The 60,383-nt window shown below is 48.1% G+C and overlaps 1 protein-coding gene across 1 annotated transcript; it reads left to right on the forward strand.

Annotated features, from left to right (window-relative positions):
• The first annotated feature begins 4,895 nt into the window (after positions 1-4,895).
• RBM6 (RNA binding motif protein 6) lies at positions 4,896-56,536 on the forward strand. The gene is made up of 22 exons (XM_008947711.1): positions 4,896-5,005; positions 7,452-8,793; positions 9,547-9,636; positions 10,612-10,681; positions 22,225-22,298; positions 40,915-40,989; positions 42,653-42,713; positions 43,503-43,571; positions 44,433-44,684; positions 45,070-45,230; positions 45,863-45,960; positions 46,452-46,494; positions 47,108-47,168; positions 48,075-48,166; positions 48,870-49,022; positions 49,967-50,056; positions 50,829-50,918; positions 51,531-51,794; positions 52,956-53,030; positions 53,603-53,700; positions 54,862-54,973; positions 56,255-56,536. Exons 1-22 carry the CDS (start codon positions 4,962-4,964, stop codon positions 56,378-56,380), a joined length of 3,540 nt encoding a protein of 1,179 aa, XP_008945959.1. The 5' UTR covers positions 4,896-4,961; the 3' UTR covers positions 56,381-56,536.
• The last annotated feature ends 3,847 nt before the right edge of the window (positions 56,537-60,383 follow it).

Below are 60,383 nucleotides of genomic sequence, written 5' to 3' on the forward strand. Positions count from 1 at the left end.
GGAATGGGAGCGCAGCGGGGATGGCTTCCTGGGCGCAGTGTCGGAGCAGAGGGTCCCGTACGGCCGCCCGGGGGAACGAAGCCGGACGGGGTTTTCTTTCGGTGTCGCCTGCGGTGATGGGCTCTCCGGTAGTCGCGGGAGCGGGGAGGGCGGCAGGGGTCTCCTGAGGTCTCCAGGGATGTGGAGGCGTCTTCCCGTGGGGGCTGCCTCGGGTAGAGGAGCGAAGGAGGGGATGTGTTTCTCTTTTTTGGGGTCACCCGTGTTCCTAGGGGGTTAGTCTGAGGCTGGGCAGTGTGAGGAAGCACGTCCCAGCTCCGTGCCCCGGTATGGCCGTGCTGAGCACCGGGGCCTGCTGTCTGTGTCGTTGTCGGCTGTTGTGTTGTTTCTGGGTACCTCTGTTATTGCAAGACCCTGGTCAAAATTAGGGCTTCTTTTACACCATGCCGTGTGTGTTCCCGTGTAAAGCATCTCAGAGCACTTGCAAGGTTTGAAAGGGATGGACGAAAACCAAGCAGGGTTCACGCAAGGATGGGGAGGAAGGTGATGGAGGCTGTGGCTGCAAGTGTGTTGGCTGATGGTAATCCTCAGTGATGGGCTGAGGGGATTACCATCAGCCAACATGTAAATATGTAAATAAATGCTTAGGTGGAGGCAGGATGGGGCCTGGCTGGTGCTGGAGGCTGACAAAGGCTGGGTAACATTGTGGTCATGAACTGCTGGGGGTAGAAACAGCGAGCTTTCGCGTTTTGTTCTTTAAAGCCATCGGTACCACAAGAATCTGGTGTTGTTGCTGGTGTGTGGTATTAGGTTTGGAAATGCTGCTGAAGGTAGAATCCACTTTCCTGTCCTGGCAGAGCGTTGATGACTCTCACAACGCTTCGTAGTTGGGAATGTGTTTGTGAAGCCCTTTGGGATGGGCAAAGCTGGGATAGTAATGGGGAAGTGGGTTAAAAATTCACCTGGCTGTTTCTTGTACATCTTTTGAAAAGCATCCTGTAGCTGAAAAGCACACACAGACCCTTTTTAAGGTGAAAACCTCCAGCCTGCTGACTGAAGAGCCAAAGTGGTCCTGTCTCCCTTTGCTTTCGTGCTCCAGTAACAAGGTTCTGATGTTTTTTCTGGATCAGGCATTTTCAATGCTAGCATTGGAAATAACAGGCTTCCTTGATTACTTGCAGTTTCTGTAGTTTAGAAATGACAAGTTTTCTTTTGTATCTCCTGTAATACTTGAATTTCACACAGTCTTTTTCCTTTCTCCAGCCTTACAAAAACTTTACTGAGTGCAGAAAGTTCTTCTGCAGCAAACTACTTCCTCTGATCTTTGAGAGTAGTCTTGTGTGTAGTTACGTGTTTGATGTCCTCATAGTCTATGAATGCCAAGTCTGGCAGCCTTGGCAAAATCTGTTTGCAGAGAAGTTGTGAGTATTGGAGTATTTTTCCGCAAATAGCGTCTCTTTGAAAGTTCACCTTCCCTAAAACATCACCAGTTTCTCTTCTCTCCCCTCAGATTTGAAAAGCGTGGTTGGTTGTAAGCTGGTGAGGAGGTGCTCAAGGCCTGCGCTGGCATCCCTCACTCTGCTCCGTGCCAGAAATCTTTTAATTACTCCTCAAGTAGGCCAGCTTCTTTGTCTGGCTTAGCTGCACGATTCTGGTGTGCAGTGCTCTTGCTTTACTGTAGCATGATGTAGATAAAGAGATCCAGAAGAGTCTCCCCTTGGGCTTGGCATGTGCCATTTGGAGAGGGGAATTGGGAATGCCCTCAGTGGCTCTCTGGTGCGTGTGGGGAGGGCAGGGGCACAGTCCTGAGGGATTGTAACGGCCAGGGAGCATCCAGAGCTCCATCAGACTCTGCTGGGAGAGCTGCGGGACTGTGCGTTGTTGGTGGAGCTAAGACCACAAAAGAACTTCCCCTCCTTTGAAATGCACCTTCTCTGTCTTCACTGGAGAAGATGTGGTGGTTTTGCCACCAGGAAATAGAGCCAGCTGGGAGAGGAGCAGGGCAAATGAAACGCACGCTTTCAGGACACGTGTTGCATGTTCAGGATGAGCGTAACAGCTTGTTATTGTCTCGAAGGAGCTCTGTATGTGAGCGAGGGCTGCTGCACCATCCTGCCTTCCCATCTCCTGCCCACACCTGCCGTGGTGGCTGAACTGTGGCAAAACTCAGTGATGGGCAGCTCCTGGCACCCGAGGCGGGATTTTTCATGTGCTTTGCTGCTGGCCTGGCCCCAGCCCCAGGCTCTGTTGGCGAGTCTTTGGCAAACAGCCTTGCACACCCTGACCAGTCTCATCTCCCAGCTTCAATCTGCAAGCGGGAGGTGGGAGCTGAGCTGGCTGTTACCTGAAAGTTGAATCCTGCTGGTGTCTCATCACAGGAGGTGTCTTTTGGAGCAGTTATATCATAGAATGCTTTGAGTTGGAAGACACCTCAAAAGGTCACCTAGTCCAACCCCCTGCAGTGGGCAGGGACATCCCCAACTAGATCAGGTTGCTGAGCCCCATCAAGCCTGACCTTGAATGTCTCCAGGAACAGGGCTTCCACCACCTCTCTGGGCAGCCTGGTCCAGTGTTTCACTATTGTGAGAGTAAAGAACTTCTTCCTAATGTCTAATCTAAATTGACCCTGCTCAAGCTTAAAACCACCACCCCTCGTCCTGTCACTACATGACCTTGAAACCAGTCCCTCCCCAGCTTTCTTGTAGGCCTCTCCAAGTACTACACAACCCACCACAGGGTCTCCCTGGAGCCTTCCCTCCTCCAGGCTGAACAGGGTGTACCTTCAGGAGAGCTTGGTGTCGATGGAAGCCAGTCTGAGAAGTTTCTGTCCTTGTCCTGCAGTTTGCTGTCGCTTTGGTTTGTGGGTCTGTTTAGTAAACTATTGCTGAAATGTCCTGGGTTAGGGTTAAATATAACTCTCTTTGGAGGGTCATCTGTGGTGCAGCCCCAGAAAAGCCCAGGCTGGCACAAATAACACGTTGCACATTGCCAGGGGTGGAGCTGAGGGAGCAAATGGTGTCAGGCTGACCAGGGGCCTGTTGAGCCAGCGTTGCTGCCTGTGTTATTGAACCATGACCTAATGCTCATGGATGTTGCTGCTTGGCTCAGCTGATCTATGCCAGGCCTGGTATCAGTCCAGTGGTGGTTTTTTCACTGTCTGATAATCTGAATATTATGTCTGAACAGTTCCCAGCTGGCAAGGGTTGGTTTGGGTTGTTTTTTTAAGGATCGGTAAGTTTGTTGACTTAATGAGAACTGGAGTAGGGGAGGAAATCTAAAAGAGAAGAACAGGAAACACCAGGTCTGCAGATATCTGCAGGCTGAAAAAGGTTGTGGATAAAAGGCCTTGGTGATGATTGACAGCCGTTACCATCTCCATGCACCAGTCCTCTCCATGGAGGGTGCAGTCTCAGTTCCCTTAGATTCACATCCAAGAAATTAAAAATGATAGAGCTTGTGGAGGAAATCTCAGGGACTGGGGAGGTGCTTGTTGCATCAAGAGCCATGTCAAACATGAGCAGACCAGTGTTCTCAGGCTTAAGTGGCCAGCTGAATGGACCTGTTTCATCTTTGGAGATGGTGTTAGGGCAGATGGCTCATTGATGGTTCTACCTGTTGCCTTCATCAGCCATCACACCCTTGTGTGCCAGCCCATGCTGTTCCCGGCTCCCATGTGAGCCTTGGCTGGCTGGTGATGGACCCTGGCAGGAGTGGGTGCTCCTCTTGGCAGGCCAGCTCCTTTGGCTGCTTGGCACAGGCCACCGCTGACAGCGGTGTCTGGAATCGTTCCCTGTTGGAGTGTGTCATAACCTGCTCTTTCAACGGCCATCTACGTGGCTGCACTGACCTTTGGAAGTGAGAAGAAACTGGATCTTGTGTGTGTTTCTCCAACGCTAGCTGCTCTAGCCAGGCCTGTCAGCGACCGTGCTGTCTTCTGTTCTGCCTGACCTCTGCACTTAGTTGAAGTGCAGTGACCTCTGCACTTAGTTGCCCAGCTTTGTTGCCCTTCTTTGGACATGCTCCAGCCCTTCAATGTCCTTCTTGCAGTGAGTGGCCCAAAAAGCTGCTTTGTAGCAGCATGCAAGCCCCAGGTCTCCCAACCTTGGTCTGGTGTCAGGGTAGCCCTCTGGAACTGCTGCAGCTGCTTCATCCAGAGCAGGTTTGAGACTATCTATCTGGTTGTCAGCTGCCTCATTTTGCTCTGTGTTCTGCTGCAGCCTTTTTTTTTTTTTCCCCTTTGGGGAAAGATGCAAATACTTCTCAGTCAAGTCCCAGCTTTGACAATTGCCAGGAAATCCTCACCTTCTCTGCTGGTGGGAGGAAGGGGACAGAACGTTCAATCTCTGCTGAGGCAAGTGTTGTCTGCAGCACTGGCCTTGATGAGGGCGGCATTGGAGAGCAGTGCCTGGAATGATGCATTGGCACAGTCTAATCTGTTATCTACATACTTCTGAGGGCAGAGTAAGCATGGTAGACCAATAGTAGTGATTGTTTCCTCGAACAGCAGAGAGCTTTTGGCAAAAATAGTTTAAACTAAACATTAATTGCAAACTGTTGTTCGGCAACAGTCCTTGTTGTTTATAGATTGTGGTGATACCACATTTCTAGCTGTGCTCTGAGCAGTGTCAGACAGCACAGTATGTTGGAAAGCTTTGTGTTAATCAAAGCAGATATCAAACTGTTGGCCCACCCCTATTGACAGTTTGATTTCAGAAGTCGGCACCTGCAAAATGTGGAGAAATGCAACAAATAAATTAACTCATACCTTGGTGTGGTCTTGTATATTGGTGGAGCCTGAGGAGATGTTCCACACACCCCTTCTCCTAACCAGTGGTGTTTTTCTTACCTGGTGTGTGTTCTTTGCTTTGGGGCTTATTGTCATGTTATTTATTCAACAGGTTGTGCTGTCTTGGTGTTCTTAGAGTGAATTATCCTTTTCTGGAAACCTGCCAGACAAGATTAAAATGTGGGGAGACCATCGACAAGGCAACAGAATGGGATCTTTTCGGTAAGCATCTGAGTGTACAGTTTGTTTCAGCAACATTCTTAAATACAACAAGACCTTGCAACTTTGTTTGTTTGTCAATATTTCTGCACAGCCTCCCTTAAGCAGACTATTTTGGTAGGAGTTCTGAGGTCCGTGTGTAGCTAGGTGTGTTTGCTAAAGAATAGGCAAGTTAAGTGACAATGAAACCTTCTGCATTTCTGTGAAGTTTTTTAATTTATTTTTTATTTAAACAAGAGCTGCTTTTAGTGTTTCTATTTCTTCTCCACACCACCTTTTCTAGCAGTGCTCAGTTCAGCCCTTGTAAGCTCAGATGATGATATGCCATAGGGGTTGTGGTGCTCTATGCTGCTAAGACTTAGAAGAGAAGTATGAAATAGTGTGGTGTTGATTCTCTTTGGCCATGCTGCTTGCCTTAGTGTCAGAAATACTTGCAATTCATGGCACTCAGGATTTTATGAAAACTCTGAGAGTTTAGCTCTCTCCATGAGGTTAAGTAGACCATATATTCCCATGTATCTTGGCTGTGCTCCCTCATAAGACATTTTTGAATGCCACTTAGACCTGCACAGTGTGATATTTTTCTCAGTTTATATTCCTCTGTTTGTTACTAGGCCCTGCATCTGCAAGAGGGCTGTGGGTATAAAAGGAAAAATCAAAATACAGAGGCACTAAGAGCTCAGATTTTCCTCTACTCTGTATAATTCCTTCATCCTTTGCTCACATGTTCACCTCAGTTACTTGAATATAGGTGTGATAAAGGTACTTTCTCGTGGGATACCTTAGGCTTCTGCAATAAGAATACTTAAAATGATTGTCCAGCTGTAACATCTTGAGAAATCTGATGACATTTGAGCTATGAAAACCTGTATCCTCCAGAACATGTCTTGATAGGAGCATGATTGTGTTTTGTGATAGCATCAGTAGAGCTGTCTTGCTTATTTTTAAGTGGATTTTATTGGCATCAGTCTTGACTGTATTGGGTGGGGAATTCTAACCCTGAACCAAGTTTTAATGCTGTTCTAGGTGGTGGTGAAACAGGGACATGTAGCTTAGGAAGTCTGCACCTGGTTTGATTAACTGTGCAGATGTCTCCTTGTATCCTGTTGGTGTGTGACTCTGTAGGGAGACTCAGAGAAGAACGTGACTTACTGTAGTGACTAAGGAAATATCGACAGATTTGGGTAGCATTTGGTGGTATTTTAAAATATGTTGATATTTTGTTCTGGTTGTTTGTTTGTTTGTTTGTTTGTTTGTTTTAAAGTGTTGGAGCCTCACTTAGATGAAAAATCAGGTAGCTCCATCTCAGAATAAACCTCATTGGGTTTTGAAAAACTGTACTAAGAGGAAACCTCTTCCAGAGTGGTTTTATGCAGCTCTCAGGAGAGCTCATAGCTGTAGTGTTGTAAACTCGGTGTAAGACAGCCAGTCTGGATACATGAGCAGAGGATCATCCTGAATGTTGGTTGTTGGCAGATTTCTAGAGTCGTAGAATCGTTTTGGTTGGAAGACATCTTTCAGATCAAGCCCAGCCATTAGCCTAGCACTGCTAGGTCACTGCTAACCTGTGTCCCTCAGCAGCACATCTCCATGGCTTTGGAACTCCTCCAGGGATGGCGGCTCCACCACTGTCCTGGGCAGCCTGGGACAGGCCTTGACAAACCTTTCAGGAAGAAATTTTTCCTAATGGCCAACCTTAACCTCCCCTGAGGCTGCAACTTGAGGCTGTTTCCTCTTGCCCTAGCACTCGTTCCTTGGCTGAAGAGACCAACCCCCACCTGGCTCCAACCTCCTTTCAGGGAGTTGTGAAGAGCCAGAAGGTGTCCCCTGAGCCTCCTTTTCTCCAGGTTCAACAGACCCCGCTCCCTCAGCAGCTCCTCATAAGATTCTAGATGCTCTAGATTCCTTTGAGGGATCCTCAAAGTCTGAGCTGACAGCTGTCATCATTTGGCCAGTTCAGACTCCAGCAGAAGGAGGTGTAAATGACTGTCTGTAGTGTGTTCCTAGAGCATGTTTTGTAACCTCTGCTGTAGATGTGCCTCAGTTGACACCTTAAGTTAGCTGTTTGTCACAATGCCCCGAGAGCTTAAGCTCAAGTAGCTCCTCACAGGCGTGTGCTGGTGATGCTAAAGAACACATGCATCAGCTGCTGGAACCTTGAACAGCTGCCCAGCTGTGTGCAGTGCAGGACTATGTGGATTGCTACCATCATTAACTCATTAATATTTCAGGTATTCCCTGTTGAGTGCTTCTGGAAATTGTGCAGAAATGGGAGCACCCAAGTTTACTTTCTCACATCTGTCGTATGCTGCCTCATCTTAAACTGCCAAACATCTTCTGCGGACCTTAGACTCTTACACAACCCTATAAAAGTTTAGAGAAGAATGTGCTGCTGTGTAGATTTCAGACTCTAAGCACGTTATGAATAATACTGTCTTTATTTCTACAGTGGGAGCCAAGAAGAAAGGTTTGCTCCCGGGTGGAACAGGGAATATCCTCCTTCCCTTGATAGTCTTGCTCAAGAAAGACACTCTGGCAACTTCTCTGGCAGAGAATCACTTCCTTTTGATATCCAGGCACTCACAGGCCTCCTCAATCCTCAGTTTGCCAACAGAGAGCAACCTTCTTTCAGCTTTGGAGCTAGAGATGGACCATGTAGTGACTTCAGAGGTGGGGAGGGTCACCATGATTTCAGGGGCAGAGATTTCCCGCCATCTGACTACCAGGGTAGAGATGAGTCTCAGATGGATTTCAGAGGCAGGGAGCCCCCCTCTTCTGAGTACAGGGGCAGGGACATGTACTCTGGAGACTTCCGGGAGAGAGAAGGGCCACCTATGGACTTCAGAGGTGGGGATGTTCCCCCAGTGGACTACAAGAACAGGGAGACGTTCCGTATGAACTACAGGGATAGGGAAGCACATAACATGGATTACAGGGGCAGAGATGAACCTCCACCAGACTTCAGGGGAAGGGGGTCTTTTGATCTCGACTTCAGAGGTCGAGATGGATCTCACTCAGACTTTAGGGCGAGAGGTGTGCCCGAGTTAGACTACAGGGGCAGAGAGCATTCCTATTCAGACTTCAGGAACAGGGACGTACCGGATTTGGACTTCAGGGGTGTGGGCGCCTCCGATTTGGACTTCAGAAACAGAAACACACCGTCGTCAGACTTCAGAAATAGGCACAGGTCCCGGTCTGATCAGGATTTTAGGAGCAGAGATGTGGCTCCTCCTATGGATTATTCAGATAGGGAAATGCCTCCTGTGGATCAAAGCCTTGCAGATTTTAGACGCAACCAATCTACTGTACCTTTAGCAGAAAGAGAGGGCTCTGGTTTAACCACCAGCAAGAGAGAGGAGCCTGCACTTGGTCTAGACAGAACTCCCTTTGGTAGCCAAAAAGGAGAATTTCAACACTCAGAAGCACCAGCCAGAGAAGAGGAATCCCTTGGATTGGGTCTCGAAGATGACTCTTCACACAATTTCCAGAATAGCCGTGGACCTCTTCCTGCTCTTCAGGACCAAGAGGAGCAACCCCAGACCTTTGCCAACAAGCAGCAACAGCAGCAGCAGCTTTCTGGGGGCGAGCAGCAAGGATCCGAGTCTGATCTTGTGTTAAAGGGTGAAGGTGATCTGGATTTCCTTGGAAGGCAAGACACCGACTACCGAAACATGGAGTATCGCGATGTGGATCACCGGCTGCCAGGGCATCAGATGTATGATTATGAACATGGCAAGTCCTTTTCAGAAGGAAAACCCAGCAAAGATTCTAGGCCGTATAAGAGCCTTCAGGTAGGTGATTTTGTCAGCTTACGTTTCTGTTAAACACACGTTGGCTGGAGAATGGAAGGAGCTGGGAAGGAGCCTTCTGGTCATATCCTGTCACTTCCGTTCTGTCCTAATTCACTGTTCTCTGAGGTCATCATCATGCTCCAGGTTGTTTTAATGGAGACTCTTCTCTCTCAGAAATACTTTCTTCTCAAGAGAAATGCAATGTAGCAATTGAGAATTGCTAAGCCTGTAGAACCAGGTTTGGTTCAGAAAGTCCCCAGTTTGAAAATGACCAGACAGGGAGAGTGCTGGGGGGAAGTAGCATGTGAAAGAACTTAACTTTGTTACTTCCTCGTGGATGTTGCTTGCCAGCGCTACCAGAGAGAAGCTACTGGCTCGGGGAGACCTGTGTGGAACAGTACAGCTGTTCTCATGCATGCTTTGCCTTCCTTCAGAGTTAACTGTGAAAGCTGAAGGTGTTGGTAACTATTGAGTTAATAACAACCACTGAATTTCAATCTCCTGCTGCTGGAAAGCAGAGAGAGGTGGTTTGCCTGTTCTGTTCTCCTGGACCTAGATCTAGTACAGCTCAGCAAGCATATGAAGTGAGCTATATTAGTCCTCTAGAGCTCTCTGAATCTTAGGCAGTGCTGTGGGTAAAGGTTATGGGCCTCTGCCTTCGAATTATACCCTGCTTTATTTCCTTAGTGTTTGTGTATCTTGCGAGGTAGCATCTCTCATTTATAAAAACCATCTTGGTTGTGTGAACTCAAGGACCAAGATTACCGGACCGGTCCCAAATATGTGAAGCCAAGCAAGCTCATTCGGCTGGGAGGAGTGCCTGAAACTGCCACAAAGGATGATGTGAGTGGGAGGGGTTTCACTCAAAAACTTCTCTCAGGGCTTTCTAGAAGTGCTGGTTTTAAGTTTGCTTAGTGTAGTTCAGATGGTCTGTCATTTTCTCCCGGGGCAAATCCAGATTTAGAAGTCATTGTGATGTTAGCTTTTATCTAATTATTTCGGGTTTTGGGGAGGCTGGAGGTGATGAGCTTTTCTGCAGTTGCATGTGGAGTGTTGATGGCTGAACGCCTTGACCTCAGAATCTTTTTAACATGCCTTACTTCCAGCCTTGCTTTTTATATACCGAATATTATTACTTTGTTGCTATATTTTGGGCTCAGATGACATGTAGTGTCTAAATGAACTTGTTAGTTACTTGGAGTTGCTTAAATGAGATCTTTTCAAGATGGGAAAGATGTCTGCTGCTACTGATGATTTTTCTAAAACCCCCCAAAATTATCTAGGCTAAAAGGTGAAAAAAAACTCCCTTTCCAAAAAACTCCACTTTGAATTGGGATTTTTTTTGGGTGGCAGTTCCAGCCATGAGAACCCTACATGCAACAGTTTTTGCTAGGGTTGGCTGTGACAGTCAGAGCTTCTGAGGCTTGATACTGAAGAACCTGTGACAGAAACTTTGCCCATCAGAGAATGATAAGACTCAGAACAGTCACGCCGTCCTTTGCTTTTCTTAAAGGCAGTGAGGCATCTCTGGCCTTAAATAAGGGTCAGAGGTGAACTTTCTGGCTTGAAATCAGCCTTTGCACAGTTGAATTGTTGTGTAAATGGTGCTTGCTTATTTAAACTAACCCAAAAATACTTCCCAAAACTCAATAAACAATTCTCAGATACGGCTGGGACTTAATCAGGAAAATGTGTCAGCTTATAACAGAGTTAACATAGAAAGAAAAGGAGTCCGGGGGAGAGAAAAATCTATGTTAGCAAGTGCTTTTCTTTCTGAGGTTTGAATTTGGAGACTGAAGGATCTTGGTTTTCCTGTAGATTCTCAACGCTTTCCGAGGGCCTGATGGGACACCGGTGAAGGACTTGCGACTGAAAGATTACAGTTCAGGTGAGAATGCTTTACCAGTGCTTCTAGTTTCAAGTTTACAAAAGGGTATTTTGCACACTGATAGTCAGTTTGGTTAAAGTCTCTGGTGCCATAATCACAGGTATTTTCGAGTGAAAATGCCCACTGAGTTTTGTGATTTGTCCTCGTCTTCATAACTGATGGCTGTGCTCACTGCTAGTTCAGGGGCCGCTATAGTAGCCATCAAGAGTAAAGCCAATACTGACATGGGACTGCAGGTTAATTCTTCAATAGATTGAAAAAAAGAAAAAAAAAAAAAAATTAAGTCCTTTTGGATTGTTCTGCGTCTTGTTTCTGAGATGGTCTTGCTGTGAAACACGTCCTGCACATAGTGTCCTCAGGAAGCCTAATACACCCTAACATTTCTCCTTCAGTAACATGAAACTGTTACCTTTCTGAGATATGAAGACAGGTTAAAAAAAGAAAAAGTAAGTTTTATAAGCAAATATCCAAATACTGGGTCTGGATGCTCTCCCTCATTCAAAGAAGAAAGATTTGCTGTGCTTCTGATCAGTACATATAGGAATCTGAAGAAAGAAAGATTTTACAAGGCTGCTTTGTGAGAAAGTTGTGCTGGAAAAAAGATGTGCAATGGTAGGAAATGCAGGGTGAGTCCTGGGGATTGGTTTGGATAATACTGGTAGGAAATACCTGGAAAGCAGTGTTTATTATTTATTTTTAAATCTGGGAAAGCAGAGGCTTCTACCTTCATCAGTACTTCTTGTTACCAGTATGGGTTGCACTTGAAGCAGGTGAAATTCTCAGTGTCGATACATTATATAAAGGCTTCCTATGTGTTTAGTAATGGGAGAGAAACTGGGGCAGTTGGGTATTTCTCAAGTATATTTTTGTTTCTGGAAGCTGTCAAAGGAGATTGCACAACCCACCCGTGAACCTTTGAACTAAAGAACAGCCCTGTGTCCCATAATCTGGGCTGGCCCAACCAGCAGGGCTTAAGGGGCACAATCAATCTTTCTTGCTTCCTTTCCTCTCTTCTAAGCATAGCACAGCATGGCTGACGTCAAACACACACCACTGACTGCCACCCAGGCATTGTGACATACTCACTTTTTGCCTGTGCTGATGTGATTTGTCAGATTTTTACTGAAGCATAGAACTTTTCAGTAATAAATCAACTTGAACTGGGAATCTCCTCATAAATTTCTTTTCATGGGCGTTTTAAGGACTTACTGTCCTCATTAGAAATCTGGTGTCTCCTCCTTCCCATTCCCCATTTCAGAGACTGCTCAGGATGAGATGCAGTGTGTGAATTTATGTGCAGAGACTCCAGTATCTGCTGGTGGTCACATGTGATACGAAGGTTGCAGTTTTGTGCCGTCTTTCTAAAAGCTGCATTTGGTTTCAGTCTGTCTCTTCAGCTGCAAAGTGTGGGGGGTTTTTTGGTGTCTTTTTTTTTTTTTTGTTTTGTTTTGTTTTCCAGGCAATTGGGGAAAGAATGAAGTTAAAATTAGCTCATATTTTCTGAGCAACTTAAAGCTGTTTTTTAACCCTGTCCAGCCCACATCAGTACTTTAAGCAGAGTAAGCATTATTCTGGGTTATATGGATGCTTTGCGTTATGTCCCGAGGCTGCAAATGCAGCTGCTAATTTAAACAGCTTCTGATCCTTCTTACGCAAGGTGGATACATCTAGGACAATAAAAGCTTCCTGAATTGTGAAAACTTCCTTTTGAAATTGAGTAACTAGAAGCTGTAGTAAACTTAATCCAGCTTTTTCACATTAGGTCTTTCTGTAAAAGAGTGTGTGAAGTTGAATTCGTATTCACTTGTGAAAAGTAAGCCTGTTTGAAACTAAGGGCCAGTTGTTGGCTAAAGAATGCTTTTAGGATGGGGGCGTGTGTTTGTAAATATTCATAAGAATGCGGACCAGGCTTGCTGGATTGCAGATGTCCCTCGGATACCCCCGGGCCTGCTGGCTGCCCTGCTCTGTCAGCTTCGGGGGCTCGGAGGAGCGTGTGCTAAGCCAGTCTGAGTGGGTTGTGTGTTTTTTGAGGGCTGTCCAGAAATGTTAAAAATAACATTAATCATGAGTATACATGTTGAGTGTGCTTGAGAGAAGAATGCCTGCAGCTGCTGGAAAACAATAACCACCAGAACAAATCACACGTGATTAACTTGGCCTTGGGGAGGTTCGGACCGGTTTCACAAAAAGATAACACTTATCATAAAGCTTATCTCAGCAGCTTCCACATGATGATGGTGGCACTGTATAATCTTTCACAAGACTGTCTGTTTTGGGGTAGAATACATGGTTGAGATTTTTCTTGGAAAAAAGCAGCTCGATTTCTTTTTAAAGCCCTTTCTTTTTATATACCACATATGTGCAAAGGAAACATATTTTCACTGAAGGTTGTGCTGAGCATGGAACGCTGTTCTTAATATACCTGGTGTGAGTTTGAAATGCACTCAAGCTGTTTGTTTAGATTATTTTGTCTCTGAAGCCCACAGACTGGAATGGTGGCTAGATTTTAAATGAGATAGTGGAAGGAGAGGCCTTAAGATGTGGCATAGTCTTTCTATTTAAATCAAAAAGACAGATATTTACAGACAATGATAAAATATCAGTCAGACTTCAGACTATTACCCTACACAACATTCACTTGTAAATTCCATCAGCTGCATTTTTGAATTGATGCCTGTATGTTCAGACTGAAAGTATCAGATCCATTTGTGAGAGGAAGAGGGCTTCTTCCAACATCACATGCAAGTCTTGGCAGAAATAACTGATTTAGATTGTTGGCTTATCTCTCAGCTTCCGTTTTCAAGTGTGTCTGGTCATGTCTGTTCAATTAATCATGACAAAGAATAAACCCTGAGGTGATAGTGGAATCTTCTCAAAGACCATCAGCTGCTTTAGTCTGCAGTATCTCCTGGTGCCTCTTGCTGCCTTGCGTTGAGGCAGCGATGGGATGTTCTGCTGCTTGGGTAGATACTGGTGGTGATGACTTGTCAGCAGCTCTCTGAGAAGGGGTTGTCCTAATGGCTTTTGAGCTCCCCCTGTCCCATCTGAAGGAACTTATCTCTGCTTGCTGGAGACAGGGCTTCATGTGGCTTTACAGTGTGGACCTGTCAGTGCAGTGTGTAACAGCACCAGGCTACTGGTGGCATGGTGTCTGTTATTCTCCTTTTACTGTCCTTGTGCTTGCATTGGTGGTGATCTCGAGGAACTTGAAACCAATACACTCTGACCTTTGAGGAGTCTAACATGAACATACTTTGTCCTGGTTTTGATTTTGGTCACATGTTAAGCTTCCCTCCTCCCTGATTCTCATTGAGCTTTCCTTCTGTTTTTCTGACTAACATCAAACATAAGCAAAGTTTGAGATACCATCTTGAGTGTCTGATGTGCACAGAACTCTTTGGCTGAACACACACGTGTGCCCTGGAGAAGAGAAGACATGGAGCTATCTTCATCTTGAAGGGTTGCTAATGATGAATCATTCACCCTTAAAAGGTGCTGGAGTGGTATCCAAGTAATACGTGAGAACATGAACTGTACTCTGAACCTTCTGTTCAAATAGTTCTAGATGCGATCTCTGGTGGGACAAGCTTGGAATATGTGTTTTCCAATCAGGATTCAAGTTAGGGTTAGTACCAGCAGTTGGGAAAAGCTGCTCAGGGAAAGCAAGCCTGAGAAGTTGCTGGCAGCCCGTGAGGCTTTTCTAGCTTAATCTATGATCCTGTCTGGGGAACCAGGAAGAGTTTTTGCTGGGCTGGGAGAGCCCACTGGAGAATGGACACACTGGCCAAGGTGGAGATCGGCACTTGCGGCGAGGAGCTCTGTGAAGCAGACCTGGAGCGACCAGGTAAGCTGGACTGCAGTCTGAAGCCCCTTTAGGTACCCTCTGAATTAGTGCTCCACTTCAGATCCAGTTGGGAGATTTGGGGTTGTTAGCCCTCTTCTGACCCTCTGAATTCTCCCTTTTGAACCCTGGGTGGGGATGCAAGAGCGCAGTGCTGCACTCCTGAGGAGCAAAGCACCCATAGAAGTGGGGAGACTGGAGTAGGGAGGAGCTCTCTGGGCAGCAGTAGTGCCTGGGGCTAGAGGGGTGTCCACGTGGATACAAGGGGCTGATGCTAAAGGACAGACATGCTCCTCTGGTGGAGGGACATGCAGGAAATATCGTGTAGTCTCAAAATGCGACTAAACAAGCAGCTACCTAACAGCAGCTGCCTGCTCCGTTTTGAAAAGCTTTTGTTCTAGCAAGTACTATTGGCACCAAATGTACTTTTCTTTCTTGCTTAGGGAATTTATTTTTGCACAACCATTTATTTTGTTTCATTTATCCAGACCTGGCCCTCTTGTGGTGCTTGAAACTGCCCCCCTCATCCCTCCCTTTGTTAAACTTAAACTGCCTTGGCCAAGTCCTGGACAAAACAGGATTATCTTGCTTGTGCTCACTGAGCTCTGCTGCATTGGTGCCCTGTTAAATATTAATAAGCCTCTTAGATAAAACTTTAGAAGGTGGGGTGTTTTTTTCCTTCAAGTGCAGTCTGTCTTATGTATTGGAACAGTGAATCACTGGTTTGGGGAGGATTTCGGGAGGCCTCTGAAAATGAAAATTGTATTCTTTACTGTTGCATTTTGCTAAAACTCATCATCTAAGGTCCAGATTTTTTCACTTCATGATAGAGAAATTGGTACAGATTTTTTAGTGGTGCATTTCTCTGTACTAGGGATAACTCCTTCATTTTCTATGGGTGGTGTGTGTCCCAAGGCAGTGAGATCTCCTCACTCTTACAGCAGAGCTCCTGTTGTGGTATACTGCAGGCATGGCTATGCCTTTCTTTGGCCCACAGATAAGGGAGAGATCCCTCACTGTAGCTGTGTGTGTGGGAGGGGTTTGGGCTAGTGATGCTGGGGTAGGGAGCTCAGAAGTGCTGGTGAAATCCTGCACAGGTACCCAGCTCCTGCCTGCCACATGTGCTGTTGTGCTGCAGCTTCCAGCATCAGGAAGGGCTGGAGAGCCGAGCTGTTGCTTGGCCTGGGGAGGAGAGGTTTTTGGAAGTGTGGAACAGAACTCTGCTAACCTGAGACCTTTTGTTTCCTTTCAGGAGCGATGCAGTGCCCCTGGCGAAACCCCTCTGAAGGGTGGAGTTGTGGCCAGCGAGTGGCTTCCTCATAAAGAGGGCTTGCCACCAGCCTTTTGTAGTTTGATTATGAGTAGATCTCATAAGGACTTTGATTCCTTGGTTTGGTACAAAGAACACGCTGTGGGTTCCTGTGAGATGTCTCTAATAGGTGCTGTGGCCCAGAGGTGCAGCTTGCCTGTTGTGCTAGTTATGCAGAAGACAACCTGACCCACCGTCAAGGCTGGTGCTGTTGTACCACAGGAAGAATAATCTCCTGTTGCTGTGTGTAGTGCTTTGCACAGTGAAGATTAGGTGGACCACTGTACTGTGTCAGCCGTGAGTGAGGGCATACAGATCTCAGGTGCTTGCTGGCAGTTGAATTGATCATCCACAAGCTCACGAGATGCTGTCACACACAGAGCCTCCTCTTGAGGCATGACCAGGTCAGCTGCTTGTCAGTGGAGTTCTGTATTCTTCAGGGGCTCACCTTTCAGAAGCTGAGGAAGTATCTTCAGCGCTCATCTGCGTGAAGCAATTGATTCTTGCTTGTAGCCAGATTAGGCTGGCGAGGACTAAAAAAGCACTTTGTTGGAATTAGTCCATGGCCATCAATACCAGTCCTTGCTGTTTTTCCCAGCTGTGCGGGCAGCAGGCTTTTGGCTAGTCTTGCTTGATTACAGGGCAGCAGTGCATTGTCTCTTGGAATTGAAAGGTGTTCTCACCCGTCTTTCCTCATCTGTGATGTGGTGGCTTAGGAAATAAGTACAAATCTGTTTTAAATGAGTGTCTGTGTCAGTGATCAGCCCTGGTTCAGGGTTGTAAGGCCTGCTCAACAGAAAAGGCCACAAACACATTCATCCATAAAACATGCTCGTGGCCTTTTTGATGTGCAGAATCCTTCTCTCTGTGACAATTTTTACAAACATGCGCACCCTTCTGGCATCTCTGGCACAAAACTTCAAGGATTTTCAGTGTGCTGACATTATTACATTGACTGCTTTTCCGAGTCATTTGTGCCAAATGACAGATCATAGATCTGGAGACCAGGTTCACCTTAGCTGCACTTCCAAACCAAGTTCCTGTCTGCAATGCCTTCCCAAGTATGCAGCTACCAGTCCTTTTGTGATGATCTCAGCTTTTCATGGTTTACAAGTTTCTGTACAAATAGAATGTAATACTTTGTCTTTAATAAATAAAGCTGCAGTGTGTATGATTGTTGTGTGGGTTTTTCCCTCCTCTCCTTTGTGCTCCTGTAGAAACTACCCTTCATCTGGGCCAAGAAAGATCATCGGCCATGTGGGGCTCCTATTGTTGTAGTGCCTGTAGTTTATGGGGCTGCTTGAATCTGCCTTTGAGGGCACCTCAGGCAGGTCCTTTCTGCATTGTGTCCTCCTGGGTGAAAGGAGGAGGGTGGACTGTAGTGCTCTACCTTTCAGTATGCAGCTGTTTCATATCCTGTGGTTCTGGTGCTGTTCTCGTGTGAGTGGATAAATCTGTAAGGGCCGTATGAAGGGAAAGGCCTTCTTTTCCCACCAGCCAGGTGTGGCTTGTGAATGCTCAGCCTTTGAAAGCAGTTGAGGATATGGCTTGTTGCAGATCGTCCTCTTTAATATTCAACAGCAAACTTTTGCTGGTACAGCTCTTCAGCTTTAGTCACTCTGAAGACCAATTTATCTGTGCAGTAAAGAGATCTGACAAATTTATGGATGCTCAGAATCCACCAGCTGGTACTGAGAGCTCTCGGTTTTGGCTTCTGAGCTCCTGTAAGCACAGATAGATTGCCACCCTTCCCTGCCGTGCCGTGGGGTTGCCTCCCAAGTTTCCAGGCTGCGCAAACGGCTCTGTTTTCTCTGCTCGCCACAGAAAGTTCTGTGCCGTTGTCTGTCCTCACCACAACGGCAGGACTCGGTGTTCCACAGATATAGCCACTACTGTGCATGTACAGGAGCTCCTGCCTGCTTGGATGTATAGAGTGTATTATGCCTGCTAATAACAGCACGCAGTAATAGCCAGTATTTTCTTGTGATGAGCTATCCACTGTTTAGTATGGACGAACTATACCTGCATCTTTCATTGGAGGAAACAGAAAAAAATTGTGTCTGGGGCTATGAGTGTGTTGCCCAAATCTGCAGATGAGGTGGCTCTTCACATTGACCAAGGAACAGCAGATTCTCTGAGAACAGTGTGCAAAACCCTGTTGCTACCACCTGAGCTGTGCAAAGGTCAGCGTGTGAGAATGCCCATTCCTCTAAGAGATGTGGAAACCCTTCATACTCTCTCCATACCTTATACTGTAGTTGCTGTTGAACCAACAGAACTTTCTTCTGTAATGTGGATGGAGCTCTGTAGACGATTTCCTCACTTGCTCTGCTCTGCTGTGCTGTCTCCGGAAAGAGCATGCAACAGGAATGTCCTGACTTCAACAGGCTGGCCACAGCTCTGCTTTAATGTGCTTTCTCTCCAAGTCCTACAAGTGCCCAAAACTGCAAATGCTTTTCTTCTGTTGCAGTTTTGTCTCATCTCACAGGAAAAAACGCAGGTGAAGTGGTGTTGCGATGGTTGAGAAGCTCTCTGCCTATGGGGACTCTGTCGTTATCATCTGCCTTCGGGCTGTGTGGCACCATCTGGCAAATGCAGGGACCTCCACCACATTCGCAGCTAGCCCAGCTGGCCAGTTTAGCATAGTGTCTTTTGGCAACCTGTTTGCAGAGTCACTTCAATAGGTGGCCATCTTCTTACCTTCCAGGCCAGAGGAGGGGGAATATGTTCATATTGCTGCACAGCAGGTGGGTTTTGTAGCAGTTGTTGAGAAGGCGAGTGATGGTTCAACACTGACTTAAAGATGTGTAGACATGGCACTGAGGATCATAGTTAAAGTGGTCGACTTGGCAGTACTGGGTTAATGGTTGGAGTCAATCTGAAAGGTCTTTTCCAAGCTAAATGATTCTATGATAAGGTTACCTAATGCCTTAACCTTGTAGGGGTGGGCAGTAACGTGACTTACTGTGTGCTCGTTCCCAGAATCCAGGAGCTGGATCACCTCTTTGAGTTGGATGCATTTTTCATGTTGCCTTCTTTCCAGAAGTATCTTTGATTTGGCACAGGCAAGGCTGCTGCGATTATGTGAACTTTTAATTTGACCTCCTAAAATTCCTGTGAGATTTTTTTTTTGATGTCTTCACACTGTGTACAGCCCCTATCAGAACAACTTCATGGTTTTCCTTTATTTAGATCTTTGACATAACAAACTATCATGAAATAACACATAACTATGTGTCAGTTGTTCAGTAGAAGCTCTGTGCATATAGAAACAAGTCTTATTTTAAATCCTGAGTCTTTGATATTTTTATCTGAAGCCAAAGAACAGCAATTTTATGTTAGGCTTTCTGGGTTTTTAGCCAAACCATGGCATGCTAACAGGGACGTGCTATTTGTTGTCACATTTTACTTCACTGAAACACATCTGTTTCAGAGGCAAGATATTCCTTATTCAAATGTTTGCAGAGCAGCTTCCTGGAGCTCTAAATATGTTCTTAATCCTGAGTAGTAAGTGGTCGTGCCCATTTTCAGTGCCGAAAACAACCAAGCGTGCTTGGTGGACATCCGTAAAGGATTGTGTATTCAAGTATTGGGGGGCTGCTCTTGTGGGAATGTTCATCTGAGTGGTGTCACTGTGCTGCAGAGTGCTGGGGAAATCCTGATTTCTTTCCTTTCTGACAGAGTCCATGTTGCTCAAATATACTTCTGCCAAAACATAAAGCACTTCTTATCCATTTTACTTTTTTTTTGTGGATCTTGAAACAGTGGTATTGCACTTCAGTAAGTGAAGGATCAGATTAAAAAGGTAGCAGTATTTATGTACTCATGTGAAATCTTGCATATGAATTGTAGCACTCTGTAGCAGTGCTGCTGTGCCACAGGCCCCCCGTTTCAGCCTTTTGAACTGGAAGGGTGCCAGGGGCAGGGAGACAAAGCAGAGGTGTCATACCATCCAGGGCTGATGTTACTCCATAGTTCTTGCATGCTGAGCCTGCTTGTCAGATCTCTGCAAAGATCTGGATCTGGGAGTGGGGGGAAAGTGTCGAACCTCCACAAATTTTCATGAGCAGCTTGGAGTGGAATGGTGGCTCCAGGCTGCTCTCTTCTTGCACCACTACTTCGGCACTGTCTGTGCAAGGACAGCTTGTAGGGAATTGCAGAATGCTGTGTCCCTCTGCAACCTGACCATGAGAGCTGAACATCTGGCCTGAAGCTCCTTTTGACAGGATATGGGGGCACAGTTTCTGGTTTTGGTTCTCATAGTACATGTTACTGCAGCTGTGCTTATTAGTGGGGTTTGGTTTGGTGGAAGGCAGAGGTAAGAAGGAGCATGAGGAGACAAGTGCTGGCTATCTCTGTGTCTCCACAGGATGTTTGGAGCGATCCTCTAGTGTACATTCCTCCAAGCTTCTCAGCTCTTCTACCTACTCATAACATTCAGTGTTGCACTCTTGGTTGTGTCATGCTGGATTAAGTCCATGCCTAAACCATTTACTCACTCCACGAGGAGTGGGATGTAAACTGCCTCTCATCAGAGAGCAAACAGAGGGAAAACTTTTGCAGTCTTACTTTCTGTCTCTTAGGAGACCTCTTACCTCCCATGCACATGGAGATAAGATAGCACTCTGATCCTGGCTTGCTGATTATAGCAGCTTTCAAAAATCCTCTCTGTGCAGGGGCATTGGGAGCCTTACAGCCTGACAAATACCATTCAGGCAACCCTTTCTAAAGAGGAGGGAAAGAAGTGACTCCAGAGTTCTGGATTTGAATAAGACTTTAAAACGAGCCTGCACGCTGTGCCGTGAAGCAGCAGAGGTATCTATCTGTCCAGAATGCAAAACAGTCTCCCAGAAAGGGGCAGCACTGCTCCTGGAGAGAACTGCTTCATTTTCACAGTGTGATTTAGTGTGGCTGGAACTGCAGAGCAGAGTGGGAACAGCTGGGTGGTGTGGTTCTGTCTGTCCTGCCAACTGAAACTGTATCTCTAGTTCCAGGTGCCCACTTCATGTGGGAATATCAGGTGGCTTTACCTGCATTCCGCCACAGACTGCATGCTGCTGCCCTGCGCCTTTCACTGAGCTGAAAAGCACCCAGATTGATACCTTTCCCTCTCGTGTGATTATATTGACTAAAACAACAGGGAGAAGGGGAATAAATTCCTGTGCGAGGTAGAGGAGGAGCTAGATACAAATTGGAGTCTCATTATAAAGGCAAATGTGCAAAGTCAGGACTGTGTTGTTAGAACAGTGTGCAAAGAGCTCCCAGAAGAAAAAAAAAAAACAAAAAACAAAACGCTTGGGTAGGGTTTGGTGGTGGAACACTCTTATGTGGCCTTATTTCTGATGTGGTGAAGTACAAATCATTGAATTATAGAATGGTACAACTCATCCACAAGCTGGCTTTCCTCTCACTCCTAACCAGCTGAAAGAGCAGCAGGGGGAGGGAGCAAAGCCCTTACCCTCGCTGTTTCTTCATGTGGAAGCATCTCAGCCCATGATCATCTTGAAAGCACTGGTTTGGAGTGAGGTGGCCTTGGCTTGTGGATGGTGGGGTTGTGACTTTAGGTTATTCCTTAGTGCTTCAGTTCTTGGAGATAGGATGGCTCTTAGGATGGTCTTAGCATCTGTAGTGTTCACCCTGCCCTTTCCTGTGGGATGTAACATTTCAGCACAGGGAACTGGAGGACACAGTTGAACCAGTGGGTCCCTTCTGCCACTGGCTGAGATGATATCTTCACAAGGAATGAGGAGAGTAAAGCCTCTCTAGTTTCTCGCATCTAAATTTAAGCTCCCACTCCCTCTTGTTACATGTGCAATAGCATCTATACCAAAAGTAGAAAGCTGGAGTTCTCATTCCTGCGTTGCTGCACTTTTTCATAATTTAAGGGATTGGATTTCAAAAGTAAGCAGGTGTTGAAGGAAAAATAGTGAAGGCAAAGGAACCATGTTAGTTCTTTCTGAAATACTGCCCAGTTAAAATGCTGGCTCTTCTCATAAAATGCATTTGCAGCGAGATACTTCAAAATGACTTATCAACACTTGCTTTGGAGAGCAGTACCTCCAAGGTACCACAAAATGTGAAACTAGCAATGGAAAATCACTATGCCTTTAAAAAAAACCACAAAGCAATTATTTCTTAGCCAGAGGAAGGGTGTGCCTGTCACTGGGTTGTGTAAGGGGAAGTGGGAACACTGTACTATTAACATTCATGATAAACTGCACAGTTAATCATCATCCAGCTAGTCCCTGACTTCTCTCCTTTTCATTCTGGAGTAGAGGGGTGGTGGTTAGGGGGCTTGTCATTGGAGGGAAAGGGAAATTGAATATTGAATGTGGCTTTCTTTATGACAAGGCACTAACATGACTCCCGTCTGTATTTAAATGCTGTCCCCAGGTTACGACTATGGCTATGTCTGCGTGGAGTTTTCACTCTTGGAAGAGGCCATCGGATGCATGGAAGCCAATCAGGTTGCTTTACACTTCGGTCAATGCTGCTAGAAGATTTTAAAATTTTTTTTGGTGGGGTGGTGGAAAGCCAATGAGGTTATTTTTATTTTTTTTGGAGCATTCAAAGGAAGATCTGTTCTTGTATAATACACAACGCTGCATTTTAAATGTTGTTTCCAGAAACTTGTAAAAGGCTTAGAAATGCCAGTGGGAAGGAGCTGCTGGACACCAAATGGTCTGCCCTCCTCTAGAGGCTGGTGGCTGGCATACTCCTCGTGCAGGTTTTGGCCCTGCTGCTTTTGTACTGGCACTGAAATCTGGTCGGAAGAGTTCTAGCACAAATGCTTCCCCCGGCTGTGTGCGCGCGCACACACACATATGTGACTGTAGGTGAGGCCTCTGAGTCAGCTCTGACTTGCACGCTCTGCTTTGCCATATGCTGTGCCTGTGGGAGAGATTCTGAATTGTGCTTCTCCCCCATACCTATCCTGTCCTTTGGCAAGCCGGAGCTGCAAACTCGAGGACTGCCCTACGTTGTAGTTGTGCCTGGTAAATCTGAATGTTCCCAGCCCTTAAAAGTGCATAATGGCTTAAATCTTCAGTCAGTAAGTATCCAAGGGGAGCCTTTGTTCTGACCTGGTATTTGAGGCTAGAGCAGTTGTCCACCACACAAGAGCAAGATGTGTAGAATTTGTTAGATAAAAGATAGATTCCCATCTCTCCTACCCCCACCTGTGCCGTGGGACTGCAGGTGATGGATCACTCAGGAAAAGCCACTGAATGATTGATCTCCCTTCACTACATCCCTTATGTCCCCTCTCTGCTGCCTTCTTCCTCCTCGTTTGCTTCAGTAAGAATCTATACCAATTCTCTCAAGCCTTTTTACCTGAATCCCAAGTCTCGCTGTCATGGGAGGAGAGTCATGAGTCAGATTCAGAGCTGTGCATCTGTGAAAATGTGCTTACAGTTAATGAGTCTTCACAGCTGGGGTTTCAAAGGTCCCACTAAATGCTTGCATTTCCCTCTATTTTCAGTTACAGAGGTATTGCAAACTTACAAAAATGTTTTACAGAAATAATTCTGTTGCTGCAAAAGAGCCTGGCACATTCCCACCGGGGTGCTGGTGGTGAGCACGGAGAGAGAAGGCTCTAGAATTAATTATTAATCTTACCACTAGTGACAATTTTTATTTCCTCTTCCATCTCCTGACAATTCCCAGTTTATGTTGTGGCCGCTGGGGAATCTGTAGTTACGCATGGCACTCCTTTTAACTAAATACCTCTCCATATTCTTTCCACAATTATGCTCCCATGAAATAATGTCTCCTTACATGAAAGCAATTCCCAAATACCTGGGAATTTGGGAATTCCTCTTTTTCTCACTGTTGATACCTGCTCTGCCTTTTCTCCTGCTTGGAGCATCCCTATGTAGTTGGACAGGCGTTTGACTTCATCAGTTTTGGTCCATTGCTACAGCAAAGAACCTGTAAGCACCAGTCCTTAAACTGCACCGAGTGCCTGGAGGAGCCCAGTAAATCACTGGTGACACATGTATGAGGTTCTGGCTGGTGTTCAGCTGCCTCTTACACTGACCCTCCCCAGCAACAATTGTACCTTCAGGCTGGATAATTTTTTACCAACATTCAGGCAGGGTACTGCCAAAGCCCTGCTAGCGGTGGGAGTAATGGACCAAGCCATGCACTCACTCTACCTGGAACACGTTAAAAACAGACAGGGTATGAAGTCTTCCCGTTCTTCCTGCTGTACGTGGCTGTGTCTGTCTGCAGAGGAGATCTGGAAGATGAAGTAGTTTGAGGAGATCATCTCCAAAGCCTGCATGTACCAGTCTTGGCTGTGTTTTAGTAGAGCTACAGTAGTTTGTCATTAGTGAAGCAAGAAATGTGCTTTTTGGGGTGACCCAGGCCATATGAACGTGGTCAGGAGAGTTGTAACATCTGGATTGCCCCGCACATGTTAACTTCTCTAATTTGCTCTTGTTTGAACATGAAAAAAAAGGCCATCTAATTATTTAAATAAAAAAAAAAAAATAGTAAGATTTGTATCTGACCTGCTGCAAGGGAGGGAGCTGACTTTTAAGTTCTCAATAAAAGCCAAATAAAGATATTCAGAAAGGGAGTTATGCAATTCAGTTGTCCTTAGACAATAGCTATCCCATTTTAATATCTTCCATGGTAGAACTGAAGATCATCTGCTTAGATTGAGAATCAATCTGCATTTTTACAAGCTGCAAAATCCAAAACCTGTGTTAGTTAAGACACACATTCTTTGATAGTTCAGTTATTTTCAGAAGGTTATCAGCTATCCCTGTCAAATTCAGTCACTTGTGAGAGCATAAATAGCAGAACAGTGTCAGCCCACAGTGACATCCTGGTCCATCACTAGTCAACCTGCCTATTTCTCAGTCATCTGGAGGCTGGGAATAAATAGCTTGTGCAGAGATAGCGAGTTTTGATGCTGCTTAGTGCCTGTTTAACTGCCCCTGCCCAAAGAACAATTTGCTACATCCCCATATTGTATAATTTCTATATGGTAAAATCCATTTGTTTTACTCAGCACCCACTTAAGATGGTCCCCAAATTTGCTAACTACAGATTTACCAGGTCCAACTCATTCCGTGCAGTAAGTCTAGCATGTATGTGTGTGACTGCTGAGATTTCAGGGGGCTTTCTGTTAATTACATTGTGGTAAGGAAAACATCCATCTTCTATGGTGCCCTAATTCTGTAGGAGAGTTTCATTCCACCTGTATTAATTGCTGCAGCTAAAGTAACAAAAATGCCACCCCTTATTAATTGCTTTGCCTTGTTGATCGTTATGTCAGCAATTTGTTAGAGCTCATGGGTCCCATCTCATGTATGTGAGGTGTGATGGGTGGTCATTACTGCTAGTGCTGAGGTTGGGCTGAGCTGGGCATAGGCTGCCCACTCTCCTGCTGTCTTTGGGAGGCTCTTTTCTTCCACAGGGCAAAGAGTTTTTTGCAGAACCTGGGTGCAGCCCTGGTTGGTGATGCTGTTGCTGGTCTTTTGTCGCAAGTTGACTGTTGTTTGACTTTTAGGAGAGGAGACCTCATTTCTGTCTGTGTTGAGCTGCTTTTCCTTTGGGGAGAGATAGGTATTTTGAATGGAAAATGGGGTTCCTATCTGCTGAGTCACTTGGTTTCTCCTAAGTAGTCTTTCCTTCCTCTTCTAATTTTTGAAAGGTTGTAGTATGCTGTGGCGTTTGTCTTATCACATTTTCTTTGCCTTCAGGCTCAGTGTAGCCCCTGGTGCAGTAGTGTTGCTGTCTGGGGGCACTGGATTTGCTTCTTGGAGACAATTCAGAAATGCGTCCCATGGCTCTTGTTCTCCATATGTGTCGGGATCTCCTTGCACTCCTCCTTCACTTGTAGAAAAAAAGACATGTAATAAGCTTCTTATTGGGTGGGGGGAAATTGTGTGGGAAATGACATACCTGTCATGTGCCGTCCCGTGTCATCAAGGCAGGTGAAGGAGGAGAAATGGAGAGAGCCTGTCTCAGATACCTGGGTATTTTACTATTTTCACTGAGGTCACTGAGCTTGAGCTGGTTTTCATACATATGGAAGCAGAAGAGGTGTTTTAAGCTTGGGAGCAAATAATGAGACTTGACTATGTCATATCATCTCGAAAGCCTCCTTGGCCTCAAACTTAGCAAGAGTGGCAGCCTGAGTATTTCCTAGATTTTGTTGCTAGTCCCTAACATCTTTGTAATCCTATATTCCCTTTTTCTTAGGTAAGAGGGCAAAAATGGGAGAGCTATAGGATGAACCTTTAGAAATACATACTTTGGTAATTATTCTGGAGGTCTCCAGGTGTGTGTTGGAGTGCTCATTCCAAGACTTGCTCTTCTGCCTTCCTGCATTGAGGCCAGCACGTTTTGGAGAGCGTTTTCCCCTGCGGTGCTGTGCCATCCTGGTTCAGCTTGCTGGGCACAGCCATCCCTCCATCCCCTGCTTGTTTCTTGCTGGACAGGGTAAGAGGGATTCTTACTGGATTTTGTGGGTGGTCACTTTAGTTGAGCATATCCCACCACGGTGCAACTGGAAGCACCAGCTGTGTGTTTATGCTGCTCTGGGCTCGTCCCCTTTTATCCATTTGCTGCAGTGCCTTCTTGCATGTAGTGTGCACACAGCTTCTGGTACAGATCAGACTTCACAGGCTTTCCACTGTAGCTGTTGGTGTTAAAATCCACAAGATGCTGTGACAAGCAGGCCAAGCCGAGGACTTTCTGTCCTGAAAACATTTACAGTAACCAGTCACAACTCTGTGTGGCTTCCCAGTGAAACATGGAGGGAGCTTTCGGTTATCCTGAGAATGCTTCTGGTGACCTGCATCTTTGGAGTATTTACTGAAGCCTGGGGTGCAAGGAGCGCGTTGCGGTTTGTAAGAGAAAGTGTGTGCCCAAGTAGCAAAAATAATTGTTTTCTTTTGGGTAGGATGTGCTGAGTTGTGGAGTCTGGCATTTTTTTTCAGAATATGCAAAATGCCCCCTGTGACGGCAGATGACACCTGCCTCAAGTGTGTTTTCACAGGCTGCCTGGAATCCATCATTTACTGGCGTGACAACATCACTCCATCTCTTTGGCTTTAACCTGCAGCTGAGGGTGGTGGTGACAATTGAGTGTGTCCACAAAACCCTGAAATCCCTTGACGTGCTGCACTAAGAGTGCTGGAGGTGGCCTTGCTTTCATATGTCCTCCTCAGCTTCTCAGCTGAGGTTGTCTCGTCTTTCTCTTGGATGTTTGGTGTGTGGATTTTGCTCAGCTTATATGATTAGCACACATCTTTTTTTCCCTCATGAAACCTGTTGTGCTTTGAACTCCGTGGGCTTCTAGAATAACCTTTCAGAGTCTTCCACTTTGAGTGTATGTATGGAGAAGGGAAAGGCTTGCCTACCTGGGCAGTGTTTCTTCTATAAACATCCCAATGATCTGGGAAACATGCACATTATGGTGTAATGTTTATGATCCAGCTGACCTATGGAAAGTTCCCTTCAGAGGTTACCTTGTAATCAGATGAATAGATTTCCAGGCAGCAGAGCTAATCTGTTGGGGGTGGGTTGGTTGGTTGGGTTTTTTTTTGTGTGTCTGATTCAGTGTGTGACCTTGTCATGAGCTCACCCTGGTCTTACATCACTCAGGCTTGAGATGTTTAGTCAACCAGTTGTTCATTGCCACTCGTGTCTCACTAATCTCTCACTAATCACTGCACCGTACCACCGTGGAATTGGAGTTGTGAGCCTCTGAAGTCAGTCTGGGAGTCTGCAGTGGGAGACTCCCAGTGCTGGGCAGAGGCTTGCCTGTCAATAAGCAGTTGGATCTGATGGGGTGACCTGTGGCAGGGCTGGGTGTGCAGTGATGCTGTCATAAAGGCACTGGCTGCTTTTCTGTTCGGAAGGACTGACTGCATCTCTGTGTGCTACAGAGACCTTCCTGGTGCAGAGAAGGGTGTTTTTTCTTATAAAATGTAAATCAAAAAATGCTGGTACTGAAAATTCTTCTCTGGACCTTCTGTCATCTCAGCATCTTCTGTCATCTCAACTGTTAAAGCTGTGTGAATCTTCCTAGTTTCTCTTTCTTTGGCACAGGAGGTTGTAAGAGATCCTCTTTCAAAGACTTCGCACGCCTCCTTCAGTCAGTGGTAGTTGCCTATCAATGTGTCTTTTCTAGCCCTACCCAGATTTAAAACTACAACCTCCTGCCTTGCCTCAGGATGCTAACTAACATCTTTTAAAATAAGTGTGCTTTTAACTGAATGAGCTGTCAGACTGCATCTTCTTGCTGTACTTGTGTGTGACTCCAGCTTGCCTTGTCCCTCTGCCTCTCCACTCTTAGTCCAAAATCCTGTCCTCTTTTCTCCATGTTTCCTTGAGCCTCACCTTACCTGTGAAATGAGGACTGTGTGCATTTGCTGCTCTGTGATGGGATTGTCCCAGAGGCTTGGAGCATGGAGCAGATGCAAGAGCAGGACTTCCTTAATATCTGTGATTGCTGCTGGGGGTGTATGGCCCATCAGGGTTATCTCACGGCTCAAATATTGCTATATATTGCAGAAATATCTCTTCCCTGTGCTGAAGTTCACTTGGGCTGCTGTGTAAATAGGTTGTTCCGCATAAAGGATCCCTCCCTCCCCTTCTCTAAAATGAAACTGCCCTCCCTGTGGCCCAGGGCATTTCTGTTCTGGTTATGGATTTGTTGTGTATTTTTGCAGGTTGACATTAACAAATCTGTGTGATGATGTACCTCAAACACTCATTCGTTCCCTATAGATGTCAAATGCCTTGTTAATGAGGTTCTTTGTTGTTGAGATAGATGTTCTATTGACAGTGCCAGGAGCTTGAGCTGGCAAATGTTAAGGAATAATTGTGATTTCCTGAAATCTGTTTAAATAACTTGACCCATGAGTGATTGCCAAGATAAATGTCCAGTCCTCCCTGGCTGATGGGTGGTGTGCTGTGATACATTGTGCTTGCAGTGCATCACTCACTCCTCTTGGTACCACGTGTCACTGTGCAGCATCCAGAGGTGCTGGGGGTGGATACTTCCCTACACTGCTGCCTCAAAGCGAGGGACCACTGTTGGGCAGATGGACCTTTGATCCTGCCCAGCATGGCTGTTGTAAAAACGCTGGGTACTTGACAACTTTTGCTTGTGAATATGAAGTGTGGCGTGCACCCCAGGTAAGTCTGCTCTCTGCCCCCTCTGCATGGCTAAAGTTGTATGTGGAGCACTCCTTGGCAGAGCAATTCCTAAGAAATAGCTTTGTTCTGGTCGCTGTCAACATGCAGAGTGTTTTCCTGAGTGATGTGGCATCTGGCATACTCATCTTTTGAATTCATCTGTAGGTGAGATTTTGCCTTGAGCTAGAAAGGATTTGAAGCAGTCCTTGGATGCAGGATAGGGATGCTACCCTGCCTGGGTAGCTGTCAGGTCCTCCCCTCCTAACGTGTTCATGGATCATTTGTGTGACAATGAGAGAATCTTAGTCCTAGATGCTGCATGTAGGTGCAGTTTCACCTTAAAACGAAGAGCAGTGTTATACTGCTGGCTGCTCTTACTGTCAGATTATATGGGTTGTATTGTGCTTACCTTCATTGCAGGGTTGATTTTCTAAGAAGATCTTTAGAAACTCCAAATGTATTCTTGTGTAACTGTTTGTAGAGTGCTTATCACTGTAGCATCAATGTGCTTCAAAGAAGTGTGGTACATCAGCTGTAGGACAGATAGCATGTTGCCACTGATGGTAGATTGTGTATGTGGTCAGACAGTGATTTGGGGTTAAGATGTAAAATCCCTTGATCAAGCTCCTATATGAAAGTTAGTAGGAGTCGTGGTGCTAATTTGCTTTGATGCTTTTGAAGTCATCTTTTAAGTGAGCTGGTGACTAACAGAACTGCAGATGCACTATCAGAAATTCCGTCTGTACTCTTAGAAGTAGATAGTGCTGATGATATGATTGAACTTACTTAAAGGAGACACGGAGGCAGGGAGAGGGAAATGTCTCTACGGGTTCAGTTTATATGAATAAAGGCATCTTGGTGAGCATGCCATAACTTTCTTCTCTAGAGCAAGACCATTTTCTGTCATGATATGGAGTGGTTTGCACAAGCCCTGTCATTGTGAGCAACGTGACCGTCCTCCTCAGCCCAATCCCAGCAGCACTGAGGAGAACACCAGACATGTTTCACAAGCATATGAGCCAGATTCTAGCGCTAAGACTCCATCTGGACTGTTTTGATAAGTAGGAGCACACCAAAATTTTGTTGCCATTTTCACTTGATGAGTTGGTTTTGTTACCTTCAGGGTCAGGGTGGTTCATTCATGCTTTTATGCCATCTCAGTGGTGGTGGCTTTTCCAGTCCTTGGGGCACTGTTGGTTGATTCTGGATTCCTGGAACAGGAAGGTAAAAAGTTGAGTCTAGAGGCTGAAAAAAAATGTCAAACTCCACAACCCCTGAGGTTAAGGAAGGAGGAAGCACTGTTTCCTTCTCTTAGAAGAGTGATGGTCTGCCTGCTTTTCTGCTCAAGCTATGTAGATTTTTTGCATAACTATGGTTACGGTAGAGAGAGAGCTGGAATACCTTTCATATGTGGATTTTAGTCTGTTTTCTTCCAGGTTGAGTTTGTGTTGGGCCTTTTCAATGCAAATAGTGGAAATTGGGGTACATGCAAAAAGAGGACCTTGAATTTTGCCATTTTCTACTCATGTAATGAGACACACAAGTAGAAGATTGAATTTAGATGTTTGAAGCTTGAAGATGCAAGATCAAAGCTGTGGCTCTCAGTAACTTTTATTTGTGCATTTCTGTTTCCCTTTGACTGTAACTGGGCTGTTAATGTTCGTGACTAGAAATGAAACATGACTACAGTGGAAAATAGGGGATGGCAATTGTGTCATTATCCATCAATCACAGGCAACAAGGAAACAGGTATTTAGCACAGAAGGACACACAGTTATTATCCGCCCCATTCCCCTGCAAGCCACAGGTCACCCTCAAGACTCTTATTAAAGCTTTAGTACCTACAGAGCTCCCGGGGAGTTCTGTGTGCTGCAAGGTGGGAGATCAGGAGCATTGCTGTCATTCTACGTCTGCACAGGACAAGAAAGCACGTTAGGTGGAAGACCACCGAGGGTTCTGGCAGACAGTAGCCCTCTGTGCTTCTGGGAAAAAGGCACAGCCGTGCCCTGATCCTTTCTGGTTTCAGAGGAAGAGAATTTCTTCTTGCATCATACCTGGCGACCTGTTGGACCCAGCATGTGTGAATGGGACAGCAGCTGAGAGGTCCCTCAGTGCCACTGTGGGGAATTGCTACTGAATTTTTGGCCAGGATTGTTCCCAGAAGAGGGCAGTGGTGGGAAATCCTGAAGCCATTTTGTACAAGGAGACAAAGGAGGGAGGTGGAAGGTTCTGGCTCCTGCAGCCACAGAAGCCGTACAACGTGCAGTTGACTTGTTGTGGGGAAGGGTTTAATGTGAAGCAGCTATTCTGACTTATTTGCTGTGCTGTTGCACCATGTGTAGGTGTTGACAGCTACCAGGTACTGCGTCCAAGTGTCCTCCTGCATCTCCATCACTTCAGGCCACCTCTAAGTTCAGTTAGTTACGTCTTCCAGGGGATGAACAAACAGCTTCCATGAGTAGATTCCTCAAAGGTCAGGGGTCTAAAATCAAGTGCGTCATGTAATGAATTGCATTTTTAATGAGGGTCAAAGCTATAAAGCTGTTAACATGAGATTAAATATTTAAATCTCTGAAAATGTCTTCTTCAGAACAAGAGGCTGAAAGTAATTTTCTTCTGTTTTCACAGACAGCAGGGGAAATCTTACTGTTTGTGATGTACGGTCCATGTCTTAGCAGGAAATTAACGATATTCAAATGGGCTTCATGTACCAGATTTGAGCCAGGATGGCAGTAAAAGCCCAAGCAAACATTTGATGTACTTTTTCATCAAAGTTCTCAGGAGCAGAGTTAACAGAAAGTAACTTTAAGTCCTCAGAATCCCAAGATGTATTTTCATACACGTAAAATCTGGTTAAGAAGTCTCACTAAGAAGCTGTCTCACGGTTTAAAGCTGTACATTAATTATGTGGTGACTAAGGTGTGTTACTGTTTATAGCCCTAGGTTTTTGAAAGCCTGATTGAGCCTTCCCAGCTTGTGATATTGCTGGAGAAGAGAGCTGAGGTGGTTTGGTTCTTTTTTTCTACTGATAAGGTGTTCTCCTGTGCTTGGTCCCTGTGAGATCAGTGTTTGTCTTCCACCACTCCCTGCTTCTCTGCCCATTGTGCTAACTTATGTGTAAGTTAAGTTATGTTTTAACTGTTTTCCTTCCTTCTGCTGCGTACTGGGTCCATCAGTAAATGTAAGAAAAACTTCTAAATGTTTAATAGACAACTCTTAGTGACAGACAAATGATTGACAGAGACACATCTGATTCAAAGAGGAGCAGGTGACAGCATCATCTCTCTGGTGCTCGGTGCTGAGACATGAGGAGCTGCACACAAGGAGCAGCTGGTGGTACCTGTGTCTGTCTGCCCCTGGTCTGCACAGGCCAGTCTTTGTGCTGAGCTGTTTCACTGCCTGGATTGATACATCCCTGGGAATTACAGTCCCATGAGATGCTCATGTGGCAATACCTGAGCTACTCCCTGCTCTGCTGCCCATGTTTATGGTTTAAGGAGATGTCTGTGCGTGCTCTTTCACATTTGCAATCCCTTAGGAAGTTGGCCAAGCTGGGGCACTTCTGACAGAGCAAGGCATAACCGTGGTGTTCTTTTCCTTCCTTGGTGTCAGAGTTATCATAGGGACTGCTATCCTGCATGCTCACCTCTCTGGCTACAGTCCTCTCCTGATGAGCTGGGATCAGCTACCAGAGCCTCAGAGCCTGGATAATTCCCTAGGAGAGCTGCTGCTTCTGCGTCTTGCACCCGGACAAGGCACTAAGCTCATTTCTACAGCAGTTCTGGGAACGGGACAGGCAGGAGGGATCTGGATGTACTTCTGGATGTTGTGCAGTGCAGTTGTCTTGATGAACCTCTGAAAGCTCAGTGGCCCTGTAAAGAAGGAGCTGCTGTGTTCTGCAGGGAACTGTGACACCCGCTAGTGCTTCATTTCACCCAGACCAGCCCGCAGGAGAAACTAGTTTCCTTCCAGAGGGGCTCACTTGGCTCTGTTCTCATACTGTGCCAGGTTTCTTGGTCAAATAACTGACCAAAGAGGTTAAAGCAACTGTTTCCCAAATCAGCTCCTAAGAAGAGCCCCCTTTAAGGCAGAGCTTTCCAGCCTGACTTTTTTCCAGCATGATTTTGCACTGGGATTGCTCTTTAGTATTTTGATATTACAAATTGATAGTGTACTTCAAATCTCTGAGCAAGGAGCTGGCCCTTTCCTCATTGTTCTCCCAGCTTCCTTATGGCTGTGGCTAATTGTAAGGTGACCCTGGGAGAAAGGCACAGGAAGGTCCTGGGTTTGATTAGTGCATTGTGCTTAATCTTTATATTGTTTAACAGCGTTATGGGATGAGGTGGCCTTTGAGGAAGAAGGTGGCCATGTAACAAAGTATTGAGAAAAATGGCCAGGCACCAGGGCAGCATTGTGAAGGGAGAAGTGAAATCTCTGTGTTGGGATCAAAGGGAGTCTTTGAAGCAGCTGTTGTTCAAACACAGAGTCCAGGCAGCAGACCTTGATGAATCAGAAAAGGAATATAGATGAGGCAGAGCCATGTGGACCCTTCCCTAGAGCCATCTATGTATAACGATAATCAATGTGCTAAATATTTAAGTACTCTTTTTATAGTTTTAAATACACTTTTCAAGTGGAGGATTCAACCTGATTCATATGTTTTTTGGGCAAGGGAACAAGTGTTTGATATGCGTAACCTTCTTCCCTTACCTCATGCTAAGTCCTTAACCATCCACACTTCTCTGGGCTGTGAAATGAGAGCACAGCCAGTAACACCAGAGCACAGAACTTGGGCCCCTTTGAGCTGCTCTCTCCTGATGTCCCCAGACCCTCCCTGCCTAAACTCCAGAAATCCTCTTCCTGAGCCCTTTGTACTGTATAGGAAATGCTTTCATTTTAAATATCCACATTTTCCCAGTGTTCCTACAGTGCTGATCTGCAAAGGTGCCCTCTTCAGAGGGGTGAGGGAAGCAGGAGGTTAGAATTGGCTGGACAGAGAGAAAGTTTCAGTGACATTGCCCTTCACTGGATCAAAGAAAACTTCCAGATGTGGTGAAATCTCCTTAAAGGGTGACATGCAGAAGCCGTTCATATCACCTACCACCCGAAGCTGGCCCTAGAACATGTGAAGTCCTGGGCACATGGCACGTTTTCTCAAGCTGCACCACGTCGCTGTTATCCTTCCCGGAGCCCTAATTGGGAGCTTGTCTGTACCCACTGTTTTGGTGGTGTTCCCAGAGGAGGACTGAGTGTGCTGACAAGTGAAGCAAATGCTGTGTTTAAAAGATAAGCGCTTTGAGAGTCCTAACTTGGAAGTGAATTAGAGTTCAAAACTCAGGCAATAAAATGCAGAGAGCTGGCACAGTCTGAAAGACAATTTTTTGGTGTATGTTTGCAAAAAGGATGTCAGTGGGGAGAGAGGAGTTGTCGAGAGATACTGGTGCTTGCTTAAAAAGAGTGTGGCTGTTATCCAGGGAATTAAGAAATCGTAGGAAGAAAACTGTGGATGTCTCAGCAGGCAAGATGGAGCATCTGGGGAAATAAAGTACTGAAAGGATGCAGACTGGCATCTCAAGGACTGTCCCTCTGTTCAAGTGCAAATGACCTGGATAACCAGGCAGAAAGGGAGGCCTGAGCAGGGCTTTCTGGGAGCAAGTACAAATGGAAACTTGGGTGTCACAGTGGATGGCCCCAGTGCAAGTGAGTAATGGGTTTGGTATGAAAGGAGTTTGAAAAAGAGACACTGACTGCTGTCTGGGATAAAATAATCCTTACAGAGCATCTGAATCTGTTATATTTAGCTACTGCATCTTTAGGACTCTCTAAGTTATCCTCCTAATGCCTCAGTTCTGTGTTAGTGCCAATTTTGTTTAACATGCCCATCAGGGCTGTGGTGAAGTTGTGTTCTGTTAACTCAAGACTGATGACAACATCTTTGGTCTCTCAGTCTCAGGCCTCCTCTGACCTTGGAGACCATGATCCCTGAATGTGCCATGCTGGTTGGCATCAGATCACTGTCAAACCAAATGCCTTACTGCTAAATGCTTCAAGGTCGTGCCATGTGGTCTTCAGCTCCGTAGCATTGCTGATGCCCAAGAGCCAAACATCTTCCTTTCCAGGTCACCACTAACACAACTATTGTGCAAGATTCTTCTCAGCATTAGTCTTAATGGAGGCCTGTAATGATAATAGACAGCAAGATTGTTTGGGTACACTTGGTGATGTAACCATTCCTCAGGGATCCACCATTCTTTTCCCCTGTATATCCTGAACCTTCTACCTTGCCTGTCAGGTACTCGGCAGTAAAGTGCTGGACACCGATACATAAAGAGAAGTCCGTGAGCTGCAAATGGTTGGGGAGCTGGAGAAAGGGGCTGAGAGCCTTGGGCAAAGTGCCACCACATGAGGAATTTGCTTGTAGTTACTGTTCCTGCAGGAGACGCCAGATTGCTGAAATACTTTGCAGCAGGCTAGATTGCTCTTATTTCTTCATCTCCATGTCACGCTCTGTTTTCTAAATGTTTAATTACAGATGGATTGTGGTTTGTGGGTTCACAGCTTTTCTCATCTGCTTTTTGTCAAAGGTAAGCAGATGTACTGGCTGTTGCTCTGTTGAGCTGAGTCCCTTGTACAGCAGCTGCCAAGGAGCTCAGAGATAAAAACTTCAGCATATGGGAAAAAATGGCATCTGAAGCCAGTTTCTGTGGCTGAGGTGATCTTGTTTTGAAAGCTACCCAGCAGGCCTCTTATCTCCCCAGGCATCTTGATGGCCCTCTGCTCCATCCCTGGAAGATGCTGCCTCCAGAATTCCACGGCCAGCTGGGGGTGTGTGGCCTAGAGGGACCTTTGGTGTTTGACCCCATCTGCTTGCTTTCTCTGAAGACGAAGAGAGCCTCGTGCTCTCCCTGCCAGCTTCCCCCAGCTGCTGTGCAGTGATGAGAAGCGTGCCAGAGAAACAGGATGCCTTCACATCATTTGCATTCTGTTGCGGTAGTCCAATTTGCATTTTTAATCCACACTCAAATAGGAGAAAAGTCTGAAAGCAGTCTGCTTTGTGGTTACAAGTAGGTAGCCTGACTTCTGCTGTCAGCCACTTGTCTGCCTGTGCCGCTCTGGCCAGTGCCGCTCTGGCCAGTGCCCTTGGAGGGCAGGCCTGGAGATGGCCTGCGGGTGGTGAGAGCTTGCTGCTCTAGAAGTGCTGCTGGGACTGTGGGCTCCCTCCCTCTGCATTCCCAGGCTGCCTCCTGGGATTTGCCTCCCCAAGGCAATAAACAGTAGTCATTCATTGGTTTTAAATGACGGATGTATAATGATTTGTTGAATGACCATCCTAATTATAGTAAATATACGTAAGAGGGCCAAATTCACATCATGTAAATGAGGTCAATTCTGGTATTTTAATGTGACTGCTTTGCTGTGCTGCCTACAAACATTCTTTTGTCATAACCTTTGCACTTTTTATATCTGTTTGCAAGTGATATTTTCAGTTCATTTTTAACATGTGGAACCATGTCAGTCTTCCAGCTCGGTTCTTACTCAGGAAGAAGACTGCCAGAAACTTTCAGTTCATGGCAGGGATATTTTCCATTTAATTGAACTATGAACAATCTAAGGAAATAATTAGCTGAAGTGGTGTTTGGGTTTGTGCATAAGCCAGCTGCTGGAGGAGATCTGAATATGGTTTTTTTGTGGTGCAGCCACCTCTTGCACTCCCTTGGTTGCTTCTCTGTGGTTGTAGCCAAGGAGAAGACTGTGGCTTATTAGTCCTTGCAGATTTGGGGACTCCAGGGTGGACTACTTGGAGACCTGTCAGCTCATTGTTAAGAGACTCCAAAGTGAGATTTTACTGAAGGTTTTTATGTTGGCTAAATTCAGTTAAAGCAGAAGCCTGGTTTGGTTTGAGGGAGTATGCCATGCTCCAGAAGCTCTCCACATTTCAAATTTTCTAGGTCACTCTTGGATGCTCTAATTTTTTTCCAGAGAAACAGCAAAAACTTTGACACTGATGATTTGTATTCTTCTGTCGTCTCAGTCTCGGAGAGCATAGAGATACTTTTTTGGCAACTTCTCCCCCTCCTCAACCCCGTCACCATCATTAGAAGGCTGTCAACAAGCATCAAAAATCCCAGCATGCCAACTGTAAATGCTGATTGACAGTTCAGCAGCCGAGGTGGCTGAGTCGTGCCGTGCCTGACTTGCACCAGGCCGTGTCCTGGCCCCGTGGTACATCCCCAGTAAGCGTGATCTGAGGGATCCTGCTCATGTACCTGCGTGGGGTTCACTGGGCAGGGGAAACCAGAGATGGGTGAAAAGCAACCTCGTGAGTGGACATTATGTGTGCTAGGAGCGTGGTTTGGGTTTTTTATTACTCTTAGGCTTACCTTTACCATTTAGATCTTATTGATACTCCTTCCATGCTTCTGGTTTCACTGCTTTTTTTGGATAAAAGAGCTTGGAAAGTGCCCTGGAAAAACTGGAGTTTTGCTGCCAGAGCCTTGTCCCCAACTAACATGCAGTCCCCAGAGTGCTTTTGGAATGGTTTCATCAGTGGTGGCTATCGTGGCTAAGAGATTTTCCTGTTTTCTTTCCCTCTCTTCAAGTGCCCTGTTCTTGTGGGGTTTGTCCCTGCTTAGTGAAGGGCTTTGAGACGTTGCGACTTGCTGTGGGTGCTTTCTGCAAACAGGCTCTACGGTTTCATGGCATCACTCTGTAGGATCACCCCATGATGGGATTGCTCAGTGGCTCAGAGTCTACTGACAGTACTATTTACATACTCAGCCATCGGCTGTTATTCCAGATGATGCAGATTTTTTAGTAGCTTTAGCTGAAAGGGCTTTTATTGAATTGTATTACTTAGACTTAAACCCAGTGCTGCATCTCCAACAGACTTCTAAGTGAAAAATCATGTATAACTGTTTTTGAAAGATGCTGAACAGTAGCATAAATCATTGCTCCCAGAAGTGAAATCCTGGTGCTCTGTTTTGATGAATTTGGCAATTCAGAAAAACAGTAGAATCTGCTCGTGCCCTTGGAAATCCAGACATTTCCATGGCTTAGAGCTCAGTGTTCCAGTACTGCAGAGCTGTGGTGCCTTTTAAACCCTTCACTGGTGAGTCAACGGTGTGCTTACTGCTAGTTTTGAGGGGGAGGTTCCTGACTGGAAGGGCCAGAGAGACATTTCTGTAGCAAACTGATTTAGAAGGAAAAGGCCAAGCTGCTCAGAAGAACAGGATGTTGAAAATCCACAAGGAAAATTAACAGGCGTAGTGCAGGTGAGTTGGTGAGAGAGATCCAGGATAAACTCTGAAAATGGAAGAGATTTTTACTGTCTAGGTACCAGACAGTACACGTGGCATACCTTGGGCTTACCTTCTTTTCCCTCCTAGTACTGTTCCCAGAAATTCTGAGAAAATCTTTGTGATTTCACAAAGATCTGCTCAATGGAAAGTGGTGAACTAAAAATTAGGGTATTACCCAAACCATTTTGCAGAGAAAAGGAAGAAAATGCAGATGATAAGGAATAAGAAGTGACAGGGACTAGATGAAATAAAGGTTCTGAAAATATTTGGGTTGGAATTAGTAACAAAATGGGGAGATGAGGAATTTAAAGCCACTGAATCCTTACAATGTGTGTCCTAAATGAAGGACTCATTTTGGAGTGTTAAATGATGATTACAACCTTGAAAATTACTTTATCAAGAAGAAATCAGTAAGAGCTTGTAGAAAAAGTGAGCTGGCAATCAGCAGGGTGTTAAGGAAATTAGGGAGTAATTATGCCAGTGGAACTTTCTGCAGTTTCCAGGAACTGAATTTGCAGTAGAGACCAGCACCACATGGACTTAAAGACTGTTTTCCACAAACCCAAAAATAATCTTAAGGCTTTCTTGCAAGTTTTATCTTCAGTGGCTGGCAGAAGGATGGAGCTGTATGTTGGATTGCCCTACCAGAGGAAGCATCTTCAAATCTAGCTGTCCTTGTTTCCTGAGCTCCTAGGCAGGGCTGCAGCTGCCTGCTGAGGAGCTGCTGTTTCCGAGGACTTCCCTGGGCTGCTGGGGTGGCTGCAGCTCTGCTCGTGAGGATGTGCACCCTGCCTTCTCTCCCTGCCTGTGCTCGGTGGGTCCTGAGGCAGCCACCAGTGTTTCTAGCCTGCTCTCCTGGCACTGCCCATATCTTGAGTGTGGGATGGGATGGGATGAGTGCCCTGCTTGAGAGAAGGAACATGTCCCTCAGGGGGACCAACAGTCCCAGTGGGACAGCCGTGGTTTCCACTTCCCTGTCTTTCTCACTTGTGTCTCCTCACGTACCGTAAGGTACAAACCTCCTGGGCATGTACAGCAGGTAACACTCCACACTGTGAATTGACCTCAAGGAGATTCCTTGCACCTGAGGTTGCAGGACTGTCCTCTGAGTGCACACACCAGCCCTCACTCAGCAAGGTCTAGGGTCACTAAGGGTCTAGGCTCAGCAGTCTGTGAGGCAAAGGCAAATCCATGCAGGAAAGCAGTACTTGAACAGCTAGGCAGCAGAGAGGAAACCCCTGAAGTGCTGGAAGCATACAGGCCTGCCAGGAAACCATGGCCTTGGTCCATTAAAAGGCAGCTGTGGAGAGGGGAGATGGTGGAACCCAGCCTCAGAGGTAGTGTCTTTGGTCTCCAACTTTCTCTGCTGTATTTTTTTGTAGAGGTTAAAGGACAGTTGTTGGTCTGCTGCTGGGAGATTCCCTCCCATGAAGCCTTCCCTCTGGCTCTACTCAGCATCTCCCTCACGTTCTGGACAGCACTTTATGTATGAGGATATCGTGACTTCTGAGTAATAACTCTGGAAACTTGTTTTATCATGCTCATGATTTACTCTGGGGGTTCTTCAGTGATAAGGCACTACTGGGACAGAGTACCTGGGAAGCTTCTGACTCATTAGAGATCCCTAAAATAGCTTGGGGCTATTTACAGCTCCCTGACTTCTGCTTGTACCGTCCAGTGATGGGCCAAAAGAGCAGCTGCTCCCCTGGGGCGTGGAAGACCTGGATCTGTGTCTGTCAGTGAGTCTCATATTGTGGTGTTGGGAAGTACAGACTGTGTGGTCTGACCGTGCCTCCAGTGATGGGAGGTGTCTTGTGGCTCTGTGCACTTGAAGCTCAACCTGAATCCTGCATGCCCAGGCATGGTCTGTTGTCTATGGCAAGTGAGAGCCACCAGGAATCCTGTCTGCTCACTGCTTTCATGGGCTGCTCCAGGCAGGAGCTAGGGGACTTGCACTTACAACTTCATTTCACCCTTAAATCATCTGTATTTCAGCAAAGCTTGTGGATTTGTTGGGCTCCTGACATCTCTCCAAGGGGGCCACACGTGGAGCTGGAAGCAGGGTGTATGTGGAGGCAGTGGAGTTCCTCTGCTGCTGCCATGCAGATGCTCGAGGCCAGCCCCACCAAGGACTGGCTGCAGAGCGGTGGCTCTGCTGGCTCCAGAGCCTGTGGCCTTGCCACATGCAGGCACATTTCTCTGAAGTGATGTTTTCCCTTGTATTCCTCCTCAAGTAGCTGCCTTGGGGCCAGCCTGGTGGTGGCTGGTGTGACGGAGGCTGTCCAGCCACCCCTTTCCAGCAGGAGGAGAAAAGCAGATTAAAGCAGCTTCCCTCTCCTGCTCTGCTTACTCTGTCTGTGCTCTTCCCAGAAGGTCACAAAGCCTCTTCTAGTTCCTCTGGAGCTAACAGCAGCTTTGTAGCTCCGTGCTAGGGCAGGGCACAGGCGCTTCCCCTTCCACTTCCGTGGCAGAGCTCCAGCTAAGTGAACCAGGAGACTTTCTCCTCTTCTCACCCTGCTTCCCTTGCAAAACCTTTAGGAGCCAGAGCGTTAACCCCTTTCTTTGTTCCTGAGCAATCTGCGTGTGCTGGGCACATTCGTCATTTCCCCCCTTGTCTCAACAGGGAACTCTTTCCATCGGTGGCAAAGAAGTGACCCTTGAGTACACCCCGTGCCCAGAGTTTTGGCGCTGCAAACGTGTAAGTATGTGGTGAAAGGGCTGCGCTGTGCTTCCCCTGCTGCCTCTCCTGGCAGTGGCACCAGAGAGGAGTGTTAGATACTTGATCAGTGGCTGAAGATCCTCAAGAATAAGACCTGTCCTGAAGCTCTTGCCTCTTCTAAACTTTCATGGGTTCCCCTACCTTACTTTTGGTACCATCTATGAGTGCATGTTGCTTTAGTACAGGTAGCCAGTGGTTTCTGCACCGAGCGGTTCCATCCCTCTTCAGTGGTTCCATTTATAACATGTGGGGAAAATAGTGTGTGAATCCTTTCTCCTTAAAAACCAAAGTGAGAAAGTGATTCTACCAGCTGGAATGGAACAGGCTTTCACTCTGGTTCACCTGTGTGACCACAAGTGTCCTCACCTCCCAGGTAACCAGAGCTTTGAGCAGCATAACACTGCAAACCACCTCTGTGTCTTACACAAGAACCTGGGACCTAGGTTTGAATGTAGCAAGTACAGCAGGGAAGGAAGCGTGGAAACGAGTCCAAGTCCAGGCAGCAGTTAGTACAGCCTGGAACCCGGTCCTGGGGTGGCGCAGTTGCCCCAGGGCCAGTTTTGTTCCTGTGCCCTCCCCAGGGTTCTCCCAGCAGCGCCGTTTTGGGCTGTGGTGGGCTGGGAAGAGCACTGGAGCGAAGGGCAGGGCTGCCTGCATCCCCCTGCCTGCACACCGAGAGGCTGCAGCAGGGTGGGAAGGGATGGGTTGTGGTCAGACTCCCACCTGGACCACTGGGTCATAGTAGGCTACAAAGCCCTTCATCCAGGCTAATTGGATGCACTACAGCTCAGCTGCTAGCAGAGCCATCACTCAGCGCCTCGTCTGTGCTTGCAGCACTCCAGAGATCAGGTAGAGACAGGAGTTCCAAGCAGTGCTTTCACAACAGCACCCAGTGCAATGAGGAGGAGCTAGAGCATACGTCCCTGCTGTGGTGGGGCACAAGCGTGGTTTGAAAGAGCTTCCTTGTGCCCCAGAGCATTTACAGGGCTTCGCTCAGAGGAAGAGAAAAGGGTATGGAAGAGAAGCAATGCAATTACAGAGAGCTTGCAGAGGAAGCTGAGAATGCTGTGTTTGGAGGGAGTTGTGAAGGTAGGGCTCCTGGCTTCTGTGATGGGTTAACTGTCTAAGCCTCTACAGCTCTACCCCTGGTTAGCAGACAGCTCTTCACTGACTCTCCCTCAGCAGCAAGTTACATCAGTATCTGCAGTTTGGCTCAGAGGAGGACTTGGTCACTGCTTTAGGAATGAGTTGAGATTAGAGAATACAAAGGTACCTTGGGATCCTGTGAAACAACAGGGTGGCCAGCAGTGTGGTGCTTGACATGGAGCTGCGTAGTCCAGTGTCACCTGAGAGGGGGAAGGGTCCCACCACATGGCCTGGTGAGGTGCCTCCATGGCGTGAACAAACCTGTGCTTGGAAGTTGTGTGAAAATCCTGTTCCCAAGGCAGTCCCAGTTGTGAGCAATTCCCTCCCATTCCAGCCCAGGCTGCTGCTGCCATTACCCATCCTGTCTCTCAGGCTCTCACTGTAACTTTTCTGTGGCTGTTACTCTCTGAAAGCATTGCAGATTCTGGTCTTCTGGAGTAGGTTGTACCACTGCCTTCAAAACATGACTTCCTCATACTGTCATCTTCCATTGCAGTGTAAGGTGTGTACTGTGGGCTACAGATCTTCCTGTTCCTATTGCAAGCTCCCAAGAGATGGTGAGTATATCTGGTCCCTGTGCTTGGTCAGTTAAAAATTTCACCTGCCCCAAGAAGTAGGTTTCTCTTCTGGCATCCCTCTTGGTGGATGAGCTGACCACTCTGTAGGAGGATTATTAGTTTTGGTTTGTTTAGACCCTTTTCCCTGTCCTCACTAAGGACGTTACAAATGGTTGTATTGCCACCAGGGTCTCTGTTCTTGTGAGGCTTGGTGGAGAGGTGTGTTACTGCACAAAGCAGTGTAGGAGAGTACAGGAGCCGAAACATGCTCCCTTGAAGAACAGCTTTCTTTGGGACGAGCAGGTATTCCAGGCACCCTGTAAGCTTTGACTCCATCTTTGGGCAGATTCTGATGGTTTGTGTTTCTTATCTGCATACCCCAGGCAGAAGGGCATTAGAATAGCGGCTGATGCAGAACTCTTTATTTACTGAAGCACTGTCCCCGTGGTTGTGCTTTCCTTGCACTGTGGCTCCTCCATCAGTGTTATGAAGGCAAAATTCATGTAGCTGGCCCAGCACAGCTGTGGGCTGTAATAAAACTGCCGAGGAGCAAATTAAACAGAGCTTTTGAGATGCTGTGAAGACAGATTGTGGTGCATGCTTCTTATTGACCTTCTTTTGTTGATTGTGAAAACGTGTAATGTAGTAACATCTCTATGACTGTCCTTTGACTGCTGGGTGAAATAAAACTCTCTAGGCATGCACTGTCGTTACTGCAGCTTTGCACAAGTTCCTGTGCTCTTTGTGACTGTTAGTCTTGAAGTGGACTGTAATGTGCCTCTCTTACAGGGAGCAGAGCAGGCCCAGAGTCCAGAGGTGTTTCTGAGGGAGAGGACGCACCAGCTGAGCAAGAATTCAGTAAGAGAACTGCTCTCCCCGTGTCTGGGGTTGGTTGGTTGGCATAGGCAGTATTCACAGCGGCATGCGCGGGCTGGTTTCACATGCAAATTCTACATGAGGTTCTGCTGATGAAGAGTGGCCAGAACTCTGCATGCTGAAAACTGCAGACAGATTAGTATGGGCATGTCTAACATGAGTTGTGGAGCTTTCCCCACATCGACATGCAGCCTGGTTCTGTGTTCTGCTGTGCTGCCTGCTGCCCAAACTGTGAGAATGGGGAGGTGCTCTGGGGGACAATGAAATGTGAAGCTTTGCTGCGCTGAGTCTTGCACCCCCCCTTTCTTTCTCTGTGGGAGAAGGCTTCAGCAGCAGATGAAGGGACGTCTGCAAAGATGTCTGACTTTGCAGCCCCACAGCTTTGGCTTTGCTTTCCAATAGCTTTAGAAGCTCAGGTGGGGATCTCTTTTGAAGTGAAGCCAGATGCTTCATAGGCCTTCAAGCAGAGAAACTTGATGGGATTTATCTTCTCTGTATTGCATAGGTAGGCTGGGGGGCAGGGTGTTTCCACATAATACCTGCCTCATCTGTGGTGAGTAGGCAGCTGATAAAGTCAGTGGCTGTGTTGTGTTGCCTCTTGTCTCTGACAGGAGAGGTCAGGTAAAAGAGCCCAACATGAAGCAAGTCAGTGGAAGAACAAGCAGTATCTAGCCTGTCTTTTACACACCTTGTGTCTGCAGAGTGTTAAGACACAGGACATGCAAAGGGCAGAACAGGTTAACCCTTTATAAGGGGCACTGCTGCAGTGGCCAGAAGATAGGAGAAGAAAAATACATGCTGAAACACTGTCTGTGGAACCAGTGCATTTCTCCTCTCCAACAGCAGAGACAAAGCTTGAAAAACCTGAGCAAGAGTTATCAGGACAACCAGGATCTCCAAAGCAGCCTCTCCAGCCCTCGGTTCCTGCTCCACAGCAAGAGTGTCAGCCTCAGGAACAGGAGCCAAGGAAGAGGGATGAAGGGCAAGAGCGGCGGCCCTCACAGGAGAGGAGAAGGGACATGGACCGGCACCAGGAGCTGCCTTCTCAGAGAGAAGCAGAGGAAGCCACGCCACAGGATGGCGGAGGAAGCAGAAGTGAGTGGCACAGGCCCCCGTTTTGGATTCCTCTTGCTTGTACTCCCTGAGGCTATCTGCAGGAAGGGCAGCATTTCACTAAAACCTCTGGAGGCTGTTTCTATGTTGTGCAAATCGATGGCAGCAGGTAATGATGGGCTGTCCACCTCCAAAGGTGCTGGAAAATTGCCTTTAGGAGAATCTCATCCAGGGCAAGCTGGCTTCAGGATGGTGCAGTTAACTTAGCACAGCAGCCAAAGTCGATTTGGCCAGAAGTTACCCTGGGCTGAGATTCTTTGAGGAGGGACCTACTTTCTCCTCTGTTTTCTGGGAAGGAAAAGGTAGCAGGGTGGTCGTTTTTTACTGCTTTTCCTTTCCTGACCGCCTCCCTCATTGTGCTTCACAGCGATTATGCTGAAGCGCATTACTCGGTTCACCCCCCCCGAAGTGATCGTGGGGCTCCTGGCCCCCTACGTGCGTCTCTCCACCTCCAGCGTGCGCATCATGAAGAACAAGGCTGGGCGGATGGGGCAGACCTACGGCTTCATTGAACTGGATTCACATGCTGTGAGTAGTTTCCTGCTTTCACGTGCTCCCTCTGTTGGCATCTATGGTCTGTAGAAACAAAGAAGCCATAAAAGTATAAAAAATGGCCTGTTGTCACAAGCCGCGATGCTGAAGGAGTTTCTTGCCTCAATATGTTTCTTCACAGACCCTCCTAAACTGGAGCACCTCTTGCACAAATATTTTGTTTGCAATGTGACTTGAATTGAATGGTTCCTGCTTGCAGAAGGCAAGAATCTTAATTAACAGTCCCACCTAGGAGGGCTTGCATTTTCCCCTTTTGGGTGACTCCCAGTCTCCATAGCTGTGCTTTGGGGTTGGTCCAGGGGGTGTTCCCCAAAACTCCTGAGGGCCACAGCAGCCACTGTGCTGCGTCGTCTAGCAGCCCTAGGAGAATTCGGTCCCTACCTGGCTGCTGAAAACAGTCATAGGACAAGCAGAGAACCTAACAATGCATTCGTCATTTTTGTCACATCCTAAATACCTTTCACTAATATTTAGACAACAGTCTTGCGCTTCCTGTCCATACTCTGGTCATCATGTAAGCACAAAGCCTTCCTTTCAGGCAGACTGGCTCGGGGAAACAGGCTTATGTTTCCTTCTCATGGATGTGAAATTCTGCTTTCCTTTGACAGGAGGCACTGAGGTTGCTAAAGATTCTGCAGAATCTGGATCCCCCCATCTGCATTGATGGACGTACGGTGGAAGTGAACCTTGCTACTGGGAGGAGAAGGTACAGGCTGATGAGGCAGGAGGGTTGTCCTTTGTGTGGTGTGCTGCGAGGCCGGAGCTGTGCTGTCAGACCAGGGGCTTAAAGGTTGGACAGGAATTAGCACAGATGTTCCCAAAACCTAAAGATGTGTTTGAGAGGTGAAGGCATCAGAGCTAGAAGGAGCTTCAAGGATTGAGCAGTATGGGATTATTCATCATATCGCACGGCCTCTTGTTGTCCAGCCATCAAATCCCATTTTGAGGGAATTGATGGGTTCAGCTTTTTAAAAAGCAGTTGGAGAGATTTGTCTTTGTAGATACAGCAGAATGTGATCATAACTCTTGTAGAAACAGTGCTCTACAAAGTCTCTCTGTCTCCTGGGATGGACACAACCCAACATGTAGCCAGGGGAGATGTTCTTTCTGCCTTTATTGGTCCTGATGATCATTTTGAGTATACGGAGGCGAATGTGAAGCCAGACTGGCATTAACCTGCAACCTTTATCTCAACAGGAATGACTATGGGGAGCACAGTGACAATTCCTACTATGGCCCGGTAGGTCTGCACGGCTTCCCTGCAGGTCACTGGAAAGGGAGGGAGCACTGGGGCTTATAAGCCTGACTTTGTTAGGCCTTTATTCTTTGGGCTGCTGAACGTTCAGTGTGTTTGAAGCTGGGATAAGGCTTGGATGTGCTCTTTACTGCTACTCTGCCCCTAACATGTGGCTTGTAATGTGCACAGATGTGCAAGTCAGAGTGCAGATGCTGCTCGAGGGAGCTCTGGGCTGGATTACTCTCCACCACGCTTTTACAGACTGGCTGAAATGATGGCTGAGCTCTGTTCCCGGAGGGAATGTTCCTGTATGTTTTCTGTGTCTCTTCTCTAGTGTTTGTTTCTAGAGTACACGCCTTTCCCATACCGGGTGGGTTGGAGGCTTCAAATGGGTAGTCACGAGCACCTCATCTGAAGCCCGATGGAAGCCGCAGAGGTCTTGTGCTTCGCAACACTGCCCATCGCTCGGCAGATGAAAAGCTCTCTCTGCATGTGCTCTATTTAGGATAGCTAAATGAGCTGTTTTCCTGAACTTCAGGTCTGTGAGAGGAAGGAGAAGCAATATGATGATTGTCAAGGAATCTCTGATCTGTTTGTGTTGTTTGCTGTACTCCAGGGCAGAAGGGGCATGAGAGACAGGAGGGGCGGCGAATCACAGAGACGCACCAGAGCACAGTGTAAGTTAAGCTCTGCCTCACTCCTACTGTGGCGACTTTTCTTCCTTTAAAGGGCACTGACATGTAGAAATCAGCCCAAAAGTATTTTTAAAGGCTAAGAGTAGGTTTGTTTGCTACACCCACTTCTGAGCTCCTTTGCCAGCTTTGTTTAGTCACATTTTCCTATCTGATGATGTGTTTTCTCTCTACTCTTATTGTGCAAAACTACATGCAGATAAAGGAAACTTGCTGTGTGCTTTTCCTTGTTGTGATAAACTGATGGGGCAATTTCTAGATGAGATAGAAAAAAGTACACTTTATGTAGCAGTGCCAGTAGCTGGAAGAACACTCCTGGTTGTTTTGCTAACTTACTGAGCTCTGTCTAATGATGCTTTGGAAATTAGAGGAATTCCTCACATTTTGTGCCTACCCTTAAGGCCTTTGGCTTTGTCTTGTCGGGAGCTTTCATGCACCCACGGACGGAAGGGATGTGGGGAGTGTCATCACTTTAAGTAGGAGCTCTTTGAAAGAGCACAGATCTTCCTTCTGCGTAGGGGTGAGTGGATGCAGAGCCTGGTTCTCATTACTCCATTCTTAGGGAAGTGACTGGAGTTCATATCTTTGGTCAAGTTTGTGGTCTGGTGATCTCAGCACAGCCCCTCTAAGCGTGTTTTGATGTGGTAGTTTTGCCAAAGTCCTAAACCAGAGGAATGTTGAAAACCTGTCTCCCTTCTTGCTGCTTAAAGAAAAGAAGATGTAAGTCGGGTGATGTGAGGATACTCAAACCTCTCTTGCCATGAGAGGAAAATTCTTCTTTCCTGCTCTTGGTCCTTTCAACAGTGAGATATTTACTCATGCTTCCGCCTTTGTAAAAAGCAAGTTCTGCCTTTGGAAGGCTGTGGTGTTAACTCTTGTCTCTCTATTCAGCTCCATCAGATGTGTCCACATACATTTATGATCCTGAAACTGGGAATTACTATGATCCCATAGCTGGGACGTACTATGACCCCAGGACACAGGTGAGTGCGTGGACAGGAAGCTTTACGCTCATTATGTTCTTACAAATGACCTTCCTGTGGAGATATTTCACAGCTAGAGCCTGAAGACAGGCTAGCACGGGACAGTATAGAGGCAGCTTTGTTTCTCTCACTCAGTCCTCTGACTTGTGTAAAAGGGATACACCTTCCAGAATGTTGGCTGAATGAGAGGCTAGGAACCCACTGGCTATGTGTTGGGTTACTGTAGTTGCCTCTTTAGCCTCTTAATCCCTGTGTTTGGAGGGTTTTTTGCTCTGCTCTTGAGTCAGTAGACCTATGGGCAGAGCATCCTTGCTAAGTTTTACTGAAGACAAGTGATATGTGACTCCCTGTATTAAAAGAGGACAGCAGAGCTCTGTTTTCATCTGTGGTCTCTTTGCTGCCTCACCCTAGCCAGCATCTGTTACAAGGAAGCCAAAAAAAGAGTCGTCAGCAGAGATTCTCTGGGACCGTCATCTTCGTTTTGTGATACTGGAAGTGTCCATGTTCTGGGCAAGTGGGGTAGTGCTCTGGTGACCTGGCTGTGGTAGACTGCCTTCTGCCTCAGAAAAGTTCTTGCCGTCAGCTGTGCGAGGCTCTGCAGTCCCTTCTTACAGTGCTGGTCTCCTCAACCCAGTAGGGACAGTAAGCCCAGTAAGAAGAGTGCAGGGGTTTGGCTCAGTCTGTTCCCAAATGCCTCTTTCAGAGAGAAGTCACGATAGACCAAGAGGGCTGCTCGTCACCTACGGAGAGCAGAAGGCGACGGCATGGGAGCCAAGAATGGGCCAGTGGAAGGAAGGAGCCACACAGCAGGGACAACAGGGACAAAAAGGAGAAAGGGAAAAGTACTTCTGCTAAGGTAAATCCCTCCAGATGTTCAAAATGATCAGAGATCCAAGGCCAGGAGGCTGAGGTAAGAGAGGTTAGAAAGCGGAAAGTAATATGTAGAGGATTAAAAAAGCGAGAGACAGTGAGAAAATGATGAAATGTATGGGGTCAGGAGTAGGCCAGGAACATGGTTTTTGACTGGCCAGGTAGGAGTTAAGTTCTTGAAATTTCTGTCTCGTGCCATTAAGTCAGGGCTTCTCATCCCTTCTTTATATTCAAGGTAACTGAGACACATTTCACTCACATTGCTGCAAGCACCCAGGTGTTGTAACAGAGCCGACAGAAGAACAACAGAGGTGTTTAAACATACCAAGTTTAGCTAATAACAGAGACCCAGCCCTCCCCTAGCTGCAGTTCCTGCCTGCTTCAGACATCACTGACAGGCAGGAAGACAAGTGACCCAAGATAAGATGCAGACTCATCCTGCCCAGTGCCTCCCAGTGCTGCTCCCTGTGAGAAAACACCGTGTTGCCACCATGGGAGCTGTTGGTTTGGACCCCAGTCCAAAGTGGTGTTTGAGCACAGCCCAGCACTATGATACTGATGGGGCCTGAGGATTACTGGGAGAGTTGGTAGAAGTGGTTTAGCCACAAATGGGGAAGCTTTGTTTTCTTTCCTGCCTGTTGGTCTGGAAACATGACTAGTGTAGTAGTAGTCTGTGGCATGACTAGTCCTGAGCAGCTGGGACCCAAAGGAGAGTGGTTGTCCTTGAGGTTGGCACCAAGCCAGCCAAGAACTCTCATCTGGTGAGGAGACTGCCTGTTTTCAAAGGCACTGACCTAGAAGAAACATGGTCTTGTTTGAGTGGAGGGTGAAAACATCTCCCGTAGAAATCTCCATCGTTTTTCCTGGCTGCTCTGTGCACTCTGACCCCTATGCTCCTGCTGGTCTAATGCCCAATCTTGGGTTTTTCAGAACGAGCCTGGAGAGGAGAGGTGCTTTGTAGAAGATGTCTTCAAAAAGCCATTGCCTCCCTCTGTGAAAAAGGATGAGAGTGCAGGCCCGGTAAGGTGCTGTGTGGTGCTTGTCTTCCCCAGTCTTGTGTGAGCAGATAATGAACCACTAAACTAGAGCATGGCCAGGTCATCAGACCAGTTCTCTGCAAAGCATGCAGATGTGAAGCTTCACCCCAGCCTAGTCTTCATGCTGCTCAGTGTGCAAGTGAGCACCGTGGGCTCGTCCTGCTGCGGTGCTGGGTGACTGCAGTCTCTGGTGTTCTCTGCCCAGTGTAAGGGAGATCCTGAAAACCACCACCTTGCTGCTGGAGCCTGGCTGCATGTTGTACCACAGACACAGCAGAGAAAACTGGTGCTGTTGTCCTTTCCCCTCCCTGCCTATACTACTTGTGTGTCATCTCCTTTCTCCCAGAGAAGCAGGATGGTCACTTTTCCTGGAGCGGTGCGTTTCTCTGCTCCCATACTTGCTGGCTGTGAGGGTGGCTTTGCACCTGGTCTTCATGTTCCTTGTGCCCACACAGAGGTGTCCAAATGTGAGCTGGCCCTGCCCCAGCTACCTCACTGGCCTGAGGCACAGATGGGGCCACTGCCACCATCACAGTACAGCAGAGAGCGAGAGTGGGGCAGGCTGGGACAGCGTGGTGAGCTGCTGCAGCTATCCTGAAGCATAGCTCCAGGAGAGCTATGGGTTCCCCAGGATGGGAATGTCTCCCACCAAAACCACCACCTCATTTCTACCAGCTGCCTGGCGTGGGTGCTTAGCTCTTGCCTGCACTGACTCTGTGCTGTGATGTCTTACCACCTCATCTTAATTGTTTCAGAATGAGACTGGGGAGGAGAAGTTCTCTGCAGAAGATGTCTTTAAAAAACCTTTACCTCCCTCTGTGAAGAAGGACGAGAGCGCAGCCACGGTAAGTAGCTCCATGGGACTGGGCTTTGCCTCCCTGGAGCCTGGGGTACGTGGCTAGAGAGACTCACCAAAGCCTGACCGTGACCTTCAGGGACAGAGGCGACAGTTTCTTACGCCAGAAGAGGGAGCATTGAGTTGGGATGGTGAAGGAAGTTTGGTTTATAACTCCGAGCTTCTCTGTGGGCTTCTAGCATGGGGAAATTTAATACCTGCATTTAAGCTGGGTCTTCTCACTCAAGCAGTCCTCAGGCAGAAAACTCTTCCAGCCACCTCTGGGCTGGGGAGGGCCCAGCCTCACTGATCTCCATTGCTAAAGGAAGTGACTGATGGCAGCTACCTGCCAAACTTCTCGGTCAGCTTCTTGGGCTTCAGTGTGAGGCAGACTGGGGGAGCCTGGCACCAAAGCACAGCCTGGCTGGAGAGCAGAAGGGCTTCTAGCCTGTGGTGTTTAAATGCTGGCTAACCAGCCTCTTCCCATTCCCTGCCCATGCTGCTGGGACGCCGCTCTCTGGCTCCCGGGCTGGAATGGGGACAGAAGTCCCAGGGAGGTTGGCTGGGGGAGCAAAGCCCCGCGTGGCTGCAGATCGAAACGCTTCTCTGCCTCTCCCCTCAGCCCAAAGTGGTGAACCCTCTGATAGGACTTCTGGGAGAGTACGGAGGGGACAGTGACAATGAGGAGGAGGAAGAGGGTCAGGATCAGGCGCAGTGGCTGCTGCCTCCCCTCCCGCCAGCGCAGCGGGAGGACCAGCCGCAGAAGGCCAAGGTGGGCGAGGACAAGCTGACCGACTGGAACAAGCTGGCCTGCTTGCTCTGCCGGAGGCAGTTCCCCAACAAGGAGGTGCTCATCAAGCACCAGCAGCTTTCCAACCTGCACAAGGTATGGGGGAGCTGGCAGCTGGGAGCTGGTGTGTGCCGCAGGCTGCCGCGGGCTCCGCAGCCTTGTGATCTGCTGGGAAAGACGGGACAGTTGGGTGGGAAGAGCTGCATTGGGTTTGACACAGCAGCAGGCCAAGTTCCCATCACGGCGCTGTTCAGAGCATTGTGAGCTGCTTGTGCCTGCCATGAGAGTGCTGCGACATCGAGGTGTGACTTTCTAAGCTGCAGTGAGATAGCTCAGGGCTGAGGAGAGGAGGGTGCTGGCACATGTGGGTGTGATAGCAGGAAGAACTTAGCACGTGCCTCCCCATGTTCTGCGCTGCCTTTCATCTCTTGCTTCTCAGAGGGCCAAGCAGCATGCAGGTTAAAATAGGACCAGTTGCCTTCTGCACTGTGGAGAGGAAGGGCTCCTGGCCTCCTTGGGGGGGAGTGGCTTATCTGGCCTGCAAGAATCACAGAATCGTTCGGACTGGAAAAGACCTTTCAGATCATTGCATCCAACCATTCACTCAGCACTGCCAAGGTCACCACTAACCCATGTCCCTCAGCACCACATCAGTGCATCTTTTCAGTCCCTCCAGGGGTGGGGACTCCACCACTTCCCTGAGCAGAGCAGCCTCCTCCAGGCCTTGACAAACCTTTCAGTGAATAGTTTTTTCCTAATGTCCAACCTAAACCTCTCCTGGTGCAACTTGAAGCTGTATCCTCTTGTTTCTTGGGAGAAGAGCCTGAACCCCACCTAGCTCCAGTCTCCTTTCAGGGAGCTGTCAAGAGCCAGAAGGTCTCCCCTGAGCCTCCTTTGCTCCAGGCTCAACACCCCCAGGTCCCTCAGCTGCTCCTCACAAGACTTGTGCTCTGTACCCTTCCCCAACTTCATTGCCCTTCTCTGGCTATGCTCCAGCCCCTCAAGGTCCTTCTTGCAGTGAGGGGCCCAAAACTGAACCCAGGATTTGAGGTGTGGCCTCAACAGTGCTGAGTGCAGGGAGACAATCCCTGACATAGTCCTGCTCGCCCCACGATTTCTGATCCAAGCCAAGAGAAGCTGTTGTGTCTGGTATAGTGCAGGTGCAGGAACATGCTGTGTTGCCTGTGCTTCTTACTGGTGATGACCCTGACAGCTTGTATCCTCTGCTAACACTGGCTTCTCTTCTCCTCCTTCTAGCAAAACCTGGAGATACATATGAAGATCAAACGATCTCAGCAGGAGCTGGCATATTTGGAGAAGAGGGAGCGTGAGGTGGGTTTGTGGTAGTGACCAGATTCTGTTAGTGGTGCTGCATTAGGGGGATATTGGCCTCAGGCAGACCCTCCACTTACACACCTGTATCAGCAGCCTGGGCATCAGATGCCTCCCAGAGAGTCGCAGCTGTGGGCACACTGCATTCAGGCCTGTAGATACTGCTGTGACTTCCCCCCCAGAAGGGTCTGAGTGTGGCTCTGGTGTCTTGCAAGCCAGTGTTGGGCTCTGGGCTAAATAGGACACAGATTTCCATCTGAAGTCAGTGCAGTTTGTGGGCTGCTGCTGCCTGGCCAGGACTGGGAGAGCTGGGACTGTCCTTTGGTAGGTCACAGAGCTGCCCCTGGTGCCATAGCTGAAAGGCTGAAACCACAGGTCTGGGTCAGCCTGACGGATGCCATCAGGACAGAATAAGTGGATTGTGGGTCGTAGAAACATCCCGAGTTTGTGTGTCCCTGGGAGAGACTTCCAGCCAGCAGACGATGAGACGAGACCTGGCTGCAGAGCAGTCTCCTGTAGAGTGTTGAATACTTCATAGCTCCCACACTTAGCTTGTTTTCTCTGTTACAAAGGGGAGATACAAAGACAAAGGAAATGACCGGAGAGAGAAATTCCAGCAGATGGATTCACCAGAGAGGAAGCGACTCAGATACGACCGGGACTCGGAGAGGTAGTGGCTGCTCTGGGTCGGATCTTTCTGGGGTTGGCGCGTGTGCTGCTGGGCACACCAGGGCCAGGATGCGGCCAGTGAGGGGGATCAGGGTGAGGAACCGCTGGATTCCTGTGGGCAGAGTTCCCCAAAGCATGAGCATCTTGTGCTGCGGGGCCCGAGGTCTGTAGCACAGGGTGGAAACAAGGGTCTGGGGGAAAGCAGAGACAAGCAGGGTGGATGAGATGGGGTGTTTTGGGGTGCCCAGCCACGTGCAGCCTGTTCCCATCTACCCCAGCCCTGCTGCTCTTGCTGTCCTACTGTGCTGGCATCCAGCCACTCCAGAAAGAGCAAAGCTGCTTCATCTGTTTGGCTGACGCAGAGGAACACGGGGAGCCGGTTCTGTCTCTTTCAGAGGAGACGGGGGAAGTGGGTGTGTGCTGTGCAGGGCTCTCCACAGCCCAGTGGGCTGAGGAGTTGCCAGGCATGTGCTGTAGTCACAACTGGTGATGTGCCTGTTCCCTTCTGGTACAGCACCCCGGGAGACCTTTCCTCCATGCTTAAAAATCCACATCTTTGCTTTCCTCTGTTTTCCTGGAGTAGCTGTGGATAAACTAAACCAGTTTGTGTGCAGGGGCAGCACCAGACAGAAAGTAGAACTTGCCCAGAGGAAGCTATTTTTGTGCGGAGTGGTTTTCAAACCTACAGGTTTTGGTTAATGGTCTTGGATGAGTAATGACCAGATGGGAGACAGGGTGTCCGGATCAGCACCGCGTCACTGACCTCAGCGGCCGCAGCACTGGGAGGAGAGAAAGATCTAATGGACCAGCAGGGATTAGCCTTCACTTTCTAGCTATTGCAAAAATTCAGATTAAGAAATGCAAGCACAGAACACTCCTGGCTGCTCAGACAACAAATATTTTGGAGCCTGAGCTCATTTCCTGTGCCCTGATGTGCTTTCCCCTGAGGCGAGACGAGGAGTCACATGGTCAAAGGTGCCTGAGCCCTGCACTCAGAATCCACTGTGCCGGTTTCCTTGGGCAGTCTGCTTCTTGCAGGAGACTTGGCTCTCCCTACGGAGAGGCTGAAATGTCAGTGGAGGTGCTATGAGCACGGCTAAAAATCCCTGGCATGTGTTTGGAGCGTTGCAAGACTGGCCAATTGCCTCTGCCTCTTTTACAGCGACTGTGACCCAAGGATGGATAGTAACAACAAAGGGAACCGAACGTTTCAGTCCATGGGGTGGAAGAAGGGCTTCGGCCACAACCAGCAGGGCACAGCATCACCAGCGGAGGTGAGTCTTCCCTTCCTTTTGAAATAATCACTGTCCTGCTGCTGGTAAAGTCTCCCAGGGCAGCTGAAGGGAGTTCCCAGGCAAAACAAAGGCCAGGCTGCAAGTCTCAGCGCCCGCTTGATGGAATAATATGTGTGCTAATTAACTTTGCAGGCTGGGAGGGGTTCCAAGTGTGTTGACAGTGGAAAAAAATTAGAATTTATGTGGATCTGGAGGGTGTGAGAACAGAGTAACAGTGACTAGGGAGGATGTGAGCGTCTGATTAATACCTGCCCAAAGCCAAGCTGGGGTTTGAGCAGGTCACCAGCTCAGTGCTCTGCAGCCACGTGAGCTGGGGAGAAGGGGAAGCTGCTTCAGGGAGCCATGGGCATGGCCAGAGCCACGGGGCTCCTGATGCTTTGTGTCTGCTCCGCTCGGGGGGCTCTCGCTGCCATCCTGGGCTCTGGCCCTGGGAAGGGAACCCTGGGGTACCTCATCTCCTGAGGAGCGGAGTCCCCATCAGCAAAGGGCTTCAGGGACAGGCAGGGCTGGGTGGACCCTGGCGGGTCTCTCAGGGGGCCTCCATTTGTTGCGGAGAGTTTATCTGCCGACAGTTGCCCCGCAACGGGCGGCGTGTGGCAGAGATACCTGGGGCTTCGTGACGCACACTCACTGGAGCCCACGCGGGAGGCAGGATTCCCTCTTCTGTGCAGGCAGCAGAGACCAGCCCCAGATGTTGCTCAGTCCTCACGGGGAGTTGCCCGTGGCCATATAAAGGGCTCCGGCGCCGTGCCCTGGAGGTCTGAGCTCCACCAGGGCTCCTGGGACGGGCCATGGGCTGCAAAGCACAGCCCTCGTGCTGTGCCTGTGAAGGCCTTCAGCAGCGCCCTGGAGATGGGCTTTCTGCCCGCTTCCAAGTCATGCCAGGCAGAGCCATCTGCCCACTTCAGCCCTGCAGGACTTTGATCTCTTGGCCTAATTGATCACATCACTGATATTCAGATAAGCCAGACTTAAAAGCAAAGAGAAACTTCCAGCCTTGGGCCTGCTCTCCTAGGCTAAGTCCAGACAGGTATTACTGAACAATTCAGGTGCTGGCTGCAAAAGCCGGTCGTTAAAAACTGGATGGAATTCCAAGTTTGCTCCTGGAGCCCATGTGAGCTCCATTAGAGGGCAGAACAGCTGAGCTTGTGCAAACACAGCCGAGCTGCAGGCAGCTCCCAGGGGCCTGCCTCTCCCCGGAGCTTCCCAACAGCCAGCAGAGAGGAGAAGTCACTAACACAAGCTTGTGTCTGTTTGCAGGCAGAAAATCGGAAGAAGGGCCCTGGCCTGGGGGTGCAGGGGAAGCCCAGCAAGAGGCAGTCCAATGAGACCTACCGCGACGCCGTCAGGAGAGTGATGTTTGCCCGCTATAAGGAACTCGAGTGAAGGGTGGAGGAAACCCCAAGCCTGTCTCTCGCCAGCTCTCTTTCTCTCTGTGTCATGTTCTTTTGGGGTTTTTTTTGTTTGTTTGTTTGTTTTGTTTTTTTGAATTGTTACAGGTTTTGCTGCTAGGATTTTTTTAATAAAACCTAAAATTTGTCAGTGCTTGTCTCCTGGCTAAAATGGTATGTTTTAAAAGCATACAATGCTTCGGGAGATTCCCATTGTGTTTTGCCCTCTGTTGCTTGGGTCCTTGGGAGCTACAGCCATGTCTGTGGGGCTGGGACAGGTCTGGTCGCTCGGTGACCCTGCCAGCAGTGCCCCTGTCCTGCAGTGTGTTCCCTGCCAGCTCAGCACCTGCTGTTCCTGGAGCCATGTACTCGTGGGTCAGGATGTGAGCTGGGAACAGGGACGGTCCCAAGGCCTTGAGGAATTTGGAGCAGGAACAGCTGGCCTGAGAGCTTCATCCTGGCTCTTGGCAAGGACAACCAGATTTGATTAATAACAATGATTAATAGCAAGAGCTTAATGGCTAGAGGTGCTCTGGCTGATGTGGGGTGACATCTGGGCTTCCCAATCATGGCTGAGCTCTCCCCGTCCTCCCCACAGAGCATGGTGAGGGCCGGGGCTGGTGGCAGTGTTGGTGGGGACATGGTCATGCTGGTCCAGGGTGGTGGGGGCTGTGCAGTGGCCTGCAAGGGACTGTGTGTGTGTCAGAGGAGAAGCCTTTCTGAGCAAGTGCTGGTCACAGCCCCGAGAGGTGCAGAGGCAGCTCCTGGGCAGGGAGGTGTATCAGGGGTGGTTTGGCCAAAGCACAGGGTGTGCGTGCGCAGCACGGACAGGCGCTGGTTGCAGTGGCAGGTAGGAGCAGATCCTGTTCCCAGAGGGCAGGAGGGTGGTGCTGGAGCTGTGCTGGCTGGCACCCACCGCTGCTTTCCTGCTCCCCCAGCAGACAGCAGGCCCTGGCACCACTTTCAGCTGTCCCAAAGTAGAGAAACTGGGAGACATGGAAGCTGAAGGGAGCGGGATGTGGAGGTGAAGGGCTACCTGCAACAGCTGACACCTTCTAAAGGCAGCAAAAGACCTGTCCAAGCAGCATTTCCTTGTCTCCAGCACAGGGAGCCCCAGGGAGCTGGGGGGCACTTGCTCATGGGCAGTGGTGGAGGTGGGGACGCCGGTTGTGGGGCTGGTGAGTACATGGCTGTGAGGGGAGGGAGCGTGTGCCCAGGGCAAGCTATGTTGTTTTGAAAGGGTCTGTGACAGCCCCCTCCTACCAGAGAGCCCCTCTGTGTCCGGGCTAAACTGAGCAAACTGAAGGACGGGAGCTGCTCAAGAAACTTGGTTTTCAGGACCATGTGGAAGTTCAGATGGGCAAAGAGCCCCTCTAACCCTTGTGCATTAAAGCAAACACCTTTGGGGACTATGTGGCACAACCAGCAGCCAGGAGCAGCTTGTCTGGGTCTACAGGCTGGGACAGTCTGGGTGATGGTGTTGTGGTGCTTTTAATGGGCAAGTAGATGATAACCCTGACCCAAAGGACCCCAATAGCTGAGTGGAAATAATGAGGACTTATCCGAAATTAGAGCCTGAGCCATAATTCAAAATCTCAGAGTGTAGCAACCCTTCCACTCTCCTCCCAGTGACCTCCAAGTGAGGGCAGAGAATTTGGAAAGATGTGCAGAAGGAGTCACTGAGCGCTGTGGAGATCGCAGCCAGGGCTTCGGTCACTGTGGGAATCCCAGGCAAGGGGGGAAGGGATGGGGAAGGTGATGGGCTCTTGGGGATGAGGTCCCTGAAAGGGAAGCAGTTGTGGTGGCACAAGGTCTGGAGGAGGGAGCTGGCACTCCTGAGTCTTGGAATTATTCACATACAAAGGGGGAAAGGGGTATAACTGCAACAGGACAACATTCTCAGCACTACTGGAGGGAAGTGGGGAGTCTGGGAGCACGTCGGTAACTGCTGCACAAGCCATCCTGCAACCAGGGGTACTAAGAATGAGCACCCACAGAGCATCATTCCCAAAGGAAATTGCAGGGAGCCTTTACAGCCACTAGCTTCAGGAACCCTCTATCTGATTCTATTAATTTGCTGAGTGGGTACCTCCATCTTAGGGAAAACCTGTTAATGGCTAATGATACGTAGTTAATTAGAAGATAATAAAATAGATAAATGTAGGAGCAGCTTCCTTTGGGCAGATGGACCTCATTAAATTATGTATGTTCCTTGGCTTAGCTTTGTGCTTGCTTGTGGTCAGCGTGATGTGTGGGACAGGAGAGGCAGCACAGCCCTTTCCTGGTGCTCTCACCCTGTGCTCAGGATCCTGCTGCTGCAGCACAACCCTCCACACACACTCCAGACCACCCCTGGGCATGGCACCACCCTCTGCCTCACACTGCTTCACTCCCTGGCACCCGCATCCCTCCTCCTTTCAGGAGCTGCACGTGCTACTGGAAGAGATTAAGTTGTGCTGGTTACTCCCAGCAAAGGAAAAAGGCAGAAGCAGGTGGCAGGACAAGGGATGATACTTTTAAACCAAAAGAGGACAAATTTCTACTAGATACAGGGAAGATATTCTTTACTGTGACATTGGCCTGGCTTGCCCAGAGACATGGCAGGTGCCCCATCCCTGGAACCATTCCAGGTCAGGTTGGACGGGGCTCTGAGCGACCTGCTCTAGTTGGAAATATCCCTGCTCCCTGCAGAGGGCTTGGACTAAATGACCTTTAAAGGTCCCTCCCAACCCCAAACATTCTGTGATCCCATAGAATTTCCAGTCATGGAGGGGGGATCTACAGCTTGCTGGGATTGTGCTGGCATGTATCGAGCACACACAGGGCTGGCCTCATCCCTGGGAAGCTGGAGTGGCTCAGCAACACACAGAGCAGCCCAGCTGCCACGCAGCACTGCCACCAGCCCCTCTCCTCACCCCCAGGAGCTCCATGCACGTGTTGCTCAGCCCATTTGCAGCCTGGAGGAGGCCAGTCCCATCCAGCTTTTCAAGTGCCCCTCGCTGCCCTGTGGAGCACGAGGGTGTGCTGCGAGGAAGCTGGGGAACATTGTGCCCTAGGGGACAGAGTCCCCCATTCCACACAGTGGAAGGATGGGTACTAATCCAGAAATGGCAGATGCCCATCAAAGAGGGGCAGCAAGAGCAGGGTGCAATCCCACTGAGCAGGACCAGTGTGGTGGTAATGACAGGTCCCACCAACAAGCTGGTGACAAAGCTACCTGTAATACTCCATCCAGGAGGTAAGGCTGCCTGTGTCAGCCTAAAGTCTGTCCAAGAGAGTGGTCTGGACCTTCAGCACATCTTAGGAGGGTACCTACAACCCCGGCCTGGGCTTAAATGGAGCTCCCAGCCCTGTTAGCAGTGGGTGGGGTGGGTGTCCACCTGAGGCCAGTTGATGCCCCCAGAGCTCAAACACCCTCCTGGGCCCTGCTGAGATCTTGGGCAGCTCCCTTAGGAACTTCCTATTGCTGGGGCTTAGGAGAGGGGCTGAGCAGCTCCCAGGGTGTGGGGCAGCTAGACGGCAAAGCCCATTTCCCCAGAGGGCTGCTGGGATGTGCCTGCCCCAGCACATTAATTTGGCTCAGGGGTGTGCTTCTGAAACCAACCTCCCCGACTTTCCCCACTTTACTCCTCTTTGGATTGCATCCTGGAGCAGTTCTGGATTGCTCAGGCTTGGGAGAGCATCAACCAGATTCCTTTCAGATGAAACCAGATTGAATGTGCTCCAGGAATACACCTCGCACTCCCCAGCCACTGATGGGCGTTCAGGCTACAGCATCAGCCCAGAGCCCATCCGCAGTGAAGAAAACCCTTGTAAATGTGTAGTGCACACATCAGGCCCTTGGATGTCCGGGTCTGCTCTCGCTGAGCTTGTGTACAGCCATCAGAGCGTGGCAGGCAGCAGTGGGAGGGGCACGGGGTGTCTCCAGCCCCCCCATCCCGCTGCAAGCTGGTTCCCCAATTTATAAAAGAGGAGGAAAAAAAAAAAAAAAAAAAAGA

This window comes from Merops nubicus, unplaced genomic scaffold, assembly GCF_000691845.1.
Source record: "Merops nubicus isolate BGI_N331 unplaced genomic scaffold, ASM69184v1 scaffold15339, whole genome shotgun sequence".
NCBI classification, from domain to species: Eukaryota; Metazoa; Chordata; class Aves; order Coraciiformes; family Meropidae; genus Merops; species Merops nubicus.

Excerpts from the sequence above, each read along its gene's own strand:
- RBM6 (XM_008947711.1), top strand. The coding sequence starts at position 4,962 with ATGTGGGGAGACCATCGACAAGGCAACAGAATGGGATCTTTTCG. Across the intron at positions 46,495-47,107 it reads ACAATTCCTACTATGGCCCG|GGCAGAAGGGGCATGAGAGA; the intron begins GTAGGTCTGCAC and ends GCTGTACTCCAG. Across the intron at positions 48,167-48,869 it reads ACTATGACCCCAGGACACAG|AGAGAAGTCACGATAGACCA; the intron begins GTGAGTGCGTGG and ends TGCCTCTTTCAG.